The sequence below is a fragment of the Phoenix dactylifera genome, chromosome 16 (genome assembly GCF_051530095.1).
Source record: "Phoenix dactylifera cultivar Ajwa chromosome 16, Ajwa_hap1_PhDact_Kaust_v1.1, whole genome shotgun sequence".
Taxonomy (NCBI): Eukaryota; Viridiplantae; Streptophyta; class Magnoliopsida; order Arecales; family Arecaceae; genus Phoenix; species Phoenix dactylifera.
The window spans coordinates 1877419-1949507 of record NC_143205.1 but is presented as its reverse complement, the minus strand read 5'-3'; the positions used below and the strand labels follow the sequence as shown (position 1 = coordinate 1949507).

The 72089-nt window shown below is 38.2% G+C and overlaps 2 protein-coding genes and 1 pseudogene across 5 annotated transcripts; 1 reads left to right on the top strand and 2 right to left on the bottom strand.

Annotated features, from left to right (window-relative positions):
* Positions 1-6456: 6456 nt before the first annotated feature.
* On the bottom strand, positions 6457-13227 carry LOC120104739 (B3 domain-containing protein Os04g0386900-like). Its single transcript, XM_039116414.3, has 4 exons — positions 12867-13227; positions 7780-7879; positions 7351-7532; positions 6457-6863 (listed from the first exon to the last, which is right to left on the bottom strand). The coding sequence occupies exons 1-4, from the start codon at positions 12867-12869 to the stop codon at positions 6570-6572; spliced, it is 579 nt and encodes a 192-aa protein (XP_038972342.1). The 5' UTR covers positions 12870-13227; the 3' UTR covers positions 6457-6569.
* Positions 13228-35140: 21913 nt separating this feature from the next.
* Positions 35141-45769, top strand: LOC103716365 (heat stress transcription factor A-1-like; annotated as a pseudogene). Its single transcript, XR_015974166.2, has 2 exons — positions 35141-35561; positions 40024-45769. The product of XR_015974166.2 is annotated as a heat stress transcription factor A-1-like (transcript).
* A 1801-nt stretch (positions 45770-47570) lies between these two features.
* Positions 47571-70892, bottom strand: LOC103716367 (5'-methylthioadenosine/S-adenosylhomocysteine nucleosidase-like). 3 transcript variants are annotated; one of them, XM_008804332.4, is made up of 8 exons: positions 70515-70889; positions 70361-70427; positions 62918-63009; positions 60797-60903; positions 58626-58700; positions 54697-54771; positions 54122-54214; positions 47571-48074 (listed from the first exon to the last, which is right to left on the bottom strand). In XM_008804332.4, the coding sequence occupies exons 1-8, from the start codon at positions 70660-70662 to the stop codon at positions 47877-47879; spliced, it is 855 nt and encodes a 284-aa protein (XP_008802554.2). In that variant the 5' UTR covers positions 70663-70889; the 3' UTR covers positions 47571-47876. The 3 variants fall into 3 exon arrangements, with proteins under 3 accessions (XP_008802554.2, XP_088568972.1, XP_088568973.1); XM_088712846.2 differs by lacking the exon at positions 54697-54771 and having other exon boundaries at positions 70515-70891; XM_088712847.2 differs by lacking the exons at positions 54122-54214; positions 54697-54771 and having other exon boundaries at positions 70515-70892.
* Between the last annotated feature and the right edge of the window lie 1197 nt (positions 70893-72089).

Sequence of the window (72089 nt, the reverse complement as noted above, 5' to 3'; positions counted from 1 at the left end):
CTGAGGGAGAAGAAACTAATCCCCAACCCCCTGTTCCTAGTTTCTCTAGAACTGGTGAACCGAGTGAAGGTCAAACCTCTTCTCGTAAGAGGACTAGTACTGTATGGAATGAATTTGATAGAGTTATAGTTGAGGGAGTCTGGAAAGCTAAATGTAAAAAATGTGCCAAACTTTATAGTTGTAGTAGTAGTGGGGGAACAGGGCATTTAAAAAGACATCAAGAGAGTCATAGGATGCATGATTCTCATGCTCAAACTCAAAGTAACCTTAATATACAAGGGGGATTACTTGTAGGTAATTTTGCATATAATCATGAAAATCAAAGAAAAGCACTTGTAAAATGGATAGTTAAGGATGAATTACCTTTTAGTTTATGTGAATCTTTTAATTTTGAAGAATATGTTCAATTAAACCTACAACCTGCTTAAAAAAGAACTAGTAGGCGTACATTTAGAAGAGTAGCTATGACCAATTTTTTAGCAATGAAACAAAATTTAATTGAAACACTTTCTACTTTAAATGTAAAAATTTCATTAACTTCTGATATTTGGTCAGCATCTGTAGGTAGTAATTCTTTTATTGCCATTACTGCTCATTATATTGATAATGATTGGCAATTAAATAAACGTATTCTTGCTTTTCGTGCTTTTGATTTTCCACATTCTGGGCAACAAATTTCAAATATAATTTATCAAACTGCATGTTCATATAATATTAATGATAAAATTATGTCTATTACTTTTGATAATGCATCTAATAATAATTCTGCTGTTGTATTATTAAAAGACTCATTGCATCCCATATTAGATGGAAATTTACTGCATATTAGATGTGCATGTCATATCTTAAATCTTTCTGTTCAAGGTGGCATGGGCATGATTCAAGATGTGATTTCAAAAATTAGAAATGCAGTTTCTTTTATTCATGCTTCTAGATCAAGACTTCAAGAATTTAAGGAATTATGCATAAATCATGGTAAACGTTTTAAAAAATTTAAACTTGATGTAATTACTCGTTGGAACTCCACATATAGCATGATACATGATGCATACCCATATAAAAATTTATTAAGTGCATATATTAATGATCGTGGATTAGGATTTACATTGACTGAAACTGATTGGAATAAAGAAAAAATTTTGGAAGATTTTTTGCTTAGTTTTTATAATGCTACCAATGTTCTTTCTGGTATTTATTACCCTACTTCATGTTCATTTTTACAACAAGCATATATAATTAGTCAAAAATTTGCAGAACATAGATATGATGATGTTTTAATGCTTATTATTCACCTAATGGAATCTAAATGGAATGAGTATTGGGACAGGATATGTCCTATGCATAACTTAGCTGCTGTATTTGATCCTAGAGTTAAATTAAATGGCGTGCTAATTTTACTTGATGCATACGCTGAAAATATGAATCAAGATGCTGAATCTGCTAAAGATGAGGTAAGACAACTTCTTTATGATATTTATGCTATATATGATGAAAAAATTCGTGGATCTAGAACACAAATACAAACCTCTATTCCTCCTTCTAGTAGTTCTCGTTCGTCATCTATTTTTTCATTCATTGCACAGAGAAGACACACACATGCTTCAAGTTCCTCTTCATCTTCTTCATCTTTAAGTAGTGAACTAGAATTTTATTTACGAAATGATCTTCAGTCTGCATATGATGAAAATCAAATAGAGAATCTAGATGTATTATCTTGGTGGAAGAGTGTTAGAAATCAATATCCTGTTATGTCTGCAATTGCACGCGATATTTTAGCTGTGCCGATGTCCACGGTAGCATCGGAATCCGCTTTTAGTGCAGGTCGGCGTGTTCTTGACGAAAAGAGAAGTAGGATGACGGGCGAAACGGTGGAGATGCTTCTCTGCTTCAAGGATTGGCTGGATGCTGAGGCAAGACTTCAAGATAAAGGTGGACATAATACAACATCCTCTGATGATGATGATACAAACACTACTGAAGACTGAAGACTGAAGACTGAAGACTGAATACTGATTCACTGAATCACTGATGATTAGTAAGATTTCTTAATTTTTTATAATTGTACATTTTTATTGTATTCTGGAGGTCAGACCAAGGTCCAAACCTCGGCCCTTTCTTAGTTTCTTATTGTATTCTAGAATCTAGAGGTCAGACCAAAGTCCAAACCTCCCTTCATGTACCATTTTGATTTAAATTAATAAACTGGTAGGGGTCTATGCCAAACCCCCCACCATAAGGTGGCTTTATATTCATAAATCAAGATTTCTTAGTGTTCAATATTTATTAATTTATTAAAAAAATTTTATCGGGCCGAGCCGGGCCCAGGCCCGGACCGTGCCAGGCTCGCATGCCAGCCCGGCCCAGGCCCTTATGGGCCGTGCCGTGCTGGCCCGCGGGCCGTGCCGTGCTTGGCCCGCGGGCCTAGACCGGGCCGTGCCGGCCCAGGCCCGAAGCGGGCCGTGCCTGGCACGGCCCGCTGGCCAGGAACCTCTAGCCCAGCACGGCCCTATCAAAGGGGCCGTGCCAGGCACGGCCCGGCACTGTAGCTGGCGGGCCGTGCCTGGCACGGCCCGCTTCGTGCCGTGCCGGGCCGCCCAGTGCCCATCTCTACTCCTGTGTGATGGTGGTTTGGGAGTGCAATCCCTGACCACGGCCCGGCCCAGTGCCCATCTCTACTCCTGTGTGATGGTGGTTTGGGAGTGCAATCCCTGATGATTAGACAAGAGTCCCTAATAGCTAGGCATGTTGTGAGGTTCTTGTTGGAACCAGACTGCTTGTAGAGCTCTGTTGTGAGGGCCAAATATGGCCCATGGGCATCACCTGTTGCTTTTCGGGATGTGGACAGCTGCCACAACCAGCAGCAACCCATCGGATGTTACCGAAAAAATGCGAAAAATGGTAAAGAGCCGGCTGCTACATCTCCGCATCCAGAACCAACTGCCACAATTGGATCCCCGTTTTTTGCCATTTTTTAAAACAATCTTGCTAATAGATGGGGGAGGGGAGAGAGGGGGCAGACTTGTGGGACTTTTCTTTCCCTTTTTTTGAATCTCTCGGCAAATCCAGAATAGCAATTTTTTTGGGGGATAAGCTGTTTCTAACCGAAGCATTTTCTTCCTAAAAAAAGAGCTTTCAAAAAAAAAAAATGCTAAGCATGATCCACCTTCGATTTTGATTTTAATTCCGCAATAGAGTACTTTCAAAAAAAAAATAATGCAAATCTCTGCTTATGGATCGTGTTAGTTATATTTTTTCCTAAACAAAGTCAGTTCTTTCTGATAATGTATTAGAAAATAAAAGAAAAAGTTATTTTTTAACAAAATTTCTTCTTCATACCCTCGAAATTTTTTTCCTACGTGGAAGCCACCTGCTGATGTGGTTTGCCTAGGGACTTGAGGGGAGAGCAAATTCCCATACCTAGTGCCCCTCCATAACTGCTTTCTTTTGCACTCTTTTTCTTTTCTTGTGCAGAGCTTCCCGCAGCCCATGGGATGTGGAAGGCTGTTATCTAGTAGGAGGCGCGGCCCAATGCATTTGGAGGCCTAGGACAAACTCACTATATGAAATCTTTTTTAAAATAATAATAATAATAATAATAAATTTTAATAAGTATAAAATATTTTAAAAATTTATTTAAAAATAATCCGTCTAGCTTTTTGAGATACAAAATTATAAAAGAGAAAAATAGGAGAGAAAAATTGTAACAAAATTATAGAAATTGTAACAAAATTAGGAAAATTAAACGCTGGATGTTGAAAATATAATCAAACAACAAAGGGAAATTAGAAGAATCACACCGTATATCGTGCCACTAACTTACTGTCCCTGTATCACAGACTGACAGACTCAGTCTCACAGACAGTGAGACAGACGTGAGACGGTGAGGGGACGGCTGGGCCCGCCGGGGTCACGGGAGTACGAGAGCCGGGGCCGGGGAGGGAGGCGAGGAGGTCACGGCCTCACGGGAGCCAGGGCCGGGGGCGAGGAGCGGAGGAGGTCACGGGAGTGACGGCCTGACGGGGTCACGGGAGCGACGGCCTGACGGGGTCACGGGAGCCGGGCCGGGGAGGGAGGCGACTGGCGAGGAGGTGGAGCCATGGTGGTCACTGCGGCACTGCTTCACTGGTCACGGCCCACGGGAGGCGGGAGCCGGGGGCCGGAGGCCTGGGAGGGAGGCGAGGAGGTCGTAGCCTCGCAGGATCGCCGGGATGCCGAGGAGGCGGGGCCCGGGGAGGTGCTCAGGCGGAGGAGACGACCTCGCCGGCTCATTGGATTGAGCCGGATGGGCCGACGGGGTCACGGCCTCATGGGAGCCGAGGGCCTGGGAGGGAGGCGAGGAGGTCGCGGGCGGCGGGACCGCCTGGATGCCAGGGAGGCAGGGACCGTCGCGGGATGCCGGGGCCCGGGGAGGTGGGGAGGCAGACTGGCGGAGGCATGGGCAGCGAAGCCGCGGAGGAGATGACCCAGCCGCAGTCACGGAACATAATAGAAGAGATTGAGGAGTGGAGGAGGAGTGGAGCACGATAAGGATTTTAAAGAGAGCTAGAGAGGAATGATGGGCGATGGGCGATGGCCGATGGAAATATGGGATCAGGATTGAGGAGTGGAGGAGGAGTGGAGCACCCGTGTCTTGTCGAGGTAGCCGTTGGCTCCTACGGCCTTACCTCTGCTCTATGGATACTGTAGCTAGGAGCGGGAGTTGGAGGCTAGGAGCCTAGGATGCCATTGCGCATGGGCCTTCTCTCGAGCCGGGGCCTTGGGCGACCGTCTAGGTTGCCTAAGGCTTGGGCCGCCCTTGTCTAGCAGCAACCCTCCTGTACAAAATAGGAAGTGGGGTATATGTAATTCGAGCTACCAAAAAAGGCACGGCGACAATTCCCAATGTGGGTGCATAAGGGGTTGCCACATACAGCGTACTTCCGCATATAACAGTATATTAATTTGTTATCCATATGGACCTAGCATCTTGTTTTTGACTTCTGTCTCCTTTGAATATCCGGTGATTAAGACCGCACAGCAAAAAGAATAGGAGCCTACCAAAGAGGCTCTAACCCATTTATCCCAACCATCCAAACAAAAATTGCTATATGTTTTAAATAAATGGCAATATCGGCTTACGAGGCGAGGAAATTCTACTTATCCCCTCCCATTCTTTAAGTACATTTTTTTCTTCCTTTATTTGACCTTCCTTCAGCTAATCAGTCCTTTTTGTGACCTTCCTTCAGCCAGTTAGCCAGTCAATATCAGGTATGCCCTAATATCAATAACTTTTTCATTTTCCGGCACTTATTATTATTATTATTATTATTATTATTATTATATATATTCTTAGCCTCTGAGGCATTTTGGATGCATCCAGGGGTGGGCTTAATTCGATAGGCTCTAATACCAACGGCCTCCTTATTTTAGAATACCCATTATTATTATTATTATTATTATTATTATTATTATTATTATTCAATCCAGCGTGATATTATTACTATTCCGATCCAACGGTCACATGCCACAGGCTATCTATGCTGTCAGGGAGTAGGCGTGTTCCACTGCAACCGGCATGTGGCTGTAGGCAAACCGGACATGCGTCGCCCGCAAGCTTTCTTTGGATCGCCCTTCAAGGAGAGGATAGATATTCTCACAGAAGATCACAATGTTATAGGATTCTTGATCTAATCCTACAATGGAGGAGGCAATACTATCAACAAGACCAAAACTGCTGTGAGCCTTCTCACTGGTTCAACATTCTTGCAAATTGCTAGCAACCAAATCAAATGTAGATGGACACAATGATGGGGGCAATCATCTAGAAGCTCTGTTGAAGAGTAATTGTTGCAGAAGTGTCCTACCAGCAGATGGACCGCCGGTTGGCAAAGAGCTGCTGAAGGAAAGGCCAAAGGTGCCAGGGGATGAGGATGGATGACACAGGGGACTCTCCCAAGATCCCAGCAGCTACTGAGACAGAAGACTGCACCAACTCTACCTTGGGCCTCCTTTCGCTGGACTTCGAACCCCGTCTAGGTCTCTCACAGCAGCTAAATATTCTGTCCTACTGTCTCTGAAGACTTTTCTATCAACCCAGGAAAACCTCCCACCTTTTGTCTCAGAGGTCTCCCCTTCATCCGCCATGGAATTCTCCTCTGAAATCATTACTGAAACTGCCTCTTCTGCCATCCATCAATGATATCGATGTCTTGAATCATCAGAAGTCTGAATTTTCAAAGTTTCTTCTCTATATATAATAGAGGGAAAAAAAAGAACAAGGAGTCAGGATCCACCTATGGCTGCATCTTGCGTGTATTACAGTTCACCAACTCCATTGGCTGAGCTCAAAATGATTCATCCATATGGGAAATCCATTTATGCCTCGAGCCCTTTACTAGTATAGGTATCACATAGAAAGAAAGGTGGCCAAATTGTTACCGCACATTTCGATCAAGATGAGCAATAAAACGAAGCACATAAATATAAGATCTTTTTATAAGTAAGGAGATCCAAAACACATGCGTTTTATTTACAAGCACACGACTGTAGCACCTGATATCCAAGACTTGCATATTTTCAAGCTAACGATCCTATTCAATCATGATAGGAGTGTCAGAACTGCAGCCACTTTCAGCAATTTCTCTTGGGATGTCTCCTCGGAGAATTCGAACTTGAAACTTCAAGTTCTTATCGTCCATTAGTTCAAGAACGCAAGCATCTCCAACCTTTAGATTGTTGTCGACTGCAAAATGTTTCCATCCACTATCAAATCTTTTCAAGTTTCGATCACCGTAGTATCTCATCTCCCAGGTCTTGTTTCGGTAACAGAGGACTGCAGGAATGCAGGCAGATGGAAGTAGCGTCCAGAAATTCTTTGGAATCGTCTATGCAAGAAAACCAAGAAATAAGATGAGATGTACTGAGTCTAATTGGCCCTTAAAGAAACAGCCCATTAGAAAGAATGCCACATAACTGGGAACCATTCCAAGATATGGGTTCTGTCAAGTCAGATCCAGTGTCCTTCTGGTTTGTGGTTTGATTTGATATGAAACCCATCAATTAATATAGAAATAAAAGTTGTCTCAATTTGTTCTATAGATATATTTTTATAATCAAAAATCACAAGAGCACCTGACGATATTAATAGCTGGTTCAAAGTCATTTGTCATAGCCATTTTTCAAGTCATAAAAGGGGGAGGGTGGGAGGGACTCGTTGTATGGGTTCCAATTGCTGATATCAAACAAGTGTCAAATATATCAAGTTCAATCATGTTTTGGAAAACTTGCAGCAAGATATTACAAGAAATGTTGGAAAGGCAAAGGTTTAAAATAATTTTGATATGATGGTTGTAAAATATCAAAAGTAATTACCATTTGAAAGGGGGCCTGCACTTGAGACTTTGTCATAACGCATGCGAAATAGGGCTTTCCTGAAAGTGGGACAGTTCCATCCTTTTCATCAATTGTAGCAGGATCTGATGGACTTGAGAAGGGGGCAAAATGTCCAACTTTATTATCTCCATTCTTGCTGCTTTTGGATAGCGGGCATAGATCTGCATTGTCATTCTTCATATAATAAATGTGGGAAAGAAAACTCTTTAAAAAAATGGATTAGTTAAACTGCTACAGCCAAATTAATAAGCAGAAAGATTGTATAAGCTCATCTCAAATTCTTAAATATATTTATATTCTAGTTAACGGTCTCCTTCTTACGAAAAATCATTTCGTTGGTTTCACTGGAGATACAACTAACAAATCAGAAATTGGTACAAGATATCAAGTGAAGATAGGGATGTTTACTGGCACGATTAGTTGATTCTTGGGAGGAGAGACTGCGTGCCGCCACAGGAGTTTTGCAGTGTCGGCGGTGAGTATTGGAACTGCATACTGAATGGTCTGTCTGAAAAGAATAGTTGAAGGGTCAATTTAAAATGATTCAAATTCAGAAAATGTTGTAGCAAAAACAATTAGTAGCAGCATATAATCTCAAACATATACTCGCTAATATCACTTTTTGTTTCTCTAATAATAAGTATTAGAAAGTACATTTGTAAATATGAAGTCCATGTCCATGTTTATGTTCAAGTATAACTTTTTGAAGGGGATGAATTTATAGATATGTGTAACATGAGCATGTGCAGAAGTTTCTGTTATTCAAATCAGACGTTCAAGCTTTTTAATATTTGTGCTAGTAGAATATCAGAGATACCGATCTTAAAATCTGTTCTCTCTCTCTCCCTTCCCCCAACCCCACCCCCCCCACCCCCAAAAAAAAAAAGAAAAAACCCTTCATGCACACAATCTCCATATATTATAAAAATTGCCTATTTCCTCTTTGAACTAAATCTCCCTCGATCCTACTTGCCGAGTGTATCAAGAATACTAGCATTGTTATAAAAGAAAGAAAAAATGCTAGCATTGTGTTCTTTTTCCTTTTTTGGGGGGGATTGTGGAGGGAGGGGGGTTGTACTGGGGGCTTTCTGCCAAAGTATTTGCACTAGTTGCAATAAATGCTTATTGTTTATCAAAATGTTTGAATCAAGAAACACATGTCGATACAAAAAGATGGTAAAAGATTACAAGATGAATCAAAAACCAAATATTCGTTGTCATTGCCAAATTTTTCCAACATGGTTATGATTTACTGGACAATCTATTTCCGTAAACTTACATTCTGACATATGATGTAAATTGCAGTCTTCAGTCAATGATTCAAACAAGTTGATTCCATGCCTATCCATCAGATTTCCTACATTTTTGCTGTATGTAGAATCCATGATATATGTGAGGCAGCGTATTGTATGTATTTTCTGAAATGGTATGATTTAGGCCTCTTAAGAAATGCATATCAGCTTTAGCATGGTACGAACCAGATAGGATATGGTCTGTCAAGTTCTAATTGCATTTCAAGGAGAATATGCATTTGCAAAAAAAAAAAAGAAGATACTTTGCTACTTGGTACCAAACAACCAAAACAAAAAAAGACACACTGCTAGGTTAAGGTAATTTGGTGAAATGTCACAAAGAAATTTTAAATTATCTATACGAACAGTGAAGAGTTGCTAAATATTTTTTTTGAATAGAGCACATAACAACAAACATTAATGCTTTTCCAACATCCAAGCAATGCAATTCTTCATCGATTGTCTTTCTCAGCAAGGAAATTGCATCTGTTGACTGGTTACAAGTCTGTATCCTACCATAAGATCTTTCCTCAAGAGTTTGCAGTTGCAATGTAGAGACTTATCCCTCAGGGTATTCATGCAATTTATAAAATTGTCACTAAGAGCTCCTATAAGAAACAGCAGCATTCTCAATTTTCCTTCAATATACTTTAAAAATTGAAGTGTGAAAGTGGTATGACAGAGGAACCACCTAAATAGAGGGGTTTCTAAGACTGCAGAGATGAGGAATGTTACAATATGTATGGTTGCATCAATGAATTGTATACATTTTCTGTCAAAACATGTAACTGTAACCAGCTATTTTTCATTGAAAATAGCAGCTTTCCATGTAACCCTAAACTTAACCACTCACCCTACAAATAAATAAAGAAAGGACTCCAACAAGCCTTCTCCCAAATCTGAACATGCCTTAATCCATCTAAATAGCTACTTGGTGAAGAAAGGCATGATTCATCAAAGTTCGAGGCATCTTATAACTGGCTCTCAACTTGACATCAACTCTAACCGGTGCCAAGTTTGCATGAAGGCAAGTCTGGGAAAGAGAAGGTGATGCAATGAAATTTAAAGAACATTTCACTAATAAGTAACCTACCATATGATTTACACATTTCAAGCACCTACAACAGGGGACCAATCCCCTAAGTTTACCAAATTTTAACTTCTAGTTGTTCAAATGAAAAGAGGATAGAAGGTTGGATATTGTAAAGTGCATGATTTCTGAGGCACAGCATACATGCCAACGAGTCAGAGTGAGCTACAGTCCCCAAATGCCTTGCATATTAACAAAAAGATAAAGCTTAAATGATTATTCCATATAAGTTAGACCCTAAATTAACTAATAGGTTATTCATACATTTATATTCTTTAATATCTAATAGCTCTTTAAGAAATAAAAATTTTCAAAAGTTTAATGAATAAATATCTCTAATATCAATAAACACTTATTTTATTGAGACGACCTAGTAGTCAGGTTTAGATTCCTAATTCCTGGATACATAATGCATGCTTCCATATGAATGTACACATTTTTTTGTGTACCTTATGCACAATAAATCTCTCCTTACACTTGTATATGTCAAACATGAGCTTGTGCTTTTAGTTTTATATGTAGCATGCCTCTAAAACTATTCAGGTACCTTAAAGCTAATAAAAATATTAAACTAGAAGTTGTAACAAACCTCCATGTCCTCCCTTTTCCCACCCAACATCAATTAAAAGAAATAACTATTCCCATTTCCCTTTACATTCACCCTCTCCCAATAGTAAAACATAGAGGCAGCAGATCAATGCACGTCCAGGGCTACAACTTTGACGGTGCATTGATCAGAATTAAGTTTGTTTCTGAATAATACATAATCAGCTGTAGTGGTTTTACTGAGTTGGGTCTACATTTATCAACCAGCACAGAAATAACTAAACTATTTTTAATCAGGCCTTTAGTAATTAATCATAAATCCCATAACACATGCCTGACTTGGTTTGAGATTGAGCTGTAGGCTTAGGACCATAAATCGATCAGGAGTCCAGATTTATGATTCAGGACATCAAAATCAGACGACATGCCATCGCCATTTGCACATTTGCTCATTATGTCTCAAACCTGAGCGCTAAATAGCAAATTTTGTTTCAGTTATTGGCTCAATGAATAAGTAATAACCTCTAACAGCGAACATATTTTTCTTTCTTCCTCGGTTATAAGTCATTGAAGAATTCCACATAAGAATGAAAATAACTGCTCCGATAATTGGAGATGCTACCTTCCAGCAAGAATATCGTATAAACAATGTCCATAACAAGTAATTCATTGAAATGTATTGTAGCAATGAAAATATCAATGGCTTTGCATGGTCTTATAGAAAGAGACCTACTAAAGCCAGAGAGGATCCCATTTTAACCAAGTGACAATATTAATACTGTTTATTGTAACAAGACTTGCAACTATTAATCCTTTAGGTGAAGTTATGCATCATAAAATAACTCTTTGGCACATTAACCATGATTGAACATAAAAAGTGTTCCATCTTACTGTTAATCAGATTTACATGAAGCTAAGATTTTCACAAGACCTCTCCAAGCAATCAAAACATTCTGAGAATGCACCCTTTGAGGTTGTATCTTTTGTTGCATTGCTAGATAATTTAAAGCATGCCAATTTTGTCGACAACTTGTGTTGACCACATGAATGGAAACAGTTTTCAATACCATGTATTTACATAAGGTACCAAACAAGAGAGTTCAAAAACTTCTGTTTGGCTTGTGAAAGAGTATCTTTTGAGTACCACATATTTGAAAAGTTCCAGAAAAATGTAAAAGTGATGGTTCTTTAACAGAAATAAGAAGTTGAGAAATTTAAATTGCTCTTGAGTTCAAGTACAAAATGTATATCCATGTTCAGTTTTCTAATGCAGTTGTCACTGTGGCAGGAAGTCAAGGCCTGTTCCAAGATGATAGCCTCATTCTTTAGCCACAGCCTGAAGGAAAGAAAATTAATGTGCAAGTGAAATCAAGAGAAATATATTCAAGGAGGCAGAATCCCGCAAGAGCAAACTGAGAGATCCACACACAGTATGATGTTCTGATTTGTTAGTTCTTCTGAACTCTTACTCATTCAGGAGTTTCTTCTAGGTTCCATAGTCCGGCACATATTTGAATAATTGGGAAAGTGAGAACAACTTTTAGAAATAACAAGAGGCTGACAAAATGTGACACAAAGTGTTGGTCGAACTCGAATTGAAATGAAGAGCATAACTACATCGTTGAAGCTTCAATTCTTCTGTTAGGAAAGAAAATTAAAGAAAAAACTATACCTTTATGTCAAGGTAAAAATAAAATAAAAGAAGATGATACTTAACATATATTAAATAAAAAAAATACCAAGCAAGTTCAGCTAACATTGCTGAAGAACAAAATTAACTAGATCCATGTGTCTACCAAATAATAAAGAAACATAATACATAAATATCATCCCTCATGCTCAAGCCATTGGAATTAAAAGTTACAATGTGCGAATGTTCAACTTAAGTTATGCTGTTGAGCTCAAAGCCGGCTTTGATCTTCTAAAGGGGCCATCGGATGACAATTTCGGCATGAAGCAAAGAGAATTTGGTCCTGATGTTGATAGTTTAAAAGTGAATGAATAATTTGATATGGATATTGCTGGAAATCATAGTGACAGAAAAACCAACTGCTTTGTTTAGCCTTTTGTCTCCAAGAAATAACTGCAGTTTAAGAGATAAAACAAGAATATCTTGCTAGATACACCATAGAAGTGGGACATAGCGAAGAACTTGATAGCAACTTAGGATGTCTGGAGTACTCAGCAAATATACCATGGAAGTGAGATATAAGCTAGATACTATCATATCTAAGATGCAGCACAAGGGTAAGAAGTAGACATATATACATTCTTAAAAAATTTGACTACTTTTGCTTCTTCTTTGGGGCATTAATCTTAGCTTAAGATCCTCAAGGTTTTCCGATCCAAGTTTGCAGTCCAGCCATTGCCACAAAAAATTAGGTTTAAGAAAACATGTCTTGAGAAGAAAAAAAAAAAAACAGTGTCCCACAAATCATCCATTCCCCATTAAAACACAAAATCAATTCAAAAAAAAAAAAAAAAAAACCCTAACATGAAATAACAGCAAGAAATGAACGAGAATATGATGGAAAATGTGTTTGAGATTCATCAGGAGCAGAGCTCACCATTGGGATCGAGAAAGAAGCACGGCGCCACAAAATATTGCGAGTGCGTGTGGCTCCCGGGGCCTCCGAGCTCGGCGCTGTAAAAATGTGCTAGATTTTAGCGCACCCTCGGCAGAGAGGAATTTCTTGACCGCTGGCTTTGGACCGCACCGGGTTTACTTAAAACCATTCCCACGAGAACATCTGCTTTATAGCGAGGTGATATTTGGTTTGCTAAAATGGGAATCTGGAATAATATGATTTTGCCATTTAGATCCATTCTTGCGTACTCGTTTGTATGTAAAATGTCATTGGCAAGCGACCAGAATGAGAATTGAAATCGAAATTGAAATGGATTAGAATAGAAATCATAGTGGTTCATAATCGAAATCAGAATCAGAATAAAATTTAGAATATTTCTATTCCTACAAAAAATTTGAATGGAAATAAAACTTTGCCTAACCAAAACGTTGGGTTCTTATTCTAGAGTCGAACCATCCCCAGCTAAATATGCCATAAGGTTTTTAATATATATAAAAATACAAAACAAAAACTATGGAAGGGTTCTATATTTTTTACTATTAAATATTAGACATCTGCCTAATAGTAATATAAAAACATATTTTATTATATATATTAAATTAGAATATACTTATTATTACATGGATCTCAATCTTGCGAACTACCTCGAACTGAGTCTAGACTATACCATCCTAACACTTGAGATGGCTTCACTAGGAAGCCCATGTTTTATGTTTTATTTTGCATCACTTGTTGTTTATGATGGATGTTTAAAATATTTTTTAGTCAAGCAAATGGCAAAAATTAAAAGGAAAGGAAAAGGATGGGGAAGTATTAGCAAGAATTATTTCTTACAATTACAGTCTAAAAATCAAGATGACTAAAGAATCTTGAATATCAATTCAAAAATATTTCTTATCGGCAAGAATCAGACGGCCCAAAAATCAAAGAGAATCAAGATAACCAAGAGATTTTGTATTTATATATTATGTAATAATTCAAAAATATTCCTTATCAGCAAAAGTAATACTTTCCAAGAATCATAGAGAATCAAGATTCTTGTATATTGTGCAATTATTTAAAAATATTACTTAATCTAGGAAAGCATACTTTATTTGTGAACTATTCTTTATTTGTAATCCTATGCACTATAAAGTTTCAAGGAATGGATGAATTATGTGCAGCCTTTTTCTGCAAACATTTTACTCAATAACTCCTTTCGCTTTAATTTCCACGCAGTATCAGAGCCCTTTGCATAAATAAGCCAACAATCCAAGTTCTTTTTTTCTCTCTATAGCTCAAGAAACCTCTTCAAGTGTCACCAATCCTATGATTGTGTTCAGCCCTCCCTCTTCAAACCCGAACAATATTCTTATCTCTACAAATGTTGCATCCCAACTATCGTTAAAACTCATAGCCATGAACTATCCATCATGATGTGCTCAATTCAACGTGCTCCTTGTCGTCCATGATTTGATTGGGTATGTCAATGGAACCATATCCCCTCCACCCATGACTATTGTCAATGATGGGAAAAGGAACCCAAATCCGGCTTATCTTCATTAGCTTCATTAAGAGAAGTTGCTACTACATGCAATAATAGCCTCCACTTCTGACTCAATCATGCCTCTCGTCGAATCTACATAGACCTCGTGTGAAGCATGGGATAAGCTAGCATATCTGTTGCCCAGTAGATACAACCCAAGAGGGGGGGTGAATTGGGTCTTTTAAAACTTTTAAACTACTTCTAAGACTTTTCAATTAATTATGCTAAGTTGTATAGATGCGCAGTGGAATTTAAACTTAGCAACAGTATGATTTATTGAATGGGACTTGATTAAGTAAATTGAGTATGCTTGCAACTAAGGGATGCGTAGATAAGAGTTAAGCAAGCAATATATCTAAGTAAGCAAGTTAGACAATGACAAAAAGCATCACAAACACAACAAATATATAGTGGTTCGGTGCACCCCAGCACCTACATCCACTCCCCAAGACCTCTTGGGAATTCCACTATAATCCTACAGATTACAGCCGGTTGTTTTACAAGCTCACAACCCAACTTGTTGTTTTGCGAGATAACAACGAACTCGGTCGGTTTTCACAGGCTCACCGACTAGAACCAACCGATTGTTTTCCCGAGTTCACTATCAAACCCAGTTGGTTTTTCCACAGGCTCACCAACCACAACCTTACACCGTTGGTTTTCCCTTTGGCTCACCAACAAACCTTAACCCCTTGATTCAATCCCTTGATTGAATCAAGTTACAAGATATTAAAATAAAGGTTTAAAACAAATCAAAGCTTCTTAAACAAGCAAATGTAACAATATAAACAAGTAGAGTAAAGAGAAGCCCTCAAACGAGTTTTGAAGATGAAGGAGCTCGGCTTCTTCTTTACTTGACCCTCTTCTGATTTGGCACGAAGTAGAGGATCACGGAGGCAGCACACGGATGGAGAGGAAGCTTTGGGATTCACTTGGATGCTCTTCTTCTCTCTATTTCGCTTTGGATGGCCCTTTTGTGCTTATGGAGGATTTTTCTTGTAATCTCTTTGAGATCTCTTCTCTAAATATTCTCTCCCACTTCCATACCTTCTCCCCTAGCTCTCCTCTTGATTTTATAGCTTTTGGTGGCGTGGAAACAAAAACTAGCCGTTAGAGACAAAAATAGAGCCGTTATGACCCGTCTGCACATTCTGACAATGTATCCGTTGGGCTCGGAGTCGACTCGCGCGATCTGGAGTCGACTCGGCTGTAGCAGGAGTCGACTCATGCTTTTCTGGAGTCGGCTCGGCAACTGTTCCAGATTTGAATTGAAGTGGTCTTCTCGACTGGGAGTCGACTCTCCAAAATCTGGAGCTGACCTTGCACTTTTGGAGTCGGCTCATCCCAAGGAATCCATAAATGTATTCTTCAACTTGGCTCACTCGAGTCGACTCGTGAATTCTGGGAGTCGACTCGGCGCTCAGAGGCCGAACTCCCGATCTTCTGTCTTTTGGCTCGTGCAGTCTTGGAGTCGACTCGAACTGTCTCGGAGTCGACTCGGCCCTCAGTATCCAAAAACAGTCTTCTGTCTTTTGGGGTCGCGCTGCCTTGGAGTCGACTCGGATTTTGCGGGAGTCGACTCGGCTCTCAGTGTCCGAAAGTTGCTCTCTGACTTTTGCTTTGTATCACACTGGGAGTCGACTCTCGCTTCTTTTGGAGTCGACCTGCCAACCATCGGAGTCGACTCGAGTTCCTCCGGAGTCGACTCGGCTCTCAGGGTCCAAAATAACTTCTCTGTCTTTCTGTCTGTGACTCCCTGGAGTCGACTCGTACTACCCTGGAGTCGACTCGGCAAGCATCGGAGTCGACTCGCGCTCTTCAGGAGTCGACTCGTTGACAGGTTCTGAGATGAATCTTTCTGTCCGGCTGTCTATTGCTCCTTGGAGTCGACTCGGAACTGTAGGAGTCGACTCGAGTGCCTTTCCTTTGAATTTTTCTTAAAACTTGCTCTTCTAAATTGAAGCCTTTGAACTTGAATCTTGGGCCAATGAGGTGTGGCTTTCTTCTAACTTTTCTTGAGAGCTTTGGAGGCCTTCTTGAATTCTTCCAACTTGCTATGTTCCTTGCAAAATAAATAATCTTTCTTCTTGCAACACAAACATTAGTATTTATACTTCAAGGTTTTGTGATCATCAAAATCAATCTTTAAATCAATCTTTGGGTCATCAGTCTCCCCCTTTTTGATGATGACAAAACTTGGAGTATATGCAATATATTGTGTTCTAGAAGTAATGCATAGCTAAGTTGTTTGAAGTAGAAAATATATATCTTTAAAATATACTTCATGATAATGCTTTAGATTTAATCAACTTAACATAATCAGCATTATGAGCATATACTTAGATATTTCTCCCCCATTTTGACAACATCAAAAAGATTGTGAAACACTAAACACAAAGATAAGAATACTCAAATATTGTACTCTGATTTGCATGTCAAATTATTGCAAGGATATGAATCATATAACTCAAGGCAATAATGTTAGAATAAGATTAATGAGCATAGATCAGAGCCAATTAAGATAATTTCAGAGCAGAACACATCGAATGTGATTCCAAAGATAGTTTTCAAATCAAGTGTAGGTGGAATCTTTCTTAAGTTAATTCAAGAAGTACCACGAATGATATTCAAAGAAAGCACGAATGGAAATCTAACCTCTCTTCAATAATAAGTATGAAAGCTTGTTCATTTAAGAACTTTTGCCCAAAATATTAAGTATTTTATCAACATGAGAGCAATTTAATTAATTTTCAGAGTATAAGATCAAAACTTATATACTTGAAAAACATGTCATCATGTTGGATCATTAATTCTTAATGACTTCAAAGTTCTTTTATGATAATAAGAGCATTGGGGCACAAATACCAAAATATGGATTCATGCAATTTTTGATACATCTTAGAGCTCTTTTAAAGACTTTCTTTTATTCCTTTAGAAAATAAGCACAATTTGGTACATATAATAATGAATTGGCATAAAAATTGAAGTTCTAAAGAACAAGCCAATAAGAACTCATTAGTAAATTCCAAAAATAGGTTTTCTAAGAGATACTCAAGAACATTCAACACATTATTCTCTCCTTTTGTCATTAAGTTAGAGGCTCTTAAGATCAACTGTTTGAATTGCAATTTGGTTCATGATTTATGCATAAGATATATTAACCAAATAACAAGCCTCAAGATGTATCATAAAGATTTTCAGATTTAAATTTTAGATGATACATATTGGAGAGTATTAGGATCACTTTTCATTTAGTATTCTTTCTCTCTCCTTTAGTTATAGATTTATGTGATTAAGTTCCATAAGACCTCTCCTTCTGAAATTTTCTTTCTTCCCCTCAATTGATCATTCCATTTAAGAGTTTAGAATTTGAAGATAATGTTCAATAAAATTGTCAATCTCAAAAAAAATATATTTTCTATAAGTTTCAGCGTATTTTCATAAGACTCAAGGTTTGAGATAAGACAACCTTTATAGAACTCATCTCAAGGTATAAACTTATAATTAAAGCAAGTCTTGCCATATAAGGAGGTTCATCAAAATCAATCCATAAAAATCAAGGTATGCATCAAATTAAAGTAATTTTTAGGATAAGATACTGAATATCTAAAGCTCCCCCTCAAAAGATGCATTCCTCTTTAATTATTCTTTTCTTTTGTTGAATTTCAGATTGTAATGACAAGTGTGAATAAAACTGAAATTCTATGATATCGAGAATGTAGAGTGATCTAGAATTATTCAAGATTTATAGCAATCACTCTTTTTAATCTTTCAAGAACAAGTTATGCTTCCTCTTAATTTTTGAAAAAATGTACTGAAATATTAATTAGAAAATGATTCATTTGAAGCTCAAATTCTTTCAAAAGCATTTACACATTTTTTTTTTAAGAATCATTTGAGTGAGCTGAAATGTTTCTAGACTTAAGATCATTCACTCTTTTAATAATATATATATATATATTTTGATGGAAGTCTTTAATAATGTAGGAGAGAGAAAAATATATAGATGATCATTGAAGTATATATAGTTATAGAACTCAATTTCTTAATCATAGTTTTTCAGCAATGTATACATGAAGCACAATAAATCTTTTTAATATCAAAATAAAATCATATATTTAAAAATATTTGTTTGCAATTAAGATCATTGAAAGACACATCATTTGGACCAATATTAGTACACTTTAAAGATAAGAGATGATATGTTTCGGATGCGTATCGGAGCAATCAACCAAGGCATCAAAATTAATTCTGTTTTTCTTACATTAAGAATTTATTTAGAAATCATATTGAGTTTAAGCTTTTATACAAAATCAGATTCTGAATTACATAAGGATTTTCAATAGAGGCTTTCAAAATCATAATTTGAGATATGTATCTTCCACATTGTAGCTCATCTTAAATCATTACGATTGAAAACACATATTTCAAGCATATAAGCGCATATTCAGAATATTTGTATTTATGTTGAGTTTTGGTATGAATTAGAACATCATATACCAAAATTAGGCAAGTTGAAAGATAAAACAAAATCAATTCATTTTGCCTAAATAGAGATATACATCTCTTCTTCTTTTTACAAATTTATTCAACTTTCAGATTTCAAAAATGATTGTGAACGACAAATCTAAAATTTCTTTTCAATAATATCATAAAATAACTTCATACAGTATTTCAAACATTCAATCAAATTATCCAAGCATGGAACATTACAAAATATTGAGAATCCATAATTCAGAACATCATGCCATATGCAAAATGTATCATGTGTTAAGTCATGCATTAAAATATTAAGAAAAAGCATGTCAAGGATCAAGATCAATTCTTTTCAAATAAACTCCCCCTATTTAAATATAATTTTGCACTGATTTCATCCTTAAAATGTGTTTTCAAGTGATTAAAAATTTGACTTGATTCTTCTTATATACTTTCATTTACTTTGTCTTTCATTTTTACTTTTTTATGCTCCATACTCTATTTGCTCCCTATCCGGTGGAGTTGGAAGGGGCACGAGGTACTACCACTAGCCTCCCTCTTGTGCCGTCCCTAATATACCCTACACCGAATAGTTGGGTCAAATAGTGCCGGGTACTACCACTAGCCTCCCCATTGGCACCATCCCTATGATGAGCAATATAGAAAGGTTAAAATGTTCACTTCAAACTCTCCCTGTTTAGGTGTAATTAATTACGGATTTTATCCCTTTCACAAGTCTCATAAATGTGCCAAATATATTATGCTTGTTTTGCTTTTTCTTAAGATGAAGGATCAGAATAAAGAAATAATCTCATGTATTATATATAGGTATATCATGCAAATAATATTTTCATTTTACTCAAGGATTCATAGCTTCTCACAAGTTAATTTAAATCAGCATTTTAAGCATATACTTGTGTATTTCATGGTTATGATATAGGCAAAGGAGCATTTTAATTTAAGCAAACCATGAATCAATTTCTGAAAGCATAAGTCAATGAATACATATATAGACATGATATCAAGGAATTAATAATTAAAGATTTTAACCATGCCACACTAAGATTTAAGTTATTGACTTTGCTCAATTAATTTATGAGAGAGGTATCTAGAATTACCAATCTATTCTGCATTCTTCAGTCAAATACCTACTAGATTTCTTATGTATGAACTTTTGGCTGAAGAAGGTCCTCTCTCTTGTTTGCATGAGAATGTTTATTGTATCTTACGTGGAGATATCCTTCAAGTTGAAATCTCTCATTTTCTTGCTCAAGGATCCTGCATTATTAACAAAATTCTTTTCTTTCTTGAAAGAAGTTATTAGTTTCTTCAAGATACAAAACATTCATATAGCATATTTCTTAACTAGGTAACTCAACCTAAGATATGATGATAATTGAATGTTGAGTCACTTTACTCAAGAGATTGCCTAAATATAAGCAAACATATGTCACTTGAACTAAAGAGATAGTTTCATTAACCAAGATTGTTCAAGGACAAGCATGTGAAGCAATAGGAAGATTCATCAAGGTCAAATTAATTTCTTATTTTCAACATCAATTTAGCTTAGATTCTATTTGCTTAAGATAATTATCAATAAGGCATGCTAGCTAAGTTTTGATCAAATTGCCTTAAACAATTGTTTCTATCAAAATTCAGATTATGATTCATTTGTTATCGATAAATTATGATTCATTAGAGTTAGATTGAAGTCTTGCACAAGGGCACATAATGATCACACAATCTGGTCTATTAGGTATATGATAAAATAATTATTCTATCATGCTTTTGATGCTTGTTCCAAATCACAAATTGCTTTATCATATTTGTAATGAATGTTTTCAAATAAGGTGGTTATTTTACATAGATCCCTTTTTAATGAAATAACCATATAGGAGTGTATTCTACACATTCATTTGACAGAATATAAAGCTCATAAGGCAAGCAGATGATAATGGTGATCTTTACTTCTAATCATGCAAGAATTTCATCAAGATCTATTTCATCTTTTCTTGATTTAGTCTTTTTTCTTCATTAAGTGCATTTCTGAAAAACTCAATTTGGTTCTAATTATTAACATGTTTTCAGATTGTTATATGTAAAAGATTAACCATATACATATATAATTTGATTTTAGTATCTTGATAATAAATTATTAGTCTCATAAAGAATAAAATGACTTGATATTTCTGCAACTAAAATCTTTTCATTGAATATTCTATATGCATTGCTTGATGAATGATATCCAAGGATAGACATATCTCTATCAGATTTGGCATTATTTTCATAAGAACATATCAAGCATAACATGTACGACTGAAAAATATGAAAGATATGCAATAGTTTATTTTCTATTTTTCAGAAAATCAAAAGGAGTTTTCATCAAAAATAGATATAATAGAAATCATATGTATGACAAGCAGTGATGATAGCTTTTAACAGAAATCATTTAAGTAGACTATCATACACCATTGTCTTTTTCATTTCTTCAAGAGTTCCATTAACACTATTTTACTTATGGTGTCCTTAGTGCTGAAATAATTGGATTTAATATTATTTTCTGTATAAACTTTATCAGGATTTTGGTTTTCAACACTGTGCCTTGAACTCTTTATCTTCACAGTTTGGAAACCTTTTTCATTTGAAATACTTTTACAAGATTTAGCAAATACAGAAAATACTTTAATTTTATTTGCCAAGAACAAATCCAATATAAGCTTTTGAAAACTTAGTGATGGAAATAACATCTTTAGATTTAGAAATTGATTCTTGTTTGTTTCCTTGGTTAGCATGCATAGCAAATTTTGACCTTTCAGAAGATAATCTAAGTAAGTCAATGACAAGGTCTTTTGAGATTAAGTACATACTAGCATGAGTTGATTTTATATGCCAAGGATGGTTTCTTTAATCTTGGTATTCATAGTGCATATATTCAATAGCACACCAAGTACACATTATCATATCTATGATCAATAAACAATAATACCATGGATAAAAACTCTCAATCAAGCATATAGAGAATTCATAGAGTTAATCTTAATAAATTGATTAATCATTTAGCAACTTATCCAATAGTGAGTAAAGTATACTATAAAATGAAATGATTTGATTATATTTCCAAAAGTATTTTCTATATCACAAAATTGATCAATACTAGCAATTCATATCAAATACTAAAGCAAAAATAATGATGAGATGCAAGGATTACTGATTTCATTATTATTATTTTTGTTAATAACTTTTCATAAGTATATTATAAGTTTCTTTTGTTCCATGGGTATCTTGGCACACCTATGTCTACATCCTCATATTTTCATTTTGGGTACCCAAGCTTGCTTGGGTCCTTGAGAGTTAGGACATATGGTTCCTTTTGGAACCCAAATCTGTTTAATAGTAATAACTTTACCATTTGATTTAATTGTGTTAGAACGATGGAAAAAGTTGTTATGCCCATTCTTTTCATGTTTGAAATAAGTTATCTTATTTAATGGTTTGCTTGGTGAATTGATAACCTTTTTCTTTAGGGATTCATTGCTAAGTGAAGGAGTTAAGCCAAATTTTGATTTATCAAAATCAGCATGTTGGCTTTCAAACATCATTTTTAATCTTTCTGAACTTACAGTAAATTTGTTAATAAAAGACTTCAATTGGTTAAATTCTTTACTTAAGTTTTGATTTTCTTTAATTAAATTCTGATTTTTCTGAATTAATTGTTCTGAATTTAACCTTAAAATTTTATTTTCAGAATTTAGTTTATCTTGTATTTCATCATTAGAATTTCTTTCTTTTGAAATTTTCAGATTTAGTTTCTTAAGATTTTTATTCTTCACAGTTAATTTTCTACATTCACCATACAAATCATGAAAAGCATTTAATAATTCATCATAAGAGAATTCTTCTTGAAAATCATTTGAGGTAAGAGTAGATTCAGATTTTACCTTGTCTTCTTGTGCCATAAAGCACGAGTTAGTTACCTCTTGTAGTTCCTTGGAGCGAATATCATCATTGTTACTCCTAACTTTTAATTTCTTGCTTGACTCTTTCTTGGTCAAGGCTTTCTTCCTTTTTATCTCTTTCTTTCTTTCTTCTAGCTTCCTCTTCTTCTTTGTCTTTAGGAAGCTTTTGAATCTTTCTTCCTGATTTAGAGTGTTTCCTGCATGCTCAATATTAGTCTTGCAATTATCCTCAAGTAAACTAACATGGGGTTCTTCGGAAATATCATAAGTTGCTTCAAGAGTATCCCATATTTGTTTGGCAGATGAACATATACAAATTTGGTTGAAAATATTTTTATTAAATGCACAGTAGAGAAGGTTCATAGCCTTAGCATTTAGTTCAGCCAAATTTTTATCGAACATACTTTCAATTAATTTCGTGGGTGTGTGTAGGCCATTTGTTATGACATTCCATAACTCATAGTTTTGTGATTGAGTAAAGATTTTCATTCTGGCTTTCCATTGAATATAGTTAGATCCATCAAACAGTGGAGGTCTGTTTGTGGAAAGTCCCTCAGCAAGTAATACGTTATCTGGGGTTGTCATGATCTTTGGCTCTAGTCGGTTAAGACTACAAATAATATTTGAGCACCTGCTCTGATACCACTTGTTGCCCAGTAGATACAACCCAAGAGGGGGGGTGAATTGGGTCTTTTAAAACTTTTAAACTACTTCTAAGACTTTTCAATTAATTATGCTAAGTTGTATAGATGCGCAGTGGAATTTAAACTTAGCAACAGTATGATTTATTGAATGGGACTTGATTAAGTAAATTGAGTATGCTTGCAACTAAGGGATGCGTAGATAAGAGTTAAGCAAGCAATATATCTAAGTAAGCAAGTTAGACAATGACAAAAAGCATCACAAACACAACAAACATATAGTGGTTCGGTGCACCCCAGCACCTACATCCACTCCCCAAGACCTCTTGGGAATTCCACTATAATCTTATAGATTACAGCCGGTTGTTTTACAAGCTCACAACCCAACTTGTTGTTTTGCGAGATAACAACGAACTCGGTCGGTTTTCACAGGCTCACCGACTAGAACCAACCGATTGTTTTTCCGGGTTCACAATCAAACCCAGTTGGTTTTCCCACAGGCTCACCAACCACAACCTTACACCGTTGGTTTTTCCTTTGGCTCACCAACAAACCTTAACCCCTTGATTCAATCCCTTGATTGAATCAAGTTACAAGATATTAAAACAAAGGTTTAAAACAAATCAAAGCTTCTTAAACAAGCAAATGTAACAATATAAACAAGTAGAGTAAAGAGAAGCCCTCAAACGAGTTTTGAAGATGAAGGAGCTCGGCTTCTTCTTTACTTGACCCTCTTCTGATTTGGCACGAAGTAGAGGATCACGGAGGCAGCACACGGATGGAGAGGAAGCTTTGGGATTCACTTGGATGCTCTTCTTCTCTCTATTTCGCTTTGGATGGCCCTTTTGTGCTTATGGAGGATTTTCCTTGTAATCTCTTTGAGATCTCTTCTCTAAATGTTCTCTCCCACTTCCATACCTTCTCCCCTAGCTCTCCTCTTGATTTTATAGCTTTTGGTGACGTGGAAACAAAAACTAGCCGTTAGAGACAAAAATAGAGCCGTTATGACCCGTCTGCACATTCTGACAATGTAGCCGTTGGGCTCGGAGTCGACTCGCGCGATCTGGAGTCGACTCGGCTGTAGCAGGAGTCGACTCATGCTTTTCTGGAGTCGGCTCGGCAACTGTTCCAGATTTGAATTGAAGTGGTCTTCTCGACTGGGAGTCGACTCCCCAAAATCTGGAGCTGACCTTGCACTTTTGGAGTCGGCTCATCCCAAGAAATCCATAGATGTATTCTTCAACTTGGCTCACTCGAGTCGACTCGTGAATTCTGGGAGTCGACTCGACGCTCAGAGGCCGAACTTCCGATCTTCTGTCTTTTGGCTCGTGCAGTCTTGGAGTCGACTCGAACTGTCTCGGAGTCGACTCGGCCCTCAGTATCCAAAAACAGTCTTCTGTCTTTTGGGGTCGCGCTGCCTTGGAGTTGACTCGGATTTTGCGGGAGTCGACTCGGCTCTCAGTGTCCGAAAGTTGCTCTCTGACTTTTGCTTTGTATCACACTGGGAGTCGACTCTCGCTTCCTTTGGAGTCGACCTGCCAACCATCGGAGTCGACTCGAGTTCCTCCGGAGTCGACTCGGCTCTCAGGGTCCAAAATAACTTCTCTGTCTTTCTGTCTGTGACTCCCTGGAGTCGACTCGTACTACCCTGGAGTCGACTCGGCAAGCATCGGAGTCGACTCGCGCTCTTCAGGAGTCGACTCGTTGACAGGTTCTGAGATGAATCTTTCTGTCCGGCTGTCTGTTGCTCCTTGGAGTCGACTCGGAACTGTAGGAGTCGACTCGAGTGCCTTTCCTTTGAATTTTTCTTAAAACTTGCTCTTCTAAATTGAAGCCTTTAAACTTGAATCTTGGGCCAATGAGGTGTGGCTTTCTTCTAACTTTTCTTGAGAGCTTTGGAGGCCTTCTTGAATTCTTCCAACTTGCTATGTTCCTTGCAAAATAAATAATCTTTCTTCTTGCAACACAAACATTAGTATTTATACTTCAAGATTTTGTGATCATCAAAATCAATCTTTAAATCAATCTTTGGGTCATCAATATCTCTTTGCAAGCAAAACACACTCACATGTTATGAGTCTTAAGGAGCACCTAATGCACACAAAGCACAATACTCGCACAGTGGCTAAATACCTACAACTCATGAAAGGTATTGCCAATGAACTTGCTCTTGTTACCACTCTAATTGATGAGGATGATTTGATTCTTCATACTCTCAATAGCCTAGGACCGGAATTCAAGGAGATTTCTGCTGCAATTAGAGCCCAAGAGACTCCCATTGCCTTTGAAGAACTCCATGACAAACTCATTGAATTTGAATAGTATTTGAAGAGAGAGGAAGTTGGAAGTGAAGTTCCTATGGCCACCACCAACCATACAAAAAAATCCAATACCTACCATCACCATAACAAAGTTAGTCAGAACAGAACTAATAACACACAGCCTTCCAATCATTGAAAGCGCCATGGTCCTCGAGCTGGTCATCCAAACCAAACTTCACGGGTGACATGTCAAATTTGTGATAAATCATATCACACGGCAAACAATGTTATTAGGCCAAACAAATTTTTTTTTCTCTTAACCAGTTGCCAATTGTGCTACTTCGTCTCATGCCTCTGATCAAAGCTGGTTCATGGACTCGGCCACCTCTCACCATGTAAAATTTGATTTATGGAATTTATCTCTTCATATAGATTATGGTGGTTCTGATGAAATAATTATTGGTGATGGATCAGGTTTGGAGATTACACATACTGGTTCTACAACACATTCCTCTCATACTACCTCATATTCATTATCTAATATTCTATGTCTTCGTTCTATCCAAAAAATTTAATTTGCATCTCTAACTTTTGCAAAACTAATCAAGCTTCTATTGATTTTTTTTTTGATTGTTTCTGGTGAAAGATTTGCACATGGGGTCAATTCTAACTTGAGGCCTGAATAACAATGATGTTTATGAGATGCCATCCTTGGTACATGTATCTCAAACTTTGCCACTAGCTATGGTTGGTATTCATGCATCATCATATCACAAGCATCTTGGCTATCCTTCTACTCAAATTCTTCAACATATTTTGAGGCATGGTTCACTACCCTCCTTTTCAAAGTCCACTCCTACCTCACTTTGTAATTCATATCAATGCAATAATAGCCATCTGCTTCCCTTTGATGTATCAAGTCTATCTAGTCATGGCCCTCTTGATCTTCTGTATATTGATTTATGAGGTTCAACGCCTATGCAATCCATTGATGATTTTAATTATTATATAACTTTTGTTGACCACTACACCAAATATATGTGGGTCTATCCCATCAAAAAAAATTCTCACATCTTTTCCCTATTTCCAAAATTAAAAAAATTGGTTGAAAATTATTTTCACACTCCAATTATTTCAATATACTCAGATGGGAGTGGTGAGTATCAAAAACTCAAAAACATTTTTTTATCTCATGGCATCACTCAACTTCAAACCCATCCTCACACACCCCAACATAATGGTTCCACGGAGCATCATCATAGGCATACTATTGAACTGGACTAGCACTATTACATCAACCATTTCTCCCTTCTACTTTTTGGTCTTATGCCTTTCAAACAATTATCTATTTAATTAATTGCTTACCCACATGAGTTGTTAACCTCAAATCACCCTTTGAAGCTTTGTTCAATGACCATCCATCTTCCACAAAACTTCTTGCCTTTGGAAGTTTGTGTTATCCTTGGCTAAAGCCATATTCGAAAAATAAAATTGATTCTCGATCTAGACCTTCAATTTTTCTTAGTTATTCACTTCATCAAAGTGCCTATAAATGTTATGATCCCAACACCAAGAAAATTTATATCTCACATCATGGTGTCTTTGATGAATCCATATTTTCTTTTTTCTTGCATCTCAAAGCTCCTCACATGATCCCTCAAATCCCTGTACATGGTCGACTCCCACACAAACCAACTATAGTCCTCATTTCACACTACCCACTTCAACTCACCAAAGCCAACTGCCGTTATTGAGCAATAATGTTCTTGTATGGTAATTATATGAAGCATCGCGAACTCTATCGACATCATGCTCGAGGCCCTCAAGGGCAGCTCCTCCTCTATTGCAATTGCATGGTAACTCCTCATCTCCATATAAGTCTCTTTCTTCACCTACAAGTCTTTCTCTCCCACAAATCCTAATTCCTTGCCTCTATTATCCACCTATGAAATACCCAACCAGACATCTTCATCCTTCTCAACACCACCAATTCCCACCTCTAACCCAATACCACACCGCACACATATGATGATCACAAGGTCTCAAAATAATATCTTCAATCCAAAACAACTATAGACAATCACCAAACATCCGCTTCCCCCTACTCAAGAACCCATATGTGTGTCTCAAGCTCTAAAGGACTCTAATTGACGAGCTACTATGTCGGATGAATTCAATGCTCTCCTTCAGAATGGTGCTTGGGAATTAGTTCCTTCTCAACAAAATCAAAATGTAGTAGGATGTAAATAGATATTTCATATCAAAACAAAATTCTAATGGCAATATTGCTTGCTATAAGGCGAGACTTGTCACCAAGGACTTCCATCAAAGACCTAGCCTTGATTATCATGGCACCTTCAGTCCAGTGGTAAAACTAACTACAATCAGAGTTGTTCTCTATGCTGCTTTAGCAAAAGGGTGGGTTCTTCAACAGTTGGATGTGAATAATGCCTTCTTGCATGGTCGCCTTATTGAAGAAGTTTATATGCAACAACCACCATATTTTATTGATTCCTCTCTGCCTACACATGCTTGTCGGCATATTTTCTTGTCTATGTGGATAACTTAATTCTCACCAGCAATAATCACTTATTTTTGCACAAGTTTGTTCAAGCTCTTTTAGAGAAATTCTCTCTAAAAGAATTAGAGAATCTTCGTTATTTCTTGGGTATTGAAGTTATACCTATCTCCTCTAGTCTTTTTCTCTCTCAACACAAGTGCATCTGAGATTTACTTAACCATACGCATTTGCTTGGAGCTAAGAAAGTTGCTACTCCCTTGCCTACAACCGGTTATCTTAATTAGTCTTCATGATGGTTCTTCTCATATTGAAGCTACCGAATATAGATGAGCCGTTGGTGCTCTTCAATATTTATCTCTCACTCGGCCTGATTTTGCGTTTGTAGTCAACAAATTATCTTAATTCATCATCAACCCTCGGAAACTCATTGAAGTGCCATCAAACGTGTACTTCATTCAATATCTCAAGGAAACCATTTATCATGGCCTATAGCTCAAGTGTTGTTCTTCTTCCTCCCTTCATGCCTACTCTGATACCGATTGGGGGGGTGACAAAGAGGATCGTACATCCACTACGACTTATATTATGTACTTTGGGAGTAATCCTATCTCATGGTGTTCACGAAAACAATGCTTAGTTGCTCGATCATCTACTAAGGCTGAGTATCGAGTTGTTGCTGCCATAACTTTAGAATTAGCCAAGGTCCAGTCTCTTCTACATGAATTGAATGTCTCTATTCCCACTTCCCTGATAATCTACTATGATAATATTGGTGCCATTTATGTATGTGAAAACCCTATATTTCACTCCAAAATGAAACATATTGCTATAGATTACTAATTTGTGCAAGACAAAGTTTTCAAAAGGTTTCTAAAAGCCTCTCATGTATCTACTCGAGGCTAGTTTGTAGATATACTCACTAATCCTCTATCATGACAACGGTTCACCTTTCTTTATTCCAAGATCGGTGTCTCCAATGGATCCCCTATCTTGCATAGCTATATTAGCAAGAATCATTCCTTACAATTGCAGCCCAAGAATCAAAGAGAATCAAGATGACTAAAGAATCTTGCATATTGTGCAACAATTCAAAAATATTTCTTATTATCAAGAGTCATGCTGCCCAAGAATCATCGAGAATTAAGATTCTTGCATATTGTGCAATTATTCAAAAATATTTCTTAATCTAGGAAAACATACTTTATTTGTGAATTGTTTTTTATTTGTAATCCTGTGTACTATAAATTTACAAGGATAGGATGGGTTATGTGTGGCCTTTTACCTCAAACATTTTACTTCAAGAAATCCTTTAGCTTCAATTTCCATAGGAAGGAGAATATATTAGGTTTTGCAAGATAAATCCAACTTAGACAAGGCTAGATCTGAGCGCCTCCTCTTCCCTTCCTCCCCTTCTTCTTCTACCTCTCCTTTCTCTTTTTTTTACTTCCTTGCCTTTCCTTTCTTCTCTTGTCTGACATTCAAATAACCCAATAGGCAACAAAAGAGCCTCAAGTTACTTATTAGCCTTCTACTCGGCCTAGACTAGCTTTGCAAAAAGCTCCACAGCCTTCTGCTCGGCGTCTTTGAAGGCCTCCCTGGTCACGGACAATTGGCTCTCCTTTATTTTTGCCTAGGTCGCTGAGGCATAGGCTTTCACCGACTCGATCTCGTCTTCATTAGCCTTTGCCCTCACCTCGGCTTGTCGGGCCTGCTCCTCGGCAGCCTCCGCCCTCTCCTCGGACTGATAGACCAACTCCTTGGCAGCCTCCCACCTCGCCTTGAGCTCCGAGCCATGCCTCGTAAGCATCGTGATTGACTCATACATATAGCCGATCTCGTGGGCATGCTGAAAAGAAAAGGAAGTATTAGCTGCTAAAGAAAAATAATTTAACAAAGATTTATAAGTCAGAAGCTTACCTGGATGACCGAGGTGAAGGCCCCGTTGAATAACTCACTTGCGCTGACGGAGAACATAATCTCCCTGTCAGCCCGAAGCTGCATAGCTCAGACCATCCCGCCTTCGGGGTCGCTAAAGCAGAATCAAACTCTTGGACTGACCACCTCAGGACGTAAGTCCTAGAGGCGCAGGCTGGAGCTAAAGGGCCATCCTCGGTTGGAGTGGACGAGCTTGGATCTAACCGAGCCGAGGAACAAGCCTTGGGGGATAATTGGCGTGAAGGCATGGCAGCAGTGGAGGGTTATGCGAGGACGACCCCCTCTGGTGGGGCCAACCTAATCCGTGACACAACCTCGACCTTGGGGTCGAGCTTCGTATTCTCACCCCAAGGTAGGGGCACCTTGAGGGAGACCTTGGGAACCAAGGCCTCGGCAATGACCTTGCCGGTAGTTTTGGCAACAGGAGCCGGGGCCTTGGCAATGACCTCAGTGGTAGCTTCAATGGCATGGGACGACGAGGACTTCCCCCTTGGCTTCTTCTTCCGAGAGGTTTCTCCCTCGGACACCGCAGCTGCCCTCTTCTGCATCTTCTTGCGGATCACCATCAAGTCGATCTTCATTGCTATGACAGCTACAAAACCGAGAATAAGGTCAGACAAAAAATGTGACGAGGTGAAAAGATAGAAAAAATTCAGAAAAAAGCTTACCTTGGGGGCCGGCCGGGCTCAAACTGACGTTGATCAACGTCTTCTCATAAAACAACTCCTACAAGATAGAAATCTCAGATCAACTTTTAAGAAGTTTATCCAAGGTCCCTGATCATTGCTAGACAACCTTGGGGGCTGATTTAAATTTTCTGAGGTGTCCTTCATACGGTGTCAAACCATTATGGTTACTCGGAGGAGAAAAGAAGAATCTCCCCTTCCATCCATGGATGGAAGAGGGAGTACCTCGGATCAACTGGTGGCCTTTCCAGAGAGAAAAGTACCACCACTACTATCCCGAGGGTGCCTCTTTAGAGTGAAGCATCTCCAGAAAAGCGAGACCGAGGCTGGAATATTGCAAAAAAGGGAAAGGAAGAGAAAGACAATGAGGATCGGCCAGGAGTTTGGGACCAGTTGGGTCGGAATGAGGCTATAGACTCTCATCAGCTAGACAAAAAAGGGGTGGAGGGGAAGTCTCAACCCGACCTTAAGAGTCTCCTTGTAGAGGCTAAGTTGAGAAGGAGGAGGTCGGGTAACCTGGTCGCTGGGACCGGCGAGCTTGAAGATGAACTCGGGGGAAACAATATTACGCTAGGCTCGGACAAGGTCCATCTCTTCTTTTTTGAGGACGGACACCTCGTAGTCCGAGCCCGATCGGACCTTAGACTCAGCCGGAGGAGATGGCTACCGAGCTTGAGGAGAATGGTCTGATGACCAACTTCCCACTGAGGCGTTGACCTCAACTTCACTCATGGTGCAAATCATAAAGAAACAAAGAAGAAAGATGACGAAAGAAAGACAGAGACGAAGAATAAGACAAAAGGAAAAAAGCCAAGCAGCTAAGGAACGGGTACCCACTGAAAATGGAGAAACACGGAGGATGTCGGTGCCGGAGAAACAGAACTTCACCAGAGCACCACCCAAAAGCCTGAACACTTGAGGACTCGGGCGGAGAAGCAAATAAAACAAAAAGTATAAACTAAAAGAAGAGGCCACCCTTATATAGAGGCATGGACGACCCTAATCGAAGCACCAATTTGGCTACTCGAGCAAATTGAGCCACGTGTCAGCTTAAAGTATGGTGTGGGCGATTCACCAAGATCGTTGCAATAATGACGCCTCGAGATAGCCCTGCATTAATGGCGCCTCGGGATAGCCTAGATATGCTGACGCTTCGAGAAGACCAATCATGCATTTATTGGCCCCTAACAAAAGTCTTATCCGCGATCGAGGTGACGACATGACTTCCGTCGCCCGAACCAAAAGACAACTCGACCTCGAAAGTGGAGAGAAAGTGATGGAGAAAATATTAGACACGTCGATCTCGGACCGAACCGACCTCCCTGACCTCAATATGAGGTGGACAACTTCGAACCTAGCCGAGGAGTCATTGGACACCCGCCAACAAAGATTGACAGCACCTCGAACCGGATCACTTCGGTCCTAAACGAGGAGCCGACCAACCCAGGCGAGCAACTTCGTCTCCAATTGAGGGGCCAATCGATACGTGCCGACAAGGATTGACAATTTTGGCAATCAGCCATCATGACAGCGACTGGCTGGTGTGGCAGCTCTGCATTCGGCGAGCGGTCAGTGTCGTACGCTGCTGATGCCATAGCTGTATTCTGGTCGTTGCCTGACGACTAGTGCACATCGCACCGACCCAGGTAAACGACAAAATAGACTCCTCTATATAAATGGGCAATCTGAGGGATCTCAGGTAGATAATATTATTCTAGTGAACTATACTTTGCTGAAATATCTCCCTTCCATACCGTTGCCCCTCTATTCTGACTTGAGTATCAGAGGGTCCCCCACCGGAAACTCTCCGGCAAACAGACTTTTTGTAGGCCATCTTCAGAGGAGTTCAACCCCCGACACCTCCGCCACCTTGTCCAGCTCGGTTTTTGCAGACCTCCAGGTCATCCCAAGCTGTGCTCTGACCTCGGTCCAAGATTCATCGGCAACAAGAAAGAAAAACTCATAAGAAACATAAAAAGACTAGTTTTCCACTTATTAAAAATTAGGGTCCATTTTTTTTTCAAAAATATTCTTAAGCCATCAAAATATGTGAAGCAATGTTTTTTTTAATTAAAAATATAATAAATATTTAATATATTTTTTTAAAAAAATTAGATGCCCAACCAAATATAAATCTTTTAGATATGTGATCAACCAAATAAACTAAAATTATTTTTTAAAAATTATATTTATTTTAAATTATCTTATTAGAAAAAAATATTGCGGCGAGGACCAAGCGAGTCAATCTTTTACTAATATAGTTATTTTTTAGCTACTAAAAATTTTTTTTTTGGTAAATGTGGCAATTTATATAGCTCTAACTAGAGTACATCCTGCCCAGTCACGAGAAAGCAAAGAGTACAAAGGAGAAGGAATATCTCCTGCAGATGTCCATAAAAAGTCTCCGGAGTGCCTAGCGGCAAAGGAGGCGACCCAGTCTGCTGCCCTGTTCGCCTCCCGAAACACATGAGCAGCCAACCCACCCATCTCTTGAACCATCCTGCGAGTCTCTCTGATAAGAGGATGGCCGTCCCCATATCTATCCACGCCTCGGATCCAGTCAATCACCACAGAAGAGTCCCCCTCGAGATACACTCTCTCGGCTCCAAGAGCCCTCCTCGCATATGTCAACCCCTCCTATGCAGCCCGAAGCTCTGCCCCAACAACAGTAATCCCAGGAATGCGCCGTCCTCCGGCTGCTACTAGCCTGCCAAAAGAATCTCTGATCACGAATCCGATGCCTCCAGCTACACCATCCATCAACATACCACCATCGAAATTCACTTTGAGATGACCAAGGGGTGGGGGCACCCAAGAAACAAGGGCGAACCTGGGCGCTATAACAGCGGAAAGAGTACCCCAGATATCCCTGGCCATCTCAGAAGAGAACAACTTGGTAGCTACGGTAACCTCCCTCGCCTGCAATACAGCTCTATCCACCACCATCCTCGGAGTCGACCGCCTACTCTCAAATATACCAGCATTCCTGTCCAACCAAATGTGGTAGGCGAGGTATGCTCTGAGAATCCCCACCTCCCAGAGTCTGGGGCTCCGCATAGAAACTCTCAGCAAGTGGATCATATCCTGTGCCGACTCCACCACCTGGGGCAGGGGAGCAGGTGATCTACTCCATATCTCTCTCGCCCTGGGACACTGCAAAAGAGCATGATCAATGGTCTCCTCAATCTCCGTACACATCTCACAGAACTGGGTGCTCCGAACTCCTCGCCGAACTAACAAGCTTCTGGTCGGTAGGCATCCCCATGCCACCTTCCAGATGAAGAGCGCCACACGCGGGTGAATCCGCATCCTCCAAATCCATCCTCCCTCAATCTGCCGATCCAGCTCCCTACTGTACAAAGCCTGGAGATCCCTAGCTCGTACCCGCGTCCGGCCTGATGACCTCCATACTAACCTATCAGGCTCCTCCCGGGCTGGTACTGGAAGAGCCAGAACCAACTCTGCCAACTGCTCCCCAAAAACCTCCCGAATCAATCCAATCCTCCATCGGCCCCCAATAGGGTCCAGCAAGTCACAGACTCTGTATCCACTCAACCTCGTCGAATCCACCATGATCGGCAACCGACTAATAGGCTGCTCAGTCACCCAGCTATCCTCCAGAACGTCGATAGATCGCCCATCCCCGATAGCCCATCTGATTTCCGGAAGCACTACCATGGCTCTGGCACATATCTCCCTCCAAACCGGTGAATGGTGACGGCCAGCCCGTATCCCCTGCAGTAGGGGACCATACTTGGCCCTCATCAACGAGGACCACATACTGTCGGGCTCCAGTATAAATCTAGCTACATGCCGTGCCATTAGAGCCTCCCGTCTCACCACCAATGACTGCACCCCCAGACCTCCCAATCTGGTCGGCTGACACACAACCTCCCATGCCAATAAATGAATCCCACCTCTACCCCTGCTCCTCCCCCAGATGAAGTTCCTAATGAGCTGCTCAAGAGTCCTCAGAAATGTCACTGGAACGATAGAGTTGGATAGAAAGTAAGTAGGGATCGAAGTAAGGACTGACCGAACTAGAGTAATTCTCCCCATCATCGATAATGTATGCATCTGCCATCCCTCCAGTCTATGTCTGATACTCTGCTCCAAAGAAGAACAGTCTCTGCTGCGTAGTCGCTGACCTGAGAGTGGAATTCCCAAGAACCTCAAAGTGTCATCCTGCTCACCTACCCCCAAGATCTCCAAGATAGAATTCTTCACTACTAACAATTTTTTTCCCTCTCTTGGCACCGCTCTCCGCTTCGGGCCACCGTCTTCTCTGTCCGCCTCCGCCGCCGTCACCTGTTTTCCGTTATTAGGGTTTTACCTCTCGAAGTCGAAACCATAGGACTCTCCAGCCTTCTTCGTGGGCGATATCTCTCTCCGAACCCCGATCTCCGTCCCCATTCTCCTGGATGGACGCCGACGGCGGCGGGGAGGGGACGGCGGCGGGGGCGAATGCGGGGCTGGGAGGGAACGCGCCGCCGCCGTTCCTGAGCAAGACGTATGACATGGTGGACGACCTGTCGACGGACGCGATCGTGTCGTGGGGGCCGGGGAACAACAGCTTCGTGGTTTGGAACACGCCGGAGTTCGCGAGGGACCTCCTCCCCAAGTACTTCAAGCACAGCAACTTCTCCAGCTTCGTCCGCCAGCTCAACACCTATGTGAGCCCCCCTCTCTCCACTCCCTTTTCTGATGATTTCCCTTCGAATTATGTCTCTCTTTATCCTTTTTTTCCCCTTGTTTTGAAATTTGAATTGGTACAAAGTAATGGGCGCTTCTTGATTTCATCTTTCTTTATGTCAATTGGGGTTTTCTTGAGCTCTGAAAGAAGGTTAGGTTGTGGACTGGGGTAAAGACGAGCTCGAACACACTGACACCTTTGCTTCTATTCTAGCAATTCTTTTCACTGAGGTCTATGACTTAGTTTTCGCACCAAGAGCGGCAGGGATGCCTAGCTATTCTGCATGACTTCCATGAATCTTCATATTCTATAACTCATCAAATTTCACTTCTTATCTCACATCTCTTTCCCATTTCCAACTAACTAAAATGCATAATTTTTAAAACAAATACAAAATATAAATCATGGTTAAAATCTTTGAAGTGGTGGACTGAATGATTCTAATAATAGAGCAAAAGATGTATAAAGTCGTATCATGGCCTGCAGCGAAAATCAAGCATACGCAAGGGAATATATGGATAAATAACTCCTGCAGATTTTTATATGATATAATTGAGATTATTTTCTCTTTATACCTTCCCTCTGCATCAAACAGTCTGCTATTTACAGAATTGCTTCGAAGCGTTTTGTTGAAGCTTTGAATGAAAGAGTTCCACCAGTCTGCTACTAAAAAACAAACACTTCTGTTTATATTTTCCAATTACATTAGCTTGGTACCAAAATCAGTTAACTTTTATAGTTATTCAATTAGATTATCCCTAGTTCCTACATAATATTCCTATGTCAATTATTTTTAAAGATTTAGCAGATTTTTATTATGAAAAGTGTTTGTGTGTTTGTTTTTCTCTTCAAATGTCAATTTCATTAGAGGGGTGAAAAGAATAACAACTTTCGATAAGTGGTTCTAAACATGAAGCTTAACAATATAAAGGCTGATAATTGTAAACAGAGGTTTGCATTGATGCAGAATACTGCATAGATCTGGTGCTTTCATCTCAAACATATTCTTCCTTCGTTGATCCATTGAAGATTTCAATGATGATATCCAAGGTTCGCAATCCTAGACCCGACACCTATAATGGTAGGCCGACAGTACAGTATTTTACATGCTCCCATATTGTGTTGTACCGGTGTGAACCAATAGGAAAACCAGCAAGGGAGGAGGAGAGAGAGGAAAAGAGAGAGAGAGGGGGGGAAGGGGGAGGGAGAGGGAGAGGGAGAGGAAGGGAGGGAGATGCTGGCGTAGCACGAGATAGGCGGAGAGAGTGGGGAGAGAGGGCTTCCGAAATAGAGGTGGAGTTCTTATATCGTTTCGAAATAGGGGCTTCGTCCTCTTTTATATTTTTGTTGAAATTTTTCAAGTGAAGTCAGCGGCCACTGCCGACTTCACTTTTTTTTTGAATTTTTTTAAATATAGTTGGCAGTTTCGGAAAAAAATAATAAGCAGAGTCGGCAGTGGCTGCCGACTTCACTTAAAAAATTCAAGAAAAATATAAAAGGGGCCGAAGCCCCTATTTCAAAATGAAATAAGGGTGTCACCCTATTCTGGCAACACAAAGGAGAGGGCTTCGAAAGCCCTCTCTCCCCCCTCCCTCTGCCTCTATCTCCCTTCCTCCCCCTCTCTCTCTCTCTTCTCTCTCTCTCTCTCTCTCTCTCCCCTTCTTTCTCTCCCCCTCCCTTGTCGGTTTCTCGATCTAAAGGCCGGAACCACCCCGGCCGGCCTCTGGTATAGCTACATCCGGAACTAGGCAATTTGGGACTATATTGCTGACCTTGATGACAACAACCTTTTTCTTTACCAACCTTTTTTATTTCTTTCCCTCAGTAGAGGCCCTACATCAAATAATATCATGATGGACCTCGGATAAGAATGTCCATAACTATGAACTGTCATGAAGATAACATTCCCAAGGATTCATCAGGGACATGTATCTTTAAGAACTCCTCTTAAGTTGCATGCCGTTAAGGGCCAATAAGTACCCTTTCCTTGTATGGATGTCTGCATGTCCATTTTTTCCCTTTGTAGTCCAAGGAAGAGATCTGTTAATGCTCCTTGCTTCATGAAGATGGTATCAGATATTGTTGCATGTGAGGGATTACATGTTGGATGCTTCTTGAAATTTTTTACATGGATATGATTAGTAGAATTGTCATCTTGACAAGATTAATGGAAGATATACTGTTGCGTTTTTTGAATGGGGAGAAACTTTATACACTAGAAGTTGATTTATTCAGTCTTGTTTGCTTTCTTCATATGAGGGTCAGTAGTTGGAGTTTTATAAAGTCCAAGAATATGTCAAGGATAAGCAAACAGTAAACATGCCTAATAGATGAGAACTGGCTTATGGCTTGCAATTCAAGGTTGTACAAGAAAGAGAATTGGTCCTGTTTTTTCTTGAACATCAAATAGTCCTAGGAATGAGGCACAAACAGTATTTTTAGGGTTGGAAGTTTTTGGAAGTTTGTTTTTTTAATATTATTTTATTTACCTTTCAGTCTAGTTGCAAGTTGTCGTAAAATTATAATGTTGAAGTAATCATATAAGATTAATGGTTCAGATGTGAAAGAGGGTAATGTTTACCTGTAACCTTTATAAAACTACATTGTCTTATTTCTCATAGGTTTCAGGTAGCCCAAATATTAAATAAGGCTATGAATTGGAGGATAGATTAGTTTTTACATTTGAAATGCAGTTGCATACTTTGTTGCTTATTTGTTATAGATTTCTAATATTCCAAATATCAAATAAGGCTACGAATTGGAGGATAGTTTTTCTTTTCCCAAATTTGTAGTGCAGTTGCATATTTTGTCTGATTTAGTGTTTCCCACTTCATCCACCCTGTAATTTTATTACTCTTTTACCTTTCACATTTTGACATTGTGCTTTGCAAGTACGTTGCATCAATTCTTGGTGATGCTTCTTTGTCTACATCATATAAGTTAAATGTAATCTGTTTATCAAGTCTTGACTGGTTCTATGTAATGGCATCATTCGCAACACCACCCAGCGCCCCCCCCCCCCCCCCCCCCCCTCCCCCCCACCACCCAGCGCAACACCATTCGCAACACCACCCAGCGCCCCCCCCCCCCCCCCCCCTCCCCCCCCACCCCGCCCCGCCGTGCGGCTGAAAACACACCTGGAAAGAGAAAAAATGCGGGGTGGGGGGAATCACAAAAAGAACCACCACCTTCAAATCTTTCTCTCAGGGAACATGGACTGGCTATCTGGACTTCATCATTTGAATCAGGTGGTTGGACCAAATAAAATGGAAAAATTCTATGAAAAAAATTCAAACTTAAATATTTTTGAGAAATCGTCACCTTATCGTCTTCCCCTTTCTAATTCATTCTCTAGAATAAAATATTCAGTTTATCCATCAATCAAATAACTGTGTAATTGATTCATCATTTCTAGAAATTTGTGTCCATTCAGAAGTGATTTCTAGAAATGAGCCTGATTGTTGTTAATGTTGTGTTATGCAACAATGCTTGGCAGACGAAGCAGGAGATAGGCTGGTATGGGTTCTTTATAAGAAGCCATGGTACTATGATGCTTGTATCACCTGGGCTTCTCTGTTTTGATTTTTCTTTTTTTATTTGAGGGTTGAGTTGGCAGCAGAGTAGATTTTTTCAGGCTCTCACTGGATCCTGTTGATCTCTGAACAGTGAGATTTATATTTTTATTCTCAGAAATATTCTCGCTTCTTGTGACCTGAAATATTTGAAGTAGGGAAATCAGGTTTTCTAGTAAAGATATGTGTGGAATCTCATAAAGAGTAGTTAATTGTAGCCTAAATACTAACTCATGTAGGACATAAGTTGTGTACAACTATCTTCTGGTAGTTACCAACACTGCTTAAATCTATTGTTCTTTTTGATATGCCAGAATTTTCTTATAATAGTGTAAATAAAAACTATGTTGATAAGTCATTTCAAAATAAATTTGTGATCAAGGTACACCATCTCGGTATTAGGCCCGTATTGGTGCCATACTAGCATTGTGTCGATACGGTACAGTAAGGAGCCAGTTCAACGTACTGAGTATCAGTACGACCTCCGTACCATATATCGGTACCGAATCAGTACGGTATGGTACATCTTGTACCACCTGATACGTTACAGTAAGACGAACTTTACTTCTGATGAGTATTATCGCATCTATCTTGGATCGCCTTGTTGAATTTTTGCCATTTCTGCCTATCCGAATACTCAAGCAAGAGAAGACACTGGATTTAACGCCTCCTTTTTCTGTTGTAATGCTTCCAATTAATGTGGCCTATCAATATTTATCCATAATATTGGTAGTGATATGGTTGATAAATCAGCTTTTAGTATTGCATTATTTTTGATAAAGCTGCTTCATTCATTGCATTAAGATATTGCATAAGCATTAATATTTATTTCTTCTTTATTTTCCTGATTTCTTTTGCACTATCTGTCAGGGTTTTAGGAAGGTTGATCCAGATCGTTGGGAATTTGCAAATGAGGGATTTCTAAGAGGCCAAAAACATTTGCTGAAGACTATCAACAGGAGAAAACCAGTTCAGACACACAGGCAAGCACAGCAGTCTCAAGCACAGGATACTAATGTTGCAGCATGTGTCGAGGTGGGGAAATTTGGGTTGGAGGAAGAAATTGAGATGCTGAAGAGGGACAAGAATGTCCTCATGCAGGAACTGGTTAGGCTGAGACAACAGCAGCAGGCCACAGATAATCAGTTTCATACCTTAGGCCAGCGCCTTCAGGGAATGGAACAGCGACAGCAGCAAATGATGTCATTCTTGGCAAAAGCCATGCAGAGCCCTGAATTCTTGGCTCAGCTGGTGCAGCAGAATGACAACAACCGGCGAATAACTGGAGTGAACAAAAAACGACAATCTCCCACACAAGTTAACAAGCTGGATGGTGAGAGCACAACACCTGATGGTCAAATTATCAAATATCTGCCTTTAATGAACGAAGCAGCAAAAGCAATGCTAATGCAGATTCTAAAATATGACGCATCTCCCAGGCTGGAATCTTTGGGCAACCCTGAGAATTTTCTTGTCGAGAACCTTGCTTCATTACTGCAAGCATTTGATGGCAGAAGTTCTTCGAGTCGGAACTCAGGAGTCACCCTATCTAAGGTTCCGACTATTTCAGGGACTCCATATTTACCTCCGAGCTCTGGATTTTCAGCAATTTCGTCATCATCTGCGCCATCTGAGATCCAATCATCTGCCAGTGTAGCTGGCATGGTTTCAACAGCTGAACTTCCCAAAATGAGCATGCTATCAAGAGCTCCAAAGGCCATTTCTCAGCAGACTGATACAAGCATCTCTGAATTTTCTCAGATGGAAGGAGTAGTTCCAAATGACAATGCTGTTGGTGTTTCAAGCGAGAACCATGTGCAGCCTGAGGCAGAGTGCATCTATATGAACCCCATTTCAGCAGTCATGGATGATCAGGTTCCCATTGAGACAGACAAGTTTTCTTCTGATACGGATATTAATATCTTAACTGATGAGGAACAGAAACTTCCCGGCATAAATGATTCTTTCTGGGAACAATTTCTCATGACTAGCCCACTCTCAGGTGATGCAGAAGACAAATTCAAGCATTCATGAAGCCAAGGAGATGAAGCCAGAATGGGAAAATGGGTGGGACTCTGCTGAAAATATGGATCATCTCACAGAACGGATGGGATTTCTTGCATCACTAAACAAAACATGATATCATGCCTACGTAAACTTTTGCCTTGGATGCAGTACTGAATAGATAGTTATAGATATATCATCTGGTCCCTGTCTCCATGATGGGCTCTTGATGATTGTAGTTATAGCAGAACTTGCACATGGAGATAGCAGCATTTTCAGTTATTCTTCCTGCTTCCATTCCAAGGTAACCGAGTCAAACAAGCTCTTAGAGTGCCCATTTTGGGTTTGTACAAATCTCATAGTGGTTTTGACCTCGTGCTGTATAGGTAAAAAGCTTTCGTTTGAAATCTTAATGAAAATATAAAATGTTGCATCCATCTTCCTCAACATGCTATTCTTCTAGCGTCCTGATGGCATTCTTACAGTTTGAGTAGCACCAGTTATATTGACAATATTCATTGACAAATTCTGTGAATAACCAGAAGCTATTCTGCTGCAACTTGTTCTATTTTCACCGCGAATTACAGTTAATATTTAACAGCCAACTGCTTTTTGTGGACTGTCATTTATCTTTAGCTCTCAGGCTCTGGAAAAGCCAATCATTCTAGGACATGAATGTCAAGTTCTGCCTGTCTATTGCAATTAATTACAGCTTCTAACTGCAGTCTACCTAACCAATTCCCTTATGATTTTTTTTTCTTCAATATGCCTCGTTGCAACTATATTAGACAGAATGTGATGAATAAGAATGCAGCTATTGGACAGCATCAGTGCATTACTGTGTGCTTCATCTATCAATGATTGCATTGCATAATTGGTTGGTGCAATTTTACATGCACTCAAATTCGGATCAACTCCTTTTGGTCTTGCAGTGCAAATTATATTGTATTATCATAATACATTATTAACATATCTTTGAATTGGAATGTCTAATGTAGACAACGTATATCATATACTGTAACTATATTTTTAATAATATTATTAATAAATTACATATTTTACTAATACATATTATGATAACTACCTGCATTTTACATATCAATTCTATATTATTCATATTTTCATAATAACATATAATCTTTACAATATTATTCATATATTAAATAGTACAATATAATTAATATTTATTTTTATTATGATATTATAATAATTACATATTATATTTTTCTTTCCATTAAATATATCATAGTCAAACTATAAATATGAATAACCAAATAATTGCATATTAGATTCATATTGTGGTAATAGAATAATATATTTATTAAATTATCAAAATATTTCACTAATTATGTTAATAATATATTTAATATTTGTTATAATATAATATATGGTATATAATTATAATCAAGGTCTGCCGTACCGGTCGTCTACCGGACCGATATGGTTCGGTTCGTATCGAAACCGAACTGGTACGAACCGAAAAGCATATTTTTTTTTATCTTCTAGTTTTCATGTCCAGTCCACGCGCGGACGCGCGGGATAAATGTCATAGAGTGACATTAAATACCACTAAGTGGCATTAATGAGCCCGCGTGGGTGCGCTGCCCAGCGTGGGCCAAGAAACCGCGCGGGCGGGGAAATCGCCCGTGCGGTGTTTCACAGCGCGAGGAGCCGCGCGCGGGCATAGTTTCTGGTGCGCGGAATCGCGCGCCGCGGGCAGACCCGCAGGATAAATGCCACAGAGTGGCATTAATGAGCCTGCGCGGGTGTGCGGGCTAAAGAACCGCGCAGGCTGGGGGGAATCGCCCGCACGGCGTTTCACAATGCGGGAAACCGCGCCAGTGCGCGAAACTGCGTGGGGTGGGGAATTGCGCGCCCGCACGCGGCCTCGCGCCTGCACGGGTGCTTTGCTTTGCGTGCGGGGCGCTCTGCCCGAGGAGCGCATGGTCGAAAGGGCCACACGCACTTTCCCACCGTAAAGAAAAAAAACCGTACCGCTGCGAACCGGCCGGTTCGCACCGGTACCAGCCAGTACACAGCCGGTTCGCACCGGTACCAGCCGGTGCACGATCCGTACGCATGCGTACCGGTCGAGATCGACCCGAAAATAGCTGGAATCGGTTTTCACGCTATCCGGATACCGAATCCAGACCGAACCAGTCCGTACCAGGCCAAACCGGCCGGTACGGTCCAATTCGGCAGACCATGATTATAATAAATAATATATAATATATATATAGTATTTCTAACTATATAGACCATAAAGTTCTATACAAGTATCATAAAATAATGATATTTAAATAATGATGTATTACATTTTTTTAATAAAAGATATATGTTAATACAAGAATTAAGTATTGATCTGTTATGCTGATACCGTACTAGATCGAACAGAGATTTGATCTTGGAGGCATCCGCAGCGGCAAGTTTCTACAGTCCAGGAGCGAGCAAGAACATTGCATCCCAACACTTGGAACATTTTGGTGTTTCAGGACAACTTGTTTTTATTTTTTAACTTATTTATATTTATTCATACATTTCTTTGTTTTTGTATTTAATGGTTGTTCCAGCCTCTCCAGTGCATCTCATTACAGGTTCCATGCCATCCTGATCTATTCCCATACTAGGATGTGCCTCTGTACTAGGATTTAAATATTCAACTTCCATTGCAGCATTGTTGAAAATTTTCAATCAAAAAGACAAAAATTTTACATCAATCATTGGTTGCTTTTTCAGCATTATTAACTACAATTCAACTCTTGATTGACATGATATTAACCTAGAAGGAGATATGCCTACACAAGCTTCCAATAGACACAGTGAAAGTAGAAAAAATATAAATAAGTGAATCAGAAATTGATTAGAAGAGTACCAGAGGCTAGTTGGGAAGTAAAAGTTAATAATTAATCAGAAGAGAACCATAAAGCTAAGCAAAAGAAGCACAGGAACTAGAAAAGGAATTAAAATATTAAAGATAATTAATAGCTTTACCTCGCTAGTAATGATCCTTGTCTATTTCTAGAATCCATTAGAGGCCATTGGAGGTTATCATGATTCACTGAAATCTATCAATTCATTGTCAGCTTTCCTAGAATCTATCAAAGCTCACTCCAGAATCCTAATAGAGCATGTGTAAAACCTACTGCACAGAGAGAACACAAAAGTAAACTCAAAGATAAACTTCACTAATTCTTTTGATTTTATTAGTGAAACTGAGTACCTGAATATATATAGTGATGGAGCTCCTAAAATTCATAGGAGTTCATAATTTTCCGAGATATAATTAGTTCAAAAAGAAAAACAAAATACATACTTCTTCTAACACCAATAGGACTTCTAACTTAATGAACAATTGTTTCTAGAAGGAAAGAGTAGGGAAAAATTGACCCAAAATATTGACAAATCATTCTTAATTCGAGTTAGCCGAGAGTGACATTTTTATAACTATTTCAAGTTTGTTAACAATGACATGTTTCATTAAAATAATCGTGTCTTCCTCATCTGAACTCTTATTGAGGTCATTTAAGTTGCTTTCCAAAGACGATTCGATGCTTATGTCCATTAGGTGAGGAAACTAATGATGGAAGGATACAAAGTTGAGGAGAATCTGCAATAGAAATCCCTGAATCTTTCCAGTACTCAAAAGCTCAAAAACAAAGATAAGATCTCAAAACTTAAGAACTGGAGAAAAATTATACATACATGAAGACCTCAAAATTACAGATGATTATACATCAAACTATTTAATTTATTCTTTTATTTTTCTTTCTGTCACATCAGGTGGCTTTGATAAAGGTCTCAAGGAAAATGTTGATTTTTTCACATCTTGCTCTACTGCAGAAAGAAATCAGTTGCTCTCTGAAGGTATGTGTTCTTGATATGCCAATGGGATGATCAAAGACATTATTCCGTATAGCTTTCTCTAGTGAGGGAGTTTTTTGTCTGTCTTTTCCAGAACTGAATCCAATTGTATGAAGTATGAACTGTTAGCAATGTTTGCAAATTTCATTCTCATTATGTTGCTAGATGTTGGAACAAAAATGGCCTTTAAAAAAGGAAAAAATTATCAATGCAGGATGAACGCTCCGAGATATTTTCCCTCGAAGTGGCAACGACGGCAAGAAAGCTTGTAGTTGCATGCCTGGATGTAACAGTGGAGGGCCATTGGAGGCAATTAAGCATGAGGTCACAGGGTTTCTCTGCAACCCCACCCCACTGGCAATGCAATAGCTATGTCTAAACTCAGAAGCAACCCTGAGATGGCAGAAAAGATGGGTAAAGAAGCATATCATCATATCAGTGAAAAATATCTCTTCCAAGACATTAGGGGTAGAACCGAAGCTTTATGTCATCAAATGTGCATCAGAGGACAATTCAGTGAAAGTTTTTTCCACATATGATACATAGTATGACTGGATATTGTGATGGGTAAGCTGGCCTCTTATTGGTTATATGGTAGCTAGACACTAAGGTGACCATGGGGTAATTCAGTTACTGACTGTTGACAATTTTACTGTTTATATATGGCACCAAGATACGCTGATTGACTGTTCAGAATGTATTGCAGATCTATATTGGCAATGTTTCATCAATCCAACATGACTTCCACAGAGGTTTTGATTTATGCCTGCCATTTTATTTCGACAAACTTCTGTCATGACTTTCAGGTGGAAAGTGCTAGCTTAGATTATGCATATGTGTGAGCTGCTTAAGTGAAACAATCAAACAAGAGCTGAAGCTCTTGCATGAGTTAACCTTTCTGCTGCAAGAACTTTAGGTCAGGACCTGAGTTATTATCCAAATCGATTGGTTCCACTTCATTATTTTAACATGCTGCTTCAAGTTGCTGTCAAGTTAGGTTGATGTAATGCAACTGCTATGCGGCCATAGCAGGGGGCTCCTCTTTCTTGTGGGATATAATCTAAGAATGAACCGAATTAAACACCGCATCTATCCATATATTCTTATGTTCAAGGTTTCTAGATTGCAAAGGCTATAGTGATTTTAAACACAAAGGCATTGTAGATCATTGTTATATTGATACTCAATAGATTCTCATCCTCTTGGTTTTCGAGGCATCAATTCCAATGTGTTGATTCAAGTGATATATCTTCTCAGCCTCAGTTGCCTACTTTCTGAAATTTTGCGACTCCAGATGCATTCACATCTCAGTGATCTATTTAATCTCAGATGTGCTATAATTTCTAAGTAGCTGTGCTAGAGGAAGAGGAATGGGTTTGCTTCCACATGGTGGTTGAATCAAATTAACTAGAAAAAACCGAAACTTTTCTTCTTTTTTTCGGGTACATAACCAGAGACATCTTTCAGCAGCGTATCTAGTAGGAGTAAACAAGGTCTAAGGCATCTCCCATAATGTGCTTGAATGGATGATTGGACTGAAGCATGAGCATGAATGCCTGCGTCAAGGCATTCCACTGGTACGGGTAGTCTCAAATACCCCTACCACCCCAATTCACGGTAAAGGTAGGGTTTGATAAAATTATTTGGTACAAACTACTAACTTGAAGCAACACTCATTAGTTCCTAAACATGATTCAAGAGTATGGAAATAAGCAGACAAGGCAATAAAAGACAGCAGGTGAAATGTAATCTACAAAAGTTCTCTATTATCATAACAGAATGGCTATAAATCCTTTTGTGTAAACAGGGAATTATATTAATCTAGTATAGATGGCATCATCTAACAAGTTCCCTAGATTGATGGTGCATCAAAAATCCACAGAAACAGAGGCACTCGGCGACATAATTTGCGAGCCAGCCTGCCAGTTGGCTTGCCTCCCCGTAGATGCGAGAACCGGAAAGACAGCAGGCATGGAAGCCGCCCATTAGGGTTCACTTGAAAGGGATGGAAGCCACCAACCATGTCAGATCTTTCTCGGGTTTATTTAACACCTCTTCCTTCTCTCTCTTCTAGGATACAGAAGAGAGGAATTCTGGATGCACCTTTAAAGAATTGGATAATTGGATATTGTTCAGATCTGAATGATACAGGAAAAATTACAGCATTTTTAGAACTCGGGCAGGTGAAAACCCAACCAAAAATCAGGGTGTGTGCACGGATTGAGTGCATGCATCTTTCATCACTTCGTGCCAGCAAGTTATGAAAGGAAAATGTTATAACAAAAAAACTTTAATATCATTTACACACAAAAAAAGAACAATCTTAAGCTGCTTCATTAAGTGGCATAGATGACAAGACGACATGATCATCCAACAAAACAAGATCAAATAGTCGTGAGTATCTCCCATCGACGACAAAAAATGACCTTAGGTGGGACTGGAAATCAGCTTAGGACCAAGTTCTGCCCCCACGGACAAAACAAAAACTCTGGACAGGAGTCATAATCATAATTATCTAGCCTTTTCCCAGCTATCTGTTCTCAAAAGCAGCATTTAACAAAAGCTTCGATGCATATAAATAGTATCTTATGTAGGTACACAATCGTCATACAGCAGATTGTCCTATTTTTAAATGCTATCAATGAGGATTTCATACAAGAAAACTGCTTGGGGCTTTGTGAAAAAGTAGCTATTTGACAGCCCTCATCATAAGCTCATTAACTCGTAGCAGCTCCAATGGGCTAATCATTCACCAATATATGTGAAATATAGCACTTCAGCCAAACAGCATCAGGATCACCAACCCTCAAAATTACTGGAGGGTGGTGATCAATTTATAAATGACCAATGTATAGCCTTCAAAGCTCAGTGAGGCATTTACCACTTAAAAAATCAATCACCTGGCTAACAGCCTGGTCCAGTGCTGCAGTTACTGCAATCAAGTTTTGTAAGAACTCCTCTGAAGTGGGCTTCTCTCCATCAACAATGTCTGTCACAGCTTTAACAAAGATTGCTGGGACCGACAGTAAGTCAGCTACATAAGCCACTGCTGCTCCCTAAGAAAAAAAAAACATAGCACAGTTATCATTTAGTTGAATTAAAGGTAAGAAAGAAGCTTCTTGCAACGAAGGAATAAAACCAGAGCAAAACAATCATCTTTTAATGTGCTATCAACATATGCTTATATGATTGCCATAAACAGCCTTAGAGCAAAAAAAACATCAGACTTAAACTTACAAGAGGTGCATATACTTGACATGTGCTAGCCTACATCTTTCCAATACATTATGCATAACCTAAGATGTTGCAAAAATGTCATTGATTTCTCTATTTGCTGGACTGACTAATTTCAGAGTAACAGAATTCATAATCACGATGAAACAACCAGCAGAATGTCAGAGCAAAACTTAGTAAGAAATGTAGGCTGTCATAGATTTGAGAATGTTAATCAGCTTTTACTGATAGCTTGTATGCATGGTCAACCTGATAAAACATAATCATTCACCAACAAAAGCAAACTTGATGAAGTGCATAAGAAAATGATCAAAACAAGATTTGCCGTCTCGATATCAGACTCCATGCCAGTACCATCCTATTATAATGTCGGTATATTGTACAGTACGAACAGCGAAGCATACCGAGTATCAGTACGGTACGAGACTGCATACCGATTCAGTACTAGTACGGTATGGTATGGTACCGACCGATACGGCGAACCTTAGAATTGTAATGCACTTCCATCATAATCCCCATTGTTATTCTATTAAAATGCTACCAGTTTAGAAGCTATCTTGGCAGCTTGTGGATTAACCTTTCTCTTGAAAAATCAAGATCTGGGGAAAATCAAAATAGACATTGACGTAGATAATGAATTGAATAGCACTTCCAAGAATGCTACGCCCTAAAGTTCTTAAAAAAGAAAGAACCATAATCAACATCTGTTTAGCTGAGAAGTTGAGACTCATGAACGTGTGTGCTAACAAGTGAAATCCAGTGTTAAAATGCAGTGCAAACGGCTGCATATGTATATGCAGTCTGTTGACCACACAATACTGCGTATATATGGTTATTATTTCCAGTTATACCACACATGGACTCATAAGGTAGTCCACTTAGCATTGGGCAGCTGCATATGTGGCCTACGTAATATTGTATGGCTGCATATGTGAGCTTGCTTGCATTCTGGAGCCACATATATAACCCACTCTAATGTTATCTCATGCAAATAAAGTGGGTGCAAGCTGATGGCTAGATTTAATGTAGGTTTTAGATGGGCTAGATATGGGTCCTGATAATGCTAAAATATGCTTATAATCATGGTATGCTGAACCGGCCCGTACCGGCTGGTTCAGCCCATACCGGACCGGTTCGGTCCCTAATCGGTCTGGTACAGCGGTGGAAAACGATTCCGGCCTGTACCGGTGCGGACCGGTTCGCACCGCTACGCGTAAAGGTGCAAATGGATCGGGTCAATCCGACCCATGTAGACCCGACCTGAATTTTAGGACCCGCAGGTCCGGGTCGGGTCCTAAAATTGGACCCGAATCAATTTCAAGTTCAAGTCGGAGTTTACCAATCGGACCCGATCCGACCCGAACGAACCCGAAGAGAAAGAGAGAGAGAGAGAGAGAGAGAGAGAGAGAGAGAGAGAGAGGAAAAGCAAAAGAGAGTCTTCTTTTTTTGTGTGTGTGGGTCGTGGTACTATTGGTCGTTTTTAAGTGAATTAATGGCGAGTTTTCAAGGCAGACAGGAAGGAGATATGGATTTCTTAGGAGCTTGTTAGCTTGCTCCCATGGCCTTATTATTCTCTAAGGGATGGGAAATGCCAGCCAATGAAGAGGAAAAGCTTTGTACCAAAAAAAAAAGAACGGAGGAAAAGCCCTAAGGGGAGTAGGGTTCAAGCGTGGAAGGATAGCAACAAGCATAGGTTCACAGAATCCAAAGGAACCTCAGCCCGTCAGGATTCTCTCTCAATCTATTACACTGTTAATACCTCTGGTGTCTTGGTAGCTGGCTTTTTTTTTCCTTCTGTTTTTTGGTTTTTGTTTCTTTTAACTTTTGAAGGGAGCAAGTGAGGGAACACTGAACTAAATATGGGTCATGTGCCAGTTTTCTGCAATGGAATTGGATTTTGGAAGAAGGTCTGGGTTTTTTTTTGTCCTCCTGACAGGGGAGCAGGGAGACACCAAGTTCCATCCAATCAGTCATATAGATAAAAAATAGTGTGATATGAAATTTGGCTTGTAGACCGACTTAGTAAGTCATGGGTCATCTGTTCTGACTGGAGGTCAATTGCAAGTCATTCAAGTCATAGGTCACCCAGCACCTCATAATTATGATATGACCAAATTAGATTTGCCCAAATTCTTTCCCAAAAGCACAAAGAAAGCAGTAACATCTGACCCAAACCCGACTCGGATCCAGACCCGATCCGGACCCAACCCGGACCCGACCCGATCTTCAACCGGGTTAGGTCTGGGTCCAAAATAAGGACCCGAACAAAAAACCGGATCGGGTCGGGGTCACTCAGAACACGACCCATCCTGACCCATTTGCACCCCTAGGTACGCGGGCGTGGGGCAGCGCACCCGCGCTTTGGGGCAGCGAGCCACGCGCGGGGCAGCGAGCAAGGATGCAGAGAAACGCGCTCGTGCACGAGTAAACGCATGAGGAAACACGCCCGCGCGTGCGACATCGCGCGGGGAAGCGCGCCCGACTTTGGCCAGCACGCCCGCCGCGCGGCATAGCACGGGGCATGGGGAAAGGCGCCTGCGCTCGCGGTATCGCGCGTGGAAGCATGCTGGCGCCCGCGCGCCTGGAACCGCACGGGCACACAGGAAACTGCACGGGCGCGCGCCCACGCATAGGGAACCATGTAGACCGGTTCGGAACTGGTTCGATACGGCCCGAACCAGTACCAAACCGTTCTGGATCTCCACCGATACCGGTTCGGCGTACCTTGCTTATAATTATTACTGTTAGGCATTAAGTACAAAATCATAAGCACTAATTGTTAGCTGTTATTGTTTTTAATGTTGCTATTATCCATCAAAAAAAATAGTACCATTATTGTTGTTATTATTATTATTATTATATTTAATATATTATATTTAGTTTTAAACAGTTAACAATATTAAGTGCATATGCACCCGTACATGCAGCCCACATGCCATATATGCATTATGTAGTCTCTTGACTGCCTGCATACTGCAGCCACCCTATTAAAACATTAGTGAAATCTAACTTGGACAGTTACCAAACACTCCTCAAGGTAAGATGCCAACCATCAAAATTACCCCTTTAATCCTCTTACTGGCCTAACAATGTTAATTGGAAACCTGAAATGACCATTCTACTTTAGCATTCAGCATGAAGAATCTTGCAGAGAATCTGCATCAACCAAAAGACCTAAAATATATAGAACTGGATACATGATTTTTTTTTAAAAAAAAAGCAAAAGAATCAACGAAATATCCCCTAACTTCTGCTCATTATGGAGACTGTAATAATAAAGCTAATGCTTGAAGCTCCAACCTCAGTTAATGATCATATAGGGAAAGCATGTCCCTTAACTCTATCAAACTATGAAGTACCCCTCCAATCCCTTAGCAGGGCTATCTCAAATAATGGATGCCAAAGGATTACATGGTGTACAGAGAAATAACAGTAAAATTAATGATTTATCAATGGGAACTGCTAATTGATGGCCTGAATCAACCTTGTCAATAATCCCCAGATATTTCCAGAAGATAGATATTAATCTTAAAGTTTAGCATCACCCCCAGTTCCTTACTCCACACCCATATGGCACATGCAAGTACTCTCCATATATGCACCCATATGCATAATATATATATATATAGATATGTGTGTGTACATACACACACACACACACACACACACACACACACACACACACACGTATGTACAAGTCACTCTGGGGCTCAACATAGATATATGATGTAGTATTTATGTTATTTTAGTCAACAAAAAAGAGAAAGGTCATCTTAGCTCAGCACTTCGGACTTGGAATGCAGACTTGGATTCAGATATGCATTAAAGCATAAAGGATTGTCAAGTGACAATAGAAAGCTTCCTCACATTTTTTTCTAAATTTCTTGAACTTATTTTATAACCCTTTACAAGTTTGCCCCACTCCCAAAGAAGCTTAAGATGATGCTAAATGATGAGCATATAATAACTGACAGTTCCTTACCTAAACAAATATTCATGTACCTCTAAACTCTTGTTTGTTTATGATTTGTGCAAGAATTTTCATCTCATTTCTTGCCATTCTACAGAGTATATCAGAATCTTCTAACACGCTCGTTTCTTAGTTCTTACATATTACCATGCATTCTGTGGTTGTGAGGTTGTCTGGATTGCCGCCCAATGAAATTAAGGGTCTGTTTGAATCCCGAGAAATTATCTGTTGATAAGATCTTACCAGCGAGCCTTCTCTCTTTAACACTACAGTGGAGGGAAAGTAGTTTGAGGAAATTGAGAACAGCTGCAACACAAATAATGCCATTTTTCCAGGACAGTTAATTTGATTTCAGAGATGATTTTCATTATCCTGAAAAATAGGGATTACTTGTGCCGCCATCTGCAAGATCTCTTTAAACCACTTCTTGTTACCAAAATTTTAAAACAGAAGGCCTGCTGGAAAGATCTTATCCCACAGATAAGATCTTCTGATGTCCATATAGGCCTAAGAATATTCATCATAAGAAAAGAAATGTATATGAAGTTCTGCAAGCCGTCAAATACTCTATAATATTGCAACCAAGGTTTGTCATACCAGTCGGTACCACACCGTACCGGATAAACCAGATCGCACCAATGCTAAATAGGTACGTAGTCTCGTACCGTACCACTTGGTACGTCTCGTTGTCTTGTACCATACCGACAATGTAATAGGATGATACCGGTACAGGGTTTGATACCGAGACAGCAAATCTTAATTGCAACTACTAGGTTCAACATTCTAGATAGTCCAAAATAACATATGGATCGAGGACTAAAAAGAAAAGTTATGGCTAATAAGGTGGATTTTAGTACTTAAGGCCCATTCTTTGGAGGGTAAAAAACCTACCCAGAAATATGTATCTTTCTAGGTGAATGTTTCCTAAGCAAAATTTAGATAAAAAATAATTTACCCATATTTTTTTGCATTACTACATTCCCAAGTAAGTTGCTAAGATCTATCCATATTTCCCGTACTACCTTTTATTATATAAACATTATATTATATTATGTTATATAATAAAAATATCTTATAATAACATTAATATATTACACTATAATAAATTATATTATAAAATAAATTATATTATAAAATACATTATAATGTTATAATATAAAATACAATATATTATTAATATATTAGATTATATTAGTAACATATTATTATATAATAATCATATTATATTATATATAATAATTTATAATATTATATAATATAATATATGCTATCATTATATTATTATATTATTATTATAGGGTTAGGGGTATTTTAGGGATAAAATAAAAATATTATTTTTTTAGCCGATGGAAAAATGGCTTACCCACCTCCTAGGTTGGTAAGACTTTTTTTTCCATTTCATGAGTAAATGCTACCCATAGAAAATTAACTTACCCACTTAAAGAAGCATAAGAACATGGGTAAGTTGGTTAATGAAAAAGTTGACCAGCTTTCTCATGATATTTATCCACCAAAGAACATGCCCTTAAGGAAAAACACCCAAGCCAGGAAAGCTGGTTTAACAAATTATATTAGTTGCTACCACCGAAAAGTTAATGTTGGCAATGACATTTGCCTTACTTGATAAACCAGTAATTACATCAGAAGCAATGCAAATATCTATCTTCAAACAGCAAGATGGCAAACAAGTTCCTAGACTTGAAGATGTCTTGGACCAAAGAGCTACCATCAGAGAGAAACCCGCAAAAATATACATGAGGTGGTAAAGATACTAAGAGAAGAAGATTGAAAGTCATTGATAACATTGATGCAGAGTCTTTACATTTCCTAACAAGAGTAAAATAGTCAGAAGAAGATATTAAAACAACTTATCAATCAGAGAGTCAAACTCTCTGTTACCTCCATATCTTTAATTGTAGCATCATTTGCCTGAATTGATGCTTCATCCTGTGGCAACATATCCAAGGAGTCACCAGTAGACAACTTTCCCACCTGTGACAAAAGTACAGGCATTTATTTGTTAAGAGAATGTACAACCAAAAAAGAAATAAAGAAGAAAATGTTAAAAAGAATCTCACATTTCGTATTCAAAGAGAAGTCTCAAAATATGGACCACGACCACAAAAGTTAAACAAGTGAAAAATAATTTAAAACTGTCATTTAGATAGGATATAGTCTATATGCCCAAAATATGAGGAAGATGAAGAATTAAACTCTAAAATGGTCATTATTTTTGACTGAGGGCTAATTTAGACCTTCTTTGCTACTTGTCTATTGAGCATCATGGTGGAAGAACAAAGAGTTCCAAAAGTAAGCCAAAAAATTAATATTCATGAACTACATGAGGTAGTTAAATTGTTAAACATGTTGATCCGAATTTCCAGTGACATTCATACCTCTATTATGCTTCATATTACTAGCAAAAGGATATAAATTGAGATATACTAGATCAAAATGTGGTAATGGGTAACCACCTTCAAGTTAAGTTCTTTTAGAAGATTAGGAGTGGAGAAGGTTCGCCGAGCTCCAATCCCATACATATCAAAAACCTGTAAGGGCATAAACTATATTAGGTAAATTATATTAAAAAGATAACAGCAAACAAGAGAAACTTCCCCAGCCACCATATAAATCCAGGTTTACAATAATGGTTTGATTGGTAAAATGAATCGAATCAATTTAAATTGTGAAACTTCAACATATTGATAGTGTTCCAAGCAACTAACAGCATAAAAAAGAAGATGCAAAGCCCTGGTAGTATATCCAATTTATTGACGTAAACAGTCCTTTCTATTATGCCAACAAAACTTAATACCAAGACATATACGTGCATGCCATGTAATTATATATTATAACCATTCACATGTTAAGCACCAAGCACACAGAGACATACACATATAAGCTTGGCCTGTCGGCATCATCAACCAGTCATAAAGATAGGTTCATCCTTCATGGAGACTTCATGACTTAAAGTTGTCCTTCATAGTTGACAACCCAATTTCAATGGGAAAAGGCCTGGAAGATGACTGCTGAATATCAATAATATGCTGAATTTTGACTCCATATCATAGAAATCTTTAATCTAGTAATCTTCTTCCTAACTAAACTTTGGCCATTTTTAAATATTGCTAAATGAGCTATTCTCAATAAGAGCATCAAGTCTCCAACTTCTGCCTCAACATCCCCCTATCATATGCAGCATAGTGATAGCACAAACTAATATCAGATACCACAAACATCTTCTAAGATGCAATATTGCAGCCACAATAGAGCCAAGTTTCCTAAGCTATTTTTGATCTTTACTTATTTTTGCCTTGATGGAACTAGACTAACTGAGTTTAAAAGTCTAAATATTGATCAGGTTTATCTATATAAACTGTATTTTCAATATAAAACAGTTCTACAAAGGTTCGATCACATTAGAAGAAGAAAAGTGTTCCTTCTGGGTTACAAGTATACATAAAAAAGGGATAATAACAATATAATTCAATTATTATTGAAATGTTAGCTTAATTAACAACAATGATGAATTTCACAACCCCTCTTCCTCCTCTAAACATGTTCCCCTTTTACAATAAATTAATCATTGTTGTCGTACTGAGCTCAGCACACTTTGCATGCAGTCCCTGTAGCAATTTGTTTTGGCAAAAACCATACTGTTTACTTTATGAATGCTAAACAATAGCCCTCTGTCTGCCTATCAGAGATGCCTAGGTGCCTGCTTTAAATATGAGGTTTCTTATAACCACCAAGGACAAACTCCTATTCCTTTCCCCTCTTTTTTGTTTGCTTTCAATCGTTTCAAGCTATTTGTTGCTTTTACAATTTTCTAAAATTTTGCTTAACAATTTAGACGTCTTGTCTTGATCCTAAATGCCACCGTTAATTTCAGCTAAGCCCGGAGCACGAATTTATGATGTTTTTTTTTTGGGGGTAAACCGGGACTTTATGATGGTTGAAAGTGACAACTAGCCAAGTAATTGGTAGATATATTGCATTGATATAAGAGATCTGCATTAGATTTTGTCCTCGCTCCAATATTTGATTTAATTTCTATTTATCTTCCAAAAATTAAAATAAAATATAAATATAATATAAATAATGTAAAAATAACAAAATAAAAGACTATGATGGCCATGAAAACTTTTGCCCACCCCCCAAAAAAAACGAAAATAAAAAAAAAAGAAATTTGCTGAGCTGTCACCATCTCTTACATTTTACTTTCTTGTTTCATTCATTTTTTAGTATCTTTAACAAAGCAAAGTAGTCTACTAGGATACAACATCTTGTATGATAATTCCATCGCTTTTCTATACCTCTCTCTGCTCCAGTTTTCTCGTTTGCTTTTCTAAAAGATCAGAAATCGCTTTTTCACTTTGTTTAACTTAGACTGCCATCATTTGGTTCCAAATTCCTACAGTGGGTCAAGTTCTATGTGGATTCGTGATGGCTGCTTTAATAGAAAAATAGGTTAGAACAAAGAAGAGGAATGTTCTTCTAGTATAGCCCACATTTCATTTTCAGTTTCTTTAATTATTGTAGTAGCTTTAGCTCATTCATGATGAGTAAAACGTAAGTTTCATGCAAGGTCGAAGAAACCGGTACCGGGCACTGTATTGGTTCCCCGGCAACACGACTAGGTACGGGCCATGCCAGACCGGTACCGACAAAGGGCACAGTACCATGAGAGAGAAAAAGAGAGAGAGAGAAGGGGAGAGAGGGAGGGACGTCGACGGAGGACCGACGGAGGCCAGCTGAGTCCGCGGGAAGCGAGGCCGCGGCAGCTTCTGTTTCAAACGAAACAGGGGTCCAAAAATTTCAGGTTTTTAAGTAAAGTCGGCAAATCGCTTGCCAACTTCACTTAAAAATCGCAAAATTTTTTAAGGTTGCGGCCGGACCCCTATTTCGTTCGAAATAGGGCAAGAGGCCGCAGCAGGCGAAACAGGAGAACCAGTCGTGGCCTTCGTCAGCCCCCCGCGGCCTTCGCCGGCCCTCCGCCGGCATCCCGACCTCTCCCTCTCCCTCTCCCTCCCCCGCTCGCTCTCTCTTTCCTTCTCCTTCTTCGGCTCCAGCAACGGATCTCGTTTCCATTGCCGGAACCGTGCTCACCGGTACGACTCGGATCGGCCGGAACCACCTGGATCGGGATGGTTCCGCCGACTTTGGTTTCATGTGCTTTTTTGTTTTTTTGATGAACAGCTTCATGTGCTTTTTAATGTTTCTACCGTTGCACAAGGAAGCTTACTAGATCTTTCATGCCTTGGATAAGATCAAGATACTTCTAGAAAAGTAAGCAAAAATATAACTGAACCAAAAGAAGTGATTATTGGTCAGAATTTCCAAATGAAATTGGTATGAAGTGATTATTCATACTAATTTATGAATTAGTATGAATGTTGCCAAGTTGGAACTTCCCATCAGTTTACTACATCTTATTCAGTTCATGAATTAGTATGAACGTTGCCAAGTTGGAACTTCCCCTTAGTTTACTACATCTAAAAGATTCAGTTTTCTATAGATCCTCTTTGTATTCAGTTTTCCATAGATCCTCTTTGTATTCTTCTAAATTTTACTCTTTTTTCTTGGGCCACCTTGACCTCGAGGCACCTGCTCAGTGCCTCCGTGTTATGCAGTCCCCAGGCCAACTGTATGTCTCCTACAATCTTTTAGAACATTGATAAGAAGAAAATATAATCGAATTCCTTCCTTTTATTCAAAAGTGTTCATAATTTTAGAAAATATTCTCTTTAGCATTCTAAAACTCTCACATATTCTTAACCCTAGTCATGTTGTTTCAAATTCTTATTTTTTTGGTTGATCATCTGAACAATCTTGGAGCCAGTGAAGATGAAAATATAAGCAAAGGCTGAGGCAGAAGAAGCATTGGGTTTGGGTTTGTTCAGCTCCAATAACAGCACCTTCTTTAGCTTTGTATAAGTGAATAATGTTATATTCATGACACAGACCACCTCTTATAAATAGAAAAAGTGGCTAATGATGGAAATTGATGTTGTAGACCTTCCACATATGCCTTGCAATACTGCAAAATATCTTTCTAATAGTGAATTAATATAAATTTATATTATGGTGCAGACCAGGTGTCCTAAAATATGAAGGTTTACCTATTAGATATAAGAAACAACCTACTAAAATGGCAAAATTTGTTTCTGATTACTAAGGACCACTCTTAGTGATACACAATATTCCAGGATTTCACCTGTAGTTGGAACAAAATAAACATGTTTACCTAAAGAGAATCTGATGTTTAACTTTGCAAATAGGAAAATTTCCTCAGATAAAACAAGAGAATTCAGTTTTGACCACTGTGAATGTTATTGTATCAATAAAATAAAAGAAAACTAGTCATTGTAAATAAGTTCACAATGTATTTAGAAGAACTCACAGGGATTGGTATCCTTCTGTCATGAAAAGCAACATCAGATGCGAGATAAACATCCCCAACACATGCTCCTTTTGCCTGAAATTTCCAGGAATTAACTTTTCAGTCTTTTTGTACAACCCAATAATTGTGATGAAAAGAAAAAAATGTTAGAAATTGAAAACTGTGGGCAACTATTATATACCATCTCTGTTGTTTAGAAAGAATAAATAATAAGGCATGCATAACCAAATATAAACTACTCGCAGTTCAGGAGAACCTAAACACAAACACAAGCCAGTACGCACATTGGGCAAAAAATAAAAAGAGTTTGGTCAATTAGAGATTTTAAACAGAGATCGAATATGATAAAGAAACTCCATAGTTAGACACATTTGAAGAACTATTGAATATTTATTTCACAACAATTTTTCTTAGCAATTCTAAATTGAAATAAACCCTTTGTTTTAAGACCAATAATCACATAATTTTTGCAAGAAATCTTCATCATGCCCAGGAGAGAAAGAGGTCAAACAAGGTAGTCAAAGATCATAAAAAAGTTCATGCCATGAAGGGGGTCATGCTATGTTGTAAGTTAGAAATGAAACAAGGTGATAGGCATGGCAAAAGTAAGCGATTTGGCAGGCGATTCTAAACTTTTTTCAATTTGAAAAGAGCTTTGAGTGACATTAAACAGCAAATATCGAATAGCTAGCTACCAAGCAATACTCAAAATAGAAAATGGAAACTACCATGTATACATTATAGAAATATAAATAAGTGACACATTTGTGGAACAAAGGGCCATGCTACTAAAAGCTACAGGAAAAAGAACCAAGGAAAAGAACATATACAGAAAATTATTAGAAAAAGCAAAAAACAGGCCTACAAAGGTTTTGGTGCAGGTAAGGAACATAGAATTTGTCTAATCCACAAATCAACATCACGTACAATTTCAGAAGGATCTTGTAGTGAAAAATAATATAATATATGAGACAGACGCAATCAGTTCATCCTCACAACTAGTACTTATCGCCATTATAGACCGTCTTTCCAAGCATATTAAACTGAGAACCCCCCAGTCATTTAAGAGAGAATTGTATTCAACTAATCAATGAAAAAGAAAAATTTCACAATCACAAGTGCATATATTTTTTACATATTATAGCATTTACAATCGCCCTCATGAAAAATAAAACTGTAGACTGAAAATTTGGATTTTTTAAATATCACTTGCATCATGTCTGTTGACCTGAAGACATGCTGTCCAGTATCATTTCATTTTATTCACTTCACTCAAGGCATGCTATCCGCCATTATTTTCATTTTGAGACAACCAGAGGATTTTCCATAATACAACTGATGTTAAAACCAGGTGGGAGATCCACCATGGAACTGAGTCCAACATCAGCATTGATCCAGGAAGAAAATGGACATGATTGGACCTCCAAGCTCCCCCCCCCCCTCCCCAAAAAAAAAAGCCAATGAAAAGAACAAAGGGTTTTGACGTCTAAAAAGAAAATTACAAAGTTTTAAAATTATCTCCCATGACATGGATTCTCAATGTTTTCCATAAGTATTATATATTGGAGAATCTACCTGATTTGTGATAGTCATGGTCATGGTATGCTGAACCAGCCCGTACCAGCCGGTTCAACCCGTACCGGACCGGTCCGGTACGGATGTGGAAATGGTTCCGACCCTCACTATGTACCGGTGCGAACCGGCCTGTGCGCGGAACAAAGCGCCCGCGCGGTTCCCTGCGCTGGGAACCGCGCCCGCGTGCTACCCCGCGCGGGAGGATATTTAATGCCACTTTGTGGCATTTAACATGGGGCGTGCGGAAAAAATCTGTGCGCGCTTTTACCTCTCTTCTAATTCGGTACCGGTTAAAATTGGTCTGATAGGCGACCGGTACGCCTACCGGTACCGGTACGGTGTACCCTGGTCATGATACACACCAGTTATAGGTTGGGTAATGTATTACGTTCATCCAAACAATAACTAAAGGATGAGTTTTAAATGATCCGACATGAAAATTTTATGTATGAACAAGAGTTTGAGGAGGGATTCCTTCCTTCCACAGGTTTCATCATGATTTACTTGTCATGAGGCATCTATACTGACTGAACTACATTAATGATGTTTCAGGCCGTGTAGGTAATAAAAATCCCAGTCCATGAGTAGAAACATACCTTAAAGCCACCAGCAGTGCCTGCATTGATGATAAGGTCTGGCTTCAATGCTTGGATAGAAGCATATGTGACAAGAGACGCTGATATTGTGCCTACACTATCAACTCCTGCAAGAGCACAGATATTATGAGAACTCAAAAAAAAAAGTAGACTAAAAAATGGAAAATATCTATAAAACAACATAAGACATCAAAGAAAAGATGTTACTTAATGCAATACTACTAATATTTTCAAAAGATTTTATTTATTTTTACTGGCATTGGAACAATAAACTATAGCTGTTGCTGTTGAGTTATTTCTATTGTCATCTAATGTAATTGGTCTACTTCTCATTCCCTTGCCAAATGTCCTAAAGTTAAATATGAGGGCTGAAACAAGGATTGAAACACCAATGCCAGTACCAGTGTCGTTCGGGACTGAGTCAACATATTCCAGATACATTATAATACCAACACTTCATATGATTTATGGTCCCAGTACTGCTACCAGTATCAAACATTTTCCCTTTTTTTCCATCTTTTTTCTTTTTTTTTAGGGTTATTATTAAAGTTAGGGTTTTCTTATGGTCCAAAAATGCAGTAAATTGAATTTACTTGCCAGTACCAGCATGGAAATGATTTTTTCTTTAGGTTTTTCTTTGCATTGTTTTACAGTTGCTATTAGGATTAAGGTTAGCATGTACACATCTATAGTACTAACATGCTACCATTTTTTTCTGAAACTACAGAAAGTACATAAAAAAAAATTTCAAGACATTCGAAATAGATGCCCAACCTATACCATATTCAAACTTTGTCAAATTGGAGAAAGTTTAACAGCATTTCTCTTGAATTTAGTGATCTTCAGCCATTTTGCATGGCAAAATGAAAAAAAGAAAGAAAAAAAAAAGATTTGAGGCATGAGCATTTTACCTTCAATCCGACCTCTTTTTAAGCTGGAATTGACCACATCCATGTTAAGTTGACCAGATTTAAGCTCTCCCAAGCTCCATCACTCCCTTATCCATAGTCACAATGCTCCAAATTATTAAGACATTTCAAATATTCTTGATTTTCCTCCTGGCCCAGTGGTTCTTTGATTATCCTCCACAAACAATCATTTCAAAACTATCCAACTATCTCAAATTATAAATGGATTTTACAATTTACTCATGAGTTATTTACAACTAATTGAAGAATTTATATTTTACAAACTAATTCTATCATATATTATTGCCTGTGGTGGTGGTTTTTAGTAATGATCTGTTATTGTTCCTTCTTGTACAGTTATCTTTAACTAAATAAATAAACAAATAATTTATTTAGAGACGATGTTTTTAGTTTTGTTATTTATGCTTTATATTCATACACCATGCTCATAGGCCATCAAGAGCAAATTACAGAGTGACCACGGAAACAATGCTAATATTGGAACACTTATAGTTTGTCTAGAGAGATAATCAGAATTTAGCATATTATAAACACAATTTATCTTCTGCATAATTGCATGAATCTAAATTATTCTTGATGCATTATAGGTTTACATCTTTCCAAAATTACATACTAAAATCTATCACCTTTAAGATGAAGCTTCTACAACACCGAAATAACATTCCGATCTCCTCATAAGAGTTTAACTTCATCCCTCAGTTTTGGCCTCAATATAGAACAGATTATTGAAGCATTTATAAAGCTGAACTTCTCACAATGTGAAAATGCAAAAATCAAAAAAGAAAACTGTTGTAATTTGACGGCCTTCGTTTGGAACTCAAAAGAAATGTCATTTACCCAGCCACTATTACTGAACCCTTGAAGAAAAATAACACTAGAGTAGTATGTATATTCTAGTTCAGTGTTTTCAAAAGTCAATCCATTTATAAAGCTTGGTAACGAATTGAAGAGAGAAATTGTTTAGAAAAAACAAAAAAAAAAAATCTCAGACAAACAAGCAACAACTTCTATGTTGCTCCTCAATCACGCAGCCTGCATGTTGCTAGTTGAAGAGGGAGCTATAGAAGAGTTACACATGAACTTTCTAACTCTTTTATATGAGATGTCTGTTATTATGGTACTGCACAAACAAAGATCTGGCAACTATCATGTGACTCATGCATCTATAACAAAAAAAAAATGATAAGCTTACCCAGAACCAAATCTTTCCCTGGCCAGACTAAATTTATATCCAATTCTTTGTATCTACCATGATATCTGACCCATGGAACACCCTTAGGAAACCTGTCATATAATTAGGAAAAATTGAAAAAAAAAAAAGAAAAAGAAAAATTGAGTCAGAAAACCAATGGGGAGGAAGAACAAATATTGTTGATAACAAATTTCATTGGAACAAATAAAGAACAAATCTAAAAGTGACAAAATTAAATTAATGAATACAGTATATCACTTGTGTCTTCAAACTTAAACCAAAATCTCTGGCACCTATCAACCTTTTGGCTTGCTATAATAAGAAAAAAATGTATGAAATTTGTAGAAGTTTGTGATGTATTATTACCTAAAAAGGAACTTAATGCATTTAAATGTAGAAGCTAAACGAAGTTACACAATTTGCCACTTTAATTGACAAAAACTACTCAACAGTCAGAATTAAAGTACATGCAAGGAGTTTGATAACAAAATAACGGGTTTGATCACAATTTACAGCATGTAAGGGGGAAAAGGTACTTGTAAAAAAGTGAACAAGGCATGAAATATCTACCAGCAATACAGGCAACGGCATATGCTATTGAATCTCAATATGAACAACGAGTAAAAGTGTGCATCTGTTTGTGCCTTAAATAAGGAATAAAGTAGGTGTTTCATGATTGACATTTTGAACAAGTCGCATCAGGGTATAGACAAACCTAGGTTGGGAGTATTAAAGGAAAATATCAGTCTGAATGTTTAGTAAATATAAAAAAAATGGGTTAGCATGAACATCAAATATCAATTGAGGCAGTACGATCTAGTGCAATAGCAACCTTTATAGGCCTTGCAACAGTTAAGGGCTTGAATTTGCCTAGAACAGTGAGGAAGATGTAGAATAAGATCCAAACAACTTGGAAGATGAATATGAAAAGAAACTTCAGACAATAGATAGAGCACGAAAAAAAGGGTTGCGCGCGCTTGAGGCATGAAGCTTAAAACTTGATGCAAGGTAATTAAACATTATATTGAGCTTAGTATATCACCCGAAATGTTTTAGATTTTTAGAGATACCAATAGGAAGGTTCAAGGGAAACTATAATAAAATAGAAATGATTGGACAATGGGATGAGGGAAACTATATTCAAATATTTTTTTATCTAGATTATGTAAATAAAATTCATAATAAAATATAATGTAACTCAAAAAAATTGTACATTATATACCAGTTGTGTTGTACAGTAACATAATTAAGATTATATATGGCTCACGAACAAGTGCATAGAGCATTTTGTACATTTTTATCAATGGAAGAATGCTCTTAAGAGCAGCTTAACATTGTTACAACCTTAAGCATTCAGATCATGTCCAGGATAAAAGAAAATGGTGGATGGGAGCATCATTAGATTCCCACATTCATACAATACCATCTTTGTCTTCGCCACTGCCATATTATTAAGTCGTCTCCTCCTCTCTCATTTTGTAATACACGCGGAGCATTTTTTTTAAATTTTTACTCACCCTCTTCCTCTTTTCCCGACACTTCCTTTCTCTTGTTCTTTTTCTCCATCTAGTTAATGGCACATTCACTGTTTTAATGACCCAACACTACCTCTATGTATCTCCACCAAAGACAATAGAGGCACAGCATTGGAAGTATTTGAAACATATTTATATATATAATAATGTATGTTGACACTTGGGAACAAAGTCCGCCGAATCGGGCCGAACCGGTGGGAGACTAGGTCGGTTCACCTCTTTTTTTCGGCCAGCCGGTTTCGAACTGAGAGGAACCGGTCGCAAACCATTTAAACTCAGTCTGAACCATCCGATTCGCACCGAGTCGGACCGGTTCCGAACCGGCCCCCCTCCCCCCTCTCTTCCTTTTGATTTTAAAGATGATTGGGAAGGCCCGAAAAGTTTTCAGGCCTTCCCACCCTATCTAAATACTCCCCCCATTCTCCACGACGAAAAATACGTTGATTCAGTACAATTGAAGGATCCAACCCTAAATAAGGTATGCTTCCTCTCTCCTATTTTATTTTCTCTTTTATTTTTGGACACTAAAAAATACCTTGAAATTTATAAAATAAGAGAGATCGTGCCAGAATTTTTTATTTTGGCTTGATTTTATAATATATTGTAGATCTATGAATAATCTACACGATGATATAAAAAAATTTAATTTTAAAATTATATAATATTTAAAAATTAAAAATACATTTTTGGATTAAAAAATAAAAAAATAAATTAAATAAATTTAAAAAACTGTAAAATTAGAAGCATAATTAGGGGCATGTAAGCTACTCTCCTGCTAAATTTGGCATCCATTTATTTAACTTTTGATGCGATCATGCGCATAGTCGCCTAAACCTAAATTTGAAAAAAGATAAATAAATAACCTTTAATGCATGCGCATGGGCCTAGAAAAATATATGTAGCATCCATTGTACGATTTTTCACATGGGTCTAAGCTCAAATTAATCTTTTAAAGATTTATATTTAAAAATTATTTTTAAATTTAAAATAATTAAAAATATATAATAAATACCAAAATTTATAAAAAATTAGTTGTACGCAATACATATTAGTAGTAGTACGTAATACATATTTTTCAATTTATGATATTTAAACATATTTTTTTAATTTAAAAATATATTAAAAATAAAAAAATAAAAAATTAGTACTATGTATTAGATAAATCCGATATATTTTTTGAAGTAAAAAATATTATCTTCATCATAACGAAATTTTGCTATTTTTAAATAATTGATAAACTGATGTACTTGATAAATCTGCAGAAATAAAACCATCAAGAAAAAAAGAGTTAGAACGTGACATTGGTTGGAATTATGGGCAAATGCTCTTGGGTCGACATCATTGGAAGTGCACCGGTGCAACACAAAATTCAAAAGAGGAGAAGTAACCAGGTTAAAGTAGTATTTAGCTAATGGTTACTCCGACATATCTATATACCGGAAATGCCCACAGAAGGTTTGGCGGCTGATGAAGGCCCTGTTTGGGGGAGCTTTTGGAGGGCCAGAAAGTGCAAGTACTTTTAGATGAAAAACTGTGTTTGGTAAATTTTTCAAAAAGCTGTTTCAGCTTTTGCGGGAAGCTGAAAACAGCTTTTGGGAGGAAGCTCCAATTTGGAGCTTTTGGGAGGAAGCTGTTTCAGCTTTTTCGGAAAGCTGTATTTTTGACAAAAATGCCCATATTAAAATAACATAATTACATAGTTTGTCCCTTTATAAACCTAAAAATCTGCTGGAGCCAAGAACCCTAGCCGTCAGACTCCCTTCCATAAGAAAAGGTATTTTTCTTTTCAATTTTTGTATGCATATCTTGAACCACATTTTAGAAGAAAAAAATTTTAATCCTTTTCCATACCTTCCAAAATCAATCTATTATTTTTTTTTAATCATCAACCTCGCGGCCCACGCTGAGGTCCTCGAGCGTGGACCATGAAGAAGAGCCCATGGACCGCGGAAAATTATTTTATGAGAAATTATAGAAAATTATTATGAAAAATTATTTTATACTAATAATTATAATATTTTATACCTTTATTTTTGTGTTATACTATAAATATAATATCATATTATATTATATCATAATATATTAATATGCTATGTTAAATAATTTAATATTATGTTATATTATGAAAAATTAATTTATACTAATAATTATAATATTTTATACCTTTATTTTTGTATTATACTATAAATATAATATCATATTATATTATATCATAATACATTAATATGTTATGTTAAATAATTTAATATTATGTTATATTATGAAAAATTAATTTATACTAATAATTATAATATTTTATAACTTTATTATTGTATTATACTATAAATATTATATTATATTATATTACATTATAATACATTAATATGTTATTTTAAATAATTTAATATTATGTTATATTATGGAAAATTAATTTATAATAATAATTATAATATTTTATACCTTTATTATTGTATTATACTATAAATATTGTATTATATTACATTACATTATAATACATTAATATGTTATTTTAAATAATTTAATATTATGTTATATTATGAGAAATTAATTTATACTAACAATTATAATATTTTATACTTTTATTATTGTATTATACTATAAATATAATATATATTACATTATATCATAATACGTTAATATGTTATGTTAAATAATTTAATATTATGTTATATTACCAAATATTAATTTACTCTAATAATTATATTACTATTATGCTATATTAACATAATATTATTTTATATTACAATAATATTATACTATATCGTATATTTATGTATTAATTTATATTATGTTTTATTATGTTCTGTTGTATAATACTATGCAATGTTCTTTATGGTAATTTTGTCATACAAAAGTACTTTCTCAGTTTGTTTACCAAACACAAAACAAAGTACCACAGCACTTTACGAATGTAGTTACCAAACAGCAAACAGCTTTTTATAACAGCTCTACTTCAGATAGCTCTACTTCCAACAGCTCTACTTCTAACAGCTCTACTGCCAACAGCTCCCCCAAACAGGGCCGAAGAAGCACTTTCCTAATTTCAAAGCAGCAAAGAAGAGGATTTTCAAAAAAAAGACGGAGGTAGACTGCTAAGTGGCAAAGCCACCTTCCTTCATTCTAGAAAGTCAAAGGTGTCCGCTCTAGATGACAAGGAGGCACAAATCCAGAATATCATGCAGGCGAGCCTGGATAATCAGTGACAACAGAATAAGGTGGCCAAGCATAGGGCTCGATTTGAATCCTCATACTATGAGTCAGCTCCAGTTTTACGAGCAGTAAGGCAAATTCAGAGTTCAGAAGGACCTCCTCAGTTAAAGAGGCCGTCAATCGAGCCAGTAGTTGTATTGCATCTATGTTGGGGACTCTTAGTAACAGAAAAAAGTCCTCCAGAGAGATTCCACTAAGAGTTACCATCCATGTTTTAGATCCACATGTCTTTTCCAGTAAGAATTCAAAGCAGCAGAGGATTGACACCATGCTAAAGAGGAACAAGAAAGATATATGGCGAGTTATTGGATTTTGATTTTACTTCAGCCACATTCCAATGAATGTGGCAGATAATATGTACTATAAGTCTATCATTTTTCCATACAAGCTACTAATCCTGGTGTAGATCCTTTAGGACCGAAGAACATCTATGGTGAGATTCTTACAATAATAAGGAGCTATAGAAGTGGATTGTCTCATACAAGAGCAAGTAGCCCATATATGGACTGACAGTAATGTGTGTGGTTAGACGGTCCTACTAGGCGGAGCATTATCAAACTTTTGACATATTGTGAAATGAAGACTTTCTTCCATAAGTTGTTTGATAATTCCGATTTGGTGCACGATGCCAAGTCTATCCTCAAATTGATGGAGGAGGTGATTAATCAAGTAGGAGAGAAGAATGTCGTGTAAGTCATCACTGATAATAGGCCATAATATAAGGCCGCCGAGAAGATCTTAATAAAGCGGCGGCTACATATTTTCTGGATCCCATATGCTGTGCATTACATCGACCTCGTGTTGATAGACATTGCTAAAATTCATAGAGTACAACAGACAGTAGAGACAACCAAACCATCACCAGATATATTTATAACCATATATGGATCCTATCACATATGAGGAGATATGTAGGGAAAGTTGAGACCAGGAGTGACACGGTTTGCTACCAACTTTGTTGCACTTGATAGCCTTCTTAAAAGAAAAGCAGCCCTACATTAAATGTTTGTCAGTCCCAAGTGGCAAAAAAATAGATTTGCGAGTGCCATCGCTGAAGGGAGCACTATCAAGGACTTGGTGACGAGACAGACATTCTGGCAGCGAGCCGAGATTATTCAGGAGGACATGATGTAGTTTCAGATGACCTCGCACGTGGAGTAGGATGTATAGATATATCAGATTTTGAGTCGTATACTGGATCCTATTATCCGCAGCCATAGACAACCTATGTCCTATACAGATATGGATATGGTGTGTTGCATCGTCTTCCGATAGCTACTACCCTATGCAACCTGAAATATCTTATGAATCGAATTTTACTATCGGCATATTCGGATGGGCCTCTCCACAGCCATATTATCATCCAAACGACAATTCTCAGAACTAGAGCTTCAGCAAGAAATCGAAAAGTGCTTATAACCTAGAGTGTATTGCTTATAGGATGAACATACAAGACTACAACGTCGCTTGGTTAGAGAGATGGGTTAATGTGCCTCCTGACAATGTTAATAATTCGAATATCTACAAGAAGCACCGCCACTCAACGAGACTTTAAATATCGATATATATGTTGTCCTTTAAATATATATAATTGATTGTATTATTTTATATTTTTTACCTCACTAATTGATTTTAGAATATTTCATATTGCTTCTTATAGCATGCAACATCTCACTAATCATTTTATATTTTGTATCATTTTAAAATAATAAGATGCATCATTTAGGTTATACCGAGATCATGAAAACATCAAAAAACATCAAATTATACTTAAAATCATTGAAAAAATTGATTACCAATAAATCAAACTTGAAAAACTTAAAAAAATTGGGTACCGAATCCGGTAACGTACCGACTCGCTTGCCGACCGGTACCAGTACCGAAACCGGCACCCAAGCGTACTGTGTCGGTATGATACCAAACCAGGTACCGTACCAACTTGTATGCCGACCGATATGAGTTTCGATACTGGTTCGGCGGACCTTGTTTGGGACTGCAGACACATGAAGACATGGAATTTTTCAAAGGGACCTATATGATCCAAGTAATCGCTCCTTAAGAAACTAACCCAAACTTAACCTTTTGTAACCTTATGATGAAGAACTTAGCTACTAAACTGAACAGGAATAGCACTAATCATAAACTGGCCAGAATAAATAAGTTATCCTCATCATGGTTTTGTTGTTCTTGATTCACATGCTTCCAATATTGCGTGTCTGCTATGCAGCTACTACGCTAGGCAACAACCAAGGTTTTTATTCATCACATATTGTATCAAACCTAACCGTCCAGATTCAATCAAGGTCAATCATTATATAGTTACACTTTCTACCACAGATTATACACAGATTCTAAGATATCTAATCAATCTAAACAAGCAACTTTTGGCATCACAAGCATCCAAGATTAGAAAGGACCCATGATCATCCACAATCCCTCAACATCCTCATTCTTCCACAACAGGCCCTTAATGATTAAATCCTTTTTAAGCTATCTAATTGAAGTTCAAGCTTGCATCACTACTCAAAATAGACTTATCAAGCTGTCCACTCAAAATTTAATCTAAACGGGTAGAATTTAGCTGCAGTCATCAATTTATGCGAAATTAACTCCTATCTCTATTCATTACAAAAACCAATCAGATCCACAAATCAAATTCCTCGCTTTCAAAAGCAAAAGAGAATCCATATGAACTCACAGGGACCCATCGGTGTCCTCAGAGAGCTGGAACTTGTTGACGAGGGGGAGCGCCTCCGTCTGCATCGCTACCAATCGAAGCACCCCCAAAAGATCGAATCAGGAAACCAAATCCCAACAACGACAGAGAGAGGGGGAAAAGCCGAGGGAAGTACCTATGATGATGAGGACAGTCGATACAGGGCGTCCGTCGCCGCCGCAGCCGGCGGCCATCTCTGGCGAGGGGGCGCGAGCCATCTCAGGTTGAGACGACGCGTCTTCGGCCGCCGCCGCCTCGCCGGCGTTGTCCTCCGGAGGGGTCATGGCCGTCGGAACCCTAAACCCGTTCTCTCCTTCTCTCGATCAGTCCAGCCCTCCTCCTTGTTTGTTCCTCTAACCCAATTGTGCTCCCTACAAGAGTTGGCTAGCCGGCATTAAATACGTGTTGGGAGATACCATAGTGATGCAGGAGCTTTCCCCTTAACCCCACGCAGGCGTGGAACCATGATTCACAACCATCGGGGCACCAAGAAATTAGCTAAGTCTTAGTTTGTATTGAGCATAGTTATGTGCGAAATTAAATCCATGTAATAAGTAATTAAATTTACATTGAGTTAGGGTCCCAACGCCTTAATTAGATTGAGTCAAAGCATGGTCCTTGATTTAGTCTTGATTAATTAGGAGTCGCCACATGTCACATTGGATTAAGCCAAATAACCAACTTTGACTTGGTCCACACGGCATGAAGGATCTTTTCATTGGACTCGGTCATTGCAGACGGTTGGGTCCCTCACGTTTTGAGATCAATCCACCACCAAGAGACTATCCAAGAGAGGTGCCACGTTGCTCTTTAGGAGATTTGAAGACTTAGTCAAAGTCCTAATTAGGTTAAAACTCTCTAAAATTCTGTTTGCTAGAGTTTATCTTTTGCCAACCTTTCATTATAGAAGGAGAGGTATGATAAATCAATAAAGCACGAAATTTTTGAGAAATCTCTGAGCATTCAAGTGTTCTTCAGTGGGGAGAGAATTCTCTACGTGCTTGGTGAGACTTCAAGTAAAATTGGAGAAGAAGGTGAGACTCCTTCCTCTCAACGGGTTGGATCTTTTGGAGGTGAGACTCTTCCATTAGTCCAATAGTTATCCTTTTTATTTCTACTTTAATTATCTTGTTCTTTGTAGTTTTCATCAACATCAAATCCTATTCCATTTATCTATACCATCTACATAATTTTTAGACTTTAGTTTCTACCCTGAAATCCAAACAATCCAACCGCATCACCAATTCAGCTTTGTTTCCCCTTGCCGCTAGCATCCATCGCATCCACCTTAGTTAGTTTTAATCCTTTGTCTTCCAATTCCCACGAGTTTTCATTCCTTTCATTAGAGTCTTAGTTGCCATCAGAGAGAAAAGAAAAAAAAAAGTAGAGTAAAACGCCATCATTTAAGGTTCGTGATCTTTTGCCACATCCAGCCTACGCCAGTTTGGTATCAGAGCGAAGATCACCATGAGCACTCACAACGGACGCCCCTATAATATGGAGAGACAACTTACTGAGGTCATGCATAAACTCACCCAGCAAGTGGCTACCTTGAATCGGATGGTAGACACCGTTTGGGATCGCCTCTTCTCCGAGCAAAATCATGAAGGAGACGGCCCCGGTGTTGCTGAACCTATAGAAAATTCAAACGCGCCATTTGATGAAGAACCCGACATTAAGGCCTTCTCCCCTAGGGGTCATCCCCCCCAAC

What these genes read in the sequence shown, in the direction of transcription:
- LOC120104739 (XM_039116414.3), bottom strand. An exon ending in AGAATCAACTAATCGTGCCA is followed by an intron (nt 7,533 to 7,779) that starts GTAAACATCCCT and finishes ATGACAATGCAG; the next exon opens with ATCTATGCCCGCTATCCAAA. An exon ending in TGCAGGCCCCCTTTCAAATG is followed by an intron (nt 6,864 to 7,350) that starts GTAATTACTTTT and finishes TTTCTTGCATAG; the next exon opens with ACGATTCCAAAGAATTTCTG.
- LOC103716367 (XM_008804332.4), bottom strand. Translation starts at nt 70,662, where the DNA reads ATGACCCCTCCGGAGGACAACGCCGGCGAGGCGGCGGCGGCCGAAGAC. An exon ending in ACAGAAGGATACCAATCCCT is followed by an intron (nt 54,772 to 58,625) that starts GTGAGTTCTTCT and finishes ATGCCCTTACAG; the next exon opens with GTTTTTGATATGTATGGGAT. An exon ending in CTACAATTAAAGATATGGAG is followed by an intron (nt 48,075 to 54,121) that starts GTAACAGAGAGT and finishes TTTTTTTCTTAG; the next exon opens with GGAGCAGCAGTGGCTTATGT.